The sequence below is a fragment of the Salmo salar genome, unplaced genomic scaffold (assembly GCF_965601325.2).
Source record: "Salmo salar unplaced genomic scaffold, fSalSal1 ptg000206l, whole genome shotgun sequence".
Lineage (NCBI taxonomy): Eukaryota > Metazoa > Chordata > Actinopteri > Salmoniformes > Salmonidae > Salmo > Salmo salar.
The window spans coordinates 1,075,978-1,148,066 of record NW_027675329.1 but is presented as its reverse complement, the minus strand read 5'-3'; the positions used below and the strand labels follow the sequence as shown (position 1 = coordinate 1,148,066).

General features: G+C 39.2%; 2 protein-coding genes across 2 annotated transcripts; one reads left to right on the top strand and one right to left on the bottom strand.

Annotated features, from left to right (window-relative positions):
• The first annotated feature begins 33,323 nt into the window (after nt 1-33,323).
• On the top strand, nt 33,324-40,331 carry LOC106595566 (uncharacterized). Its single transcript, XM_082971163.1, has 2 exons — nt 33,324-33,930; nt 39,184-40,331. Exons 1-2 carry the CDS (start codon nt 33,591-33,593, stop codon nt 39,297-39,299), a joined length of 456 nt encoding a protein of 151 aa, XP_082827289.1. The 5' UTR covers nt 33,324-33,590; the 3' UTR covers nt 39,300-40,331.
• LOC145867091 (uncharacterized) lies at nt 39,643-64,302 on the bottom strand. Its single transcript, XM_082971136.1, has 3 exons — nt 63,741-64,302; nt 52,192-52,283; nt 39,643-39,735 (listed from the first exon to the last, which is right to left on the bottom strand). Exons 1-3 carry the CDS (start codon nt 64,009-64,011, stop codon nt 39,643-39,645), a joined length of 456 nt encoding a protein of 151 aa, XP_082827262.1. The 5' UTR covers nt 64,012-64,302.
• Between the last annotated feature and the right edge of the window lie 7,787 nt (nt 64,303-72,089).

Below are 72,089 nucleotides of genomic sequence, written 5' to 3'. Positions count from 1 at the left end.
TACATTCAATTGTATGTCGATGTCATTTATCTTTCAATATTTACTTAATATATATATTTGTTTTTTTTAAAGACTATTCTTTGACACATTTTCTCTTCCTTTGAAACTCTTATAGGACAGAACATGGACACAATGCAATTGGGATCAAGAAGAAGGTACAGATATGTTGTAGGACAGCTGCATTTGAAGTGTACATTTAACCTACATAGCAGTCAATACAAACTGAAATCTATTAGCATACAAATGTGTGCAAATGATCTTTTCAGATCTTCTCAGAAATGAATCAAGTCCATGGAATGGATATAGACAAAAAGATAATTCAAGGACTATCAGAGGTAGAGAGGCGAGGCAGGGGTGAGGACATCATCCTGCTATTTTGACAGTCCCTGAAGGACAATACAGAAGAGGTATCTGCTCTTATTCCTTCCCTTTCTCTAATGTATTTTGTAATAAAATTATCAAGTGTAGTAAGATCATTGCTTTACTTTACTAGGACTTGAGACATTTAGCCTTCCCTGTAGCTCAGTTGGTAGAGCATGGTGTTTGCAACGCCAGGGTTGTGGGTTCGATTCCCACGGGGGGCCAGCACAGAGAAAAAAAAAAAAAAAAAAAATGTATGAAATTGTATGAAATGTATGCATTCACTACTGTAAGTCGCTCTGGATAAGAGCGTCTGCTAAATGACTATAATGTAAATAATGTAAATGGAGACCACAGCAGCGATTCTGCTCTTGCCCTACCTCTTCAATGAGGACCCGAGTGGCCTTTATGTCCGTGACAAGGTATGTCTATGCACCAATCATCTATTTCTTCATAAACATAGGTGTGCATGCTTATATAAAACTACAGCTGAACATTTGTTATGTTCTTTGTTAATTGTATGTGTATTAATCTTTCCTTACTTTTGTTGACACAGATTTCACCTCTCTTCACTTCTTTACTGCACATCGGTGGAAATCCATTTCATCATGAGAGTGAAATCCCGCTGGCCTTTGATGGGGAGAACATCCAGGCCCTCGAGGACGTCCCCATGGGACTTGGAGCTCTGCTACGGCTGGATTTTTTATTTTCCCTTAAATTTCCCCAAAATGTCAGAAAAACACTTATGTTGTTAAGTTACTGTGTTCTGGGGATCAGAGAATTTGGGGTGAAGTTACCAGGGCCGGTCGTAAAGATGGAAAACTTCCTAACATAACTAAGTGGATACGATATACACACTAAAGCTGAAAAATCTGTATTTAGCATCAAGTCTACAATATTGTTAGTTTACCTGTGATTCACTCCAGTTTCTGAGACAACTGCCCAGACTTTATAGACAGTTTAATAATGCTTAAACCTCATCTTTATCAAATTATCCATTAAAGATACCAACTCAAAGCCTACGTTCGTCTATATATGGGTTGTTTAAATTGTATCTAATTATATTCCCAGTATTACTTCATCAAATCTCTACTAATCATTATACACACATACAATTCATCATATTTTCATATATTCACAGAATCCATAGAAAACATAAGACATTCTTAGGTACTCACGACAACCATTCCATTTGCTTTTTCAAGGACTCTCCACAGCTACGAAGCATCTCTCCAAACATACTCACAACGGAACCAAAAAATATACGTTTGTTTCCCGGACAATGACCATGGGATCCTCAACGGTTCTCTAACCTCCCAGAGACCACGGCAAAATCAAGCCTCACAGGAACTATAGACCTTCCGCTGCTTTCTAAAATATCATCCCCCTCTCAATACCACCCCGTGATCTTCTATGATGGGCAGTGAAGGAACGGAACCCCAAGATAACGTTATAATAAAGCTCATTATCCACATGTCAATCATCTGATTAAGCATATTTCTATATGAGGAACTATAGATCTCTAGGAGGAACTATAGACCTCTATGAGGAACTATAGATCTCTAGGAGGAACTATAGATCTCTGTGAGGAACTACAGATCTCTAAAGGAACTATAGATCTCTAGGAGGAACTATAGAGGAGGAACTATAGATCTCTAGGAGGAACTATAGACCTCTAGGAGGAACTATAGATCTCTAGGAGGAACTATAGATCTCTAGGAGGAACTATAGATCTCTAGGAGGAACTATAGATCTCTAGGAGGAACTATAGATCTCTAGGAGGAACTATAGATCTCTAGGAGGAACTATAGATCTCTAGGAGGAACTATAGATCTCTAGGAGGAACTATAGATCTCTGTGAGGAACTATAGATCTCTAGGAGGAACTATAGATCTCTAGGAGGAACTATAGATCTCTAGGAGGAACTATAGATCTCTGTGAGGAACTATAGATCTCTAGGAGGAACTATAGATCTCTAGGAGGAACTATAGATCTCTAGGAGGAACTATAGATCTCTGTGAGGAACTATAGATCTCTGTGAGGAACTATAGATCTCTGTGAGGAACTATAGATCTCTAGGAGGAACTATAGATCTCTAGGAGGAACTATAGATCTCTAGGAGGAACTATAGATCTCTAGGAGGAACTATAGATCTCTAGGAGGAACTATAGATCTCTAGGAGGAACTATAGATCTCTAGGAGGAACTATAGATCTCTGTTACTATCCAAACATCAGATTATGACTCAGTCACACAACTCTCATACCACAGTCACACAACTCTCATACCACAGTCACACAACTCTCATATCACAGTCACACAACTCTCATATCAGAAAATATGAAATGGGGTCCAGGTTTAAAATAATTACATGTTTAAAACAATTACAGGTGCACCTTACTATCTTGTACTATATCATAAATGGTCTTAACTAGTAAACACAGATTCTAGTTGTCATCTAGTTCACACAGATTCTAGTTGTCATCTCGTTCACACAGATTCTAGTTGTCATCTCGTTCACACAGATTCTAGTTGTCATCTCGTTCACACAGATTCTAGTTGTCATCTCGTTCACACAGATTCTAGTTGTCATCTCGTTCACACAGATTCTAGTTGTCATCTCGTTCACACAGATTCTAGTTGTCATCTCGTTCACACAGATTCTAGTTGTCATCTCGTTCACACAGATTCTAGTTGTCATCTCGTTCACACAGATTCTAGATATTTAACGCTAAATGACCGAACCCAGGGCATACCTGGCAGCACGTTTAAAATCATTGGAATTCACCACTTCTGAGAGTCACACAGACACTTTTCAGAATGAGGTCCTTCTTCCAATAGAGTTTCACCAGGTACCGTGTTTCACACAGAACCCACAGTCACCCTGGCCCCTCACCCCTACAGACCAATCCCCACTGTGATCAATTCAGTGTCAGGACAGCTCTAGGTCGCCCGCAACCGACCAATGATAGGTGTCTGAGTCGACTGACTCTCAGATCATCCTCCACTGACTCGGCCCTGTTTACGCCTCCAAGGTGCCCCCTCACACAGGAATACACACTCAGAGCCTACTGACTGGGCCCTGTTTACACCTCCACACAGGAATACACACTCAGAGCCTCCTGACTGGGCCCTGTTTACACCTCCACACAGGAATACACACTCAGAGCCTACTGACTGGGCCCTGTTTACACCTCCACACAGGAATACACACTCAGAGCCTACTGACTGGGCCCTGTTTACACCTCCACACAGGAATACACTCTCAGAGCCTACTGACTGGGCCCTGTTTACACCTCTACACAGGAATACACACTCAGAGCCTACTGACTGGGCCCTGTTTACACCTCCACACAGGAATACACACTCAGAGCCTCCTGACTGGGCCCTGTTTACACCTCTACACAGGAATACACACTCAGAGCCTACTGACTGGGCCCTGTTTACACCTCCACACAGGAATACACACTCAGAGCCTACTGACTGGGCCCTGTTTACACCTCCACACAGGAATACACACTCAGAGCCTACTGACTGGGCCCTGTTTACACCTCTACACAGGAATACACACTCAGAGCCTACTGACTGGGCCCTGTTTACACCTCCACACAGGAATACACACTCAGAGCCTACTGACTGGGCCCTGTTTACACTTCCACACAGGAATACACACTCAGAGCCTACGAGGATTTTCTAAAAACTCCACTTTGCGTGCTTCGCTCACCTCTTTCTTTTTTAAACTAGGTTGGAGATGTGGTATCCACTCAGCTCGCTGCCTCTCAGAACAAAGGTGGGTCCATTTGTTCTGTTCCTGAAGTGTGGTCTCCCTGAGATCCCAAGTTAGAGGGATCCCTGCTGCACCCTTTACCCAGGTCATCAGGAGCGGTCACCAAGTGAAGATTCACATCCCCATCGCCAAATGTGGTGGTTAATTTCTTTAATATCAAATGAGGAGACAAACTTATCACACAAGTCAGAGTTACTCTAAAACTAAATCTTTATTCACTTATAAGGCAGCAGGTCAATACAACACACACATACAAAGTGAATCGATTGAGTGTTCTACGATAATGATGGCTGGTAGACGAATCACCCCCAGATGATTCATTGTGAGATGAATCACCCCCAGATGATTCATTGAGAGATGAATCACCCCCAGATGATTCGTTGAGAGATGAATCACCCCCAGATGATTCGTTGAGAGATGAATCACCCCCAGATGATTCGTTGAGAGATGAACCACCCCCAGATGATTCGTTGAGAGATGAATCACCCCCAGATGATTCGTTGAGAGCCATGAGACAAAAGTACAAAGGTCTTTTAAAGCCAAGATGCACCCCTTTCAACCTACATGACCAACAACAGATGTATAGAACGGGTCACAAGGTTAAGATTTGTATGAAAGATGCTTATAATTCTCAGCAGACAGTATCTGCTGTAAAAACAGTACTCTTTATGTAGAGACCAGGGTCTGGCCCTGAGGTCATCTCTCCCTGGTACCATATAGAACAGAAACATTAACTCATGTTCTGGAATGCAGTCTCTTTAGGTTTTATCACCCAAAAGACATTGTAAATCTCCTGTCAGTGTTTTCTCCCAGAGGCCCATCCTCAGTAGAACACAGACACAATAGTTCTAAGAACCCTCTAATCTGTTGCATAAAACAACCATTTGATGCAATAAAAGTATTATAACATAATCTTGCAATTTTGCTCTCAGTGTCCACTGAAAGTTGACTAGTAACAACAACTGGGACCTAAAAGACACCCACCATGAGACCCACTAAATCTGCCCAAGAAGAGGCAAACAAAAGAAAAACCCACACCAAACTTAAAGACAGGAAGTAAACCAAAAAGGTGGAGCAACTAAAGGTGTTGACTCTCCACATGTATCAAGACAACTGGAGCACTGGGCCAGACACTCTTAAATAGAACCTGGACCAGCTCAGGTGAAACACCTTCCCACTAACGAGATGGACAAGCCAGCACAGGTGTAACACATACTGACTAACGAGGTGACACCAATCAGTGCGTCCTACGTGCTAATGAGCTAGACGGGCTAACGAGCTAGACGGGCTAACGAGCTAGACGAGCTGACGGAGCTAGACGTGCTAACGAGCTAGACGTGCTAACGAGCTAGACGGGCTGACGGAGCTAGACGGGCTAACGAGCTAGACGTGCTAACGAGCTAGACGTGCTAAAGTCCAACCTCAAAACATAAATGGAAAAACCAAAGCCTGTAACACCTTCCCCCTTAAGACAACAAATATATCCTACATTTCTTTTGGACAAGTTTGCTCACCACCAACAGAAAACAACTTCCATTTCACATTATAATCAACTAAAATGATTCCCTTCTACAATATAAACATGGTGTCTACTGGCTTTCAACAATTAAAAACAAGAAAAAAAATGTCTAAATAATATACAGTATCTTTTCTCCTTCATCTTTCGTTCTATACAATCCTTCCTTAGCTTCTAGAACTCTCGTCCTCTTGGAACGAGCCCAAACAAAACTCATCTCCAATAGGACACAGACATGTCTGATTTCAAGAGGAAACTCCTGCAATATCCGTAGTAACTTTCCACCTCACTGCAGAGCTTCTCTCTCTTTTCAGGGTTCACTAGATAGGCATGTTGTTGGATCGGGGCCCAGTCCCCAATGTCATGCTCTAGTACATTTGGGTTGGCACATCTGAGAATGAACTCTGATATTCTAAAAACAGGGCAACAATGTCAATATAATTGTACCAAAAAATTGTCAGTTGGTTGCATAAATAAATATCATTACTAAATGTTACATGAAATGAAAATATGAAATATCCCCAATGTCAAAACACAGTTTTAACGTGTCCAAATCAATAACCAATACGCAGAAACAGTTTGGGATGAATTGAAAACCTAAACATAAAATGTGCTATATACACAAACATCTGCCACAATAATCATATTACTTGTATTTTTTTTAAACAAGCACCTTGTTTTGACAAGTAGCAATAAATCACTGATAATCGATTAGGGGGGAAATCAGGTTGTACGTGCTGTTGAAACTAACACAACTAAAAAAAACACATGGAAATGGGAGATATGTTTTACCTCACTGATTAAAAGACAACCTGCAGAAGACAGTCAGCTACATTTTGGACTGATGCATTTAAATGTAGGGGTCGCTAAACAAAGGAACACTTACTTGTCATAACTCATCGATATCATGTTGAAATCAATTGTGCCGAGAGGAGGGAGATGAGGTTGCACGTCCTGTTAAACTAACAGCTCAAAAACCACACGGAATCTGGGAATAATGTGTACATCCCTGGTTAGAGGACAATTTGTAGAAAACAGCCAGATACATTTTGAAGTGTTACATTTTGATTCAAGTGGGTCACCAACATGGTAAGTGTAACACAGCTCTTTTTTTGTTAGTCACTTTTTATTAAATCTCATAAATAGTAACTCTTCCATTACAGAGCCTGGATTTTCCCCCTGAGGTTAATATCCATATCATGCTGAAATCAATAGAACAGGGGACAAACGTTTAGGGTTCTACATTGTGACATCATTAAAATATATTGATATAATTTAACAACTCCTTCATGTATTTTCTGATATTTGATCAGAGGTCTTTTATCAGATTATCTCTGGTCACAGCTATAAGGCTGTGTGTGTTCTCTGGTGTACAGTCAGAGAGCCAGATCGACCAAAACTCTTCCCACATTGATTACAGCTATAAGGTTTCTCTCCTGTGTGTATTCTCTGGTGTACTGTCTGCTCTCCAGATCGACCAAAACTCTTCCCACATTGATTACAGCTATAAGGTTTCTCTCCTGTGTGTGTTCTCTGGTGCACTGTCAGAGAGCCAGATCGACCATAACTCTTTCCACACTGATCACAGCTATAAGGTTTCTCTCCTGTGTGTATTCTCTGGTGTCGAGTCAGTGTGCTAGGTGCAGCAAAACTCTTCCCACATTGACCACAGCTATACGATTTCTCTCCTGTGTGTGTTCTCTGGTGTAAAGTCAGAGAGCCAGACATACTAAAACCCTTCCCACATTGATCACAGGTATAAGGTTTCTCTCCTGTGTGTGTTCTCTGGTGTGATATCAGGCTGATTGACTGAGTAAACCTCTTCCCACATTGACCACAGCTATAAGATTTCTCTCCTGTGTGGGTTCTCTGGTGTAAAGTCAGAGAGCCAGACGTACTAAAACTCTTCCCACATTGATCACAGCTATAAGGTTTCTCTCCTGTGTGTGTTCTCTGGTGCACTGTCAGATCTCCAGATTGACCAAAACGCTTCCCACACTGATCACAGCTATAAGGTTTCTCTCCTGTGTGTATTCTCTGGTGTAATGTCAGCTGGCCAGATTGAACAAAACTCTTCCCACATTGACCACAGCTATAAGATGTCTCTCCTGTGTGGATTCTCTGATGAATTTTAATGCCTGATGAGGTGAATCTCTTCCCACAGTCAGAGCAGCAGTGAGTTCTCTTCCCTGTGGATCTCTGCAGGTGTTTATTGAGGTGTTCTGATCTGGAGAGACTCTTCTCTGCCTCATCAGCATCATGAGGTTGTTGAGGCTCCCCAGAGGATCCAAGATAGTCCCGTATCTCTCCTGTGTGAACAACAAAGTCATACAGATGGTTAAAGGCCCACAACAGCGGTAATCCACTGTAAAAGGTGATGCCAACAGTGGAGCCATGATGTTGTACAACAATTGACGTCTGTAATGAATGTTAAAATTATTTGATATTTGCCTTAAAATGAGCAAGAATAGTCATATTTTGTCTTGTTTTCACATTAGTAGTAACATTAAGATTGTAGGCTAGAAATAAGTTATTCATGTTGTTGAACCTCTAGGCAGTGTGCCAGACGACTTTTGGTCTCCAATATTGGCCCCTTTCTGTGTTTGCTAAAATTGCAGCACGAGGTCAATGCGCACACAAAAATGATTGCAGAAACACTTCCCTGCTAATGAGGAAACCACTAGTTAAGGATGTAGTATATCTGGTCATGAGGAAACCACTAGTTATGGATGTAGTATATCTGGTCATGAGGAAACCACTAGTTATGGATGTAGTATATCTGGTAATGAGGAAACCACTAGTTATGGATGTAGTATATCTGGAATGAGGAAACCACTAGTTATGGATGTAGTATATCTGGTAATGAGGAAACCACTAGTTATGGATGTAGTATATCTGGTAATGAGGAAACCACTAGTTATGGATGTAGTATATCTGGTAATGAGGAAACCACTAGTTATGGATGTAGTATATCTGGTCATGAGGAAACCACTAGTTATGGATGTAGTGTATCTGGTAATGAGGAAACCACTAGTTATGGATGTAGTATATCTGGTAATGAGGAAACCACTAGTTATGGATGTAGTATATCTGGTAATGAGGAAACCACTAGTTATGGATGTAGTATATCTGGTAATGAGGAAACCACTAGTTATGGATGTAGTATATCTGGTAATGAGGAAACCACTAGTTATGGATGTACTATATCTGCCTGGAGCAAAAATGGTGAGCAAAGATTAAAGTTTTTCACAATGTATTCTGAATGTGAATGGGGGAAAAACTCAGGGAAGTAACTTCCATTTCCAGGTTGCTTATGAGTGCATTTCACGCTACTTTGGATTATAATTGTAAAGCTCGCTTGAATGTCCTGCTTAATATAATGTTTGCTACAGTATTAAGAACCGAGTTAATGACAGTATCCATTTGGGTGTTGTCAATAAAGTTATGATTTTTAAATGTATTTTTTAGTACATTTTGTTTTTCACCTTTATTTAACCAGGTAGGCCAGTTGAGAACAAGTTCTCATTTACAACTGCGACCTGGCCAAGATAAAGCAAAGCAGTGCGACACAAACAACACAGAGTTACACATGGGATAAACAAACGTACAGTCAATAACACAATAGAAAAATCTATATACAGTTGTGCAAATGTAGCAAGGAGGTAAGGCAATAAATAGGCCACAGCAGCGAAGTAATTACAATTTAGCAAATTAACACTGGAGTGATAGATGTGCAGATGATGATGTGCAAGTAGAAATACTGGTGTGCAAAAGAGCAAAAAAGTCAATAAAAACATGGGGATGAGGTAGGCAGTTGGATGGGCTATTTACAGATGGGCTATTTACAGATGGGCTGTGTACAGCTGCAGCGATCGGTAAGCTGATCAGATAGCTGATGCTTAAAGTTAGTGAGGAAGATATATGTCTCCAACTTCAGCGATTTTTGCAATTCGTTCAAGTCATTGGCAGCAGAGAACTGGAAAGAAATGTGTCCAAAGTAGGTGTTGGCTTTGGTGATGACCAGTGAGATATACCTCCTGGAGCGCGTGCTATGGGTGGGTGTTGCTATGGTGACCAGTGAGCTGAGTGAAGGCGGCCTAGCAAAGACCTATAGATGACCTGGAGCCAGTGGGTTTGGCGACGAATATGTAGAGAAGGCCAGCCAACGAGAGCATACAGGTCGCAGTGGTGGGTGGTATATGGGGATTTGGTGACAAAACGGATGGCACTGTGATAGACTGCCTCCAGTTTGCTGAGTAGAGTGTTGGAGGCTATTTTGAAAATGACATCGCCGAAGTCAAGGATCGGCAGGAAAGTCAGTTTAACGAGGGTATGTTTGGCAGCGTGAGTGAAGGAGGCTTTGTTGCGAAATATGAAGCTGATTCTAGATTTCATTTTGGATTGGAAATGCTTAACTTCATCGGGGTAGGGGGCAGTATTTTCACGTCCGGATGAAAAGCGTGCCCAGAGTAAACTGCCTGCTACTCAGGCCCAAAAGCTAGAATATGCATATAATTAGTAGATTTGGATAGAAAACACTGAAGTGTCTAAAACGGTTTGAATAATGTCTGTGAGTATAACAGAACTCATATGGCAGGCAAACCTTAGAAAAATCCAACCAGGAAGTGTGGAAATCTGAGGTTTGTAGTTTTTCAAGTGATTGCCTATCTAACACACAATATACATCCAATATACAGTGTCTATGGGGTCATATTGCACTTCCTAAGGCTTCCACTAGATGTCAACAGTCTTTAGAATGTTGTTTCAGGCTTCTACTGTGAATGGGGAGAGAATAAGAGCTGATTGAGTCAGGTGTCTGGCCGTCAGCCATTATTTTAGTTACGCACGCAGCCATGAGCACAAGCTCAGTTCTCTTTCCTTTATGAAGACAAAGGAATTATCCGGTTGGAATATTTTTGAAGATTTATGATAAAAACATCCTAAAGATTGATTCTACACATCGTTTGACGTGTTTCTACAAACTGTAATATAACTTTTTTGACTTTTCGTCTGGACTTTAGTGCGCGCGCCTTCTGCATTTGGAATAGTGAACCTAACACGCGAACAAAATGGAGGTATTTGGACATAAACATGAACTTTATCGAACAAAACGTACATGTATTGTGGAACTGGGATTCCTGGGAGTGCATTCCGATGAAAATCATCAAAGGTAAGTGAATATTTATAATGGTATTTCTGACTTCTGTTGACTCCACAACATGGCGGGTATCTGTATGGCTTGTTTTGGTGTCTGAGCGCTGTACTCAGATTATTGCAAAGTGTGCTTTCGCCGTAAAGCTTTTTTGAAATCTGACACAGCGGTTGCATTAAGGAGAAGTATATCTTTAATTCTATGCATAACAGTTGTATATTTTATCAACGTTTATGATGAGTATTTCTGTAAATTGATGTGCTCATTCATCGGGGGTTTTGGAGGCAAAACATTTCTGAACATTACATGCCAATGTAAAATGGGGTTTTTGGATATAAATATGAACTTTATCGAGCAAAACATACATATATTGTGTAACATGAAGTCCTATGAGTGCCATCTGATGAAGATCATCAAAGGTTAGTGATTAATTTTAGCTGTATTTCTGGTTTTTGTGACGCCTCTCCTTGCTTGGAAAATGGCTGTGTGGTTTTTCTTGTCTAGGTGGTGTCCTAACATAATCTAATGCTATGCTTTCGCTGTAAAGCGTTTTTGAAATCGGACACTGTGGTTGGATTAATGAGAAGTGTATCTTTAAAATGGTGTATAATACTTGTATGTGTGAGAAATTTGAATTATGAGATTTTTGTTGTTTTGAATTTGGCGCCCTGCTATTTCAATGGCTGTTGGCGAGGTGTGACGGTAGCGTCCCACCTACCCCAGAGAGGTTTTAACATGCCGGTACATACTGCTGTAATAACATGCAAGCAAATTGTCAGCCAAAATATTGTGTAAGGTAACTTACTTGAAAAGAAATGTCTTTATCACATTGCTTAACATGTTCTTAACATTTGTCATAATTAGTTAAAGCAATGAATTTGTTTCGGCTCTCGTTGGACTTCGGCTGCATATTTTCCGCCATTTTCTTCAAATCTGAAAATGTTGTGAAGCTACGTCCATTTCATGAAGAATTGCATTATGGGCCCTAAAGTACTGCGTGTATACGTCGTATTTTGGCGAATTTAGTACGACATCCGGGAACTTTTGGCATACTAACTACATCAACGACATCATAACCGCCATCGATAAGAGACATTACTGTGCAGCCGTATTCATCGACCTGGCCAAGGCTTTCGACTCTGTCAATCACCACATTCTTATTGGAAAAATCGACAGCCTTGGTTTCTCAAATGATTGCCTCGCCTGGTTTACCAACTACTTCTCTGATAGAGTTCAGTGTGTCAAATCGGAGGGCCTGTTGTACGGGCCTCTGGCAGTCTATGGGGGTGCCACAGGGTTCAATTCTCGGGCCGACTCTCTTCTCTGTATACATCAATGATGTCGCTCTTGCTGCTGGTGAGTCTCTGATCCACCTCTACGCAGATGACACCATTCTGTATACTTCTGGCCCCTCTTTGGACACTGTGTTAACTAACCTCCAAACGAGCTTCAATGCCATACAACTCTCCTTCCATGGCTCCTTCCAAACTAAATGCATGCTATTCAATCGATCACTGCCCGCACCTGCTCGCCCGTCCAGCATCACATTACAGCAGCAGGTATATCTCACTGGTCACCCCCAAAGCCAACACCTAAAATTGCGACAAGGGCGATGCGCACACAATTTGATTGCAGAAACACCTCCCTGCTAATGCAGAAACCGCTAGTTATGGATGTAGTATATCTGCATGGAGCAAAAATGGTGAGCAAGTGGCCTAAGCTGTGCCATTAAAGATCTGGGTTCGAGTCCAAGCTCTGTTGCAGCCGGCCGCGACCGGGAGGCCCATGGGGCGACGCACAATTGGCCCACCGTCGTCCGGGTTAGGGGAGGGTTTGGCCGGCAGGGATATCCTTGTCTCATCGCGCACTAGCAACTCATGTGGCGGGCCGGGAGCAGTGCACACTGACCAGGTCGCCAGGTGTACGGTGTTTCCTCCGACACATTGGTGCTGCTGGCTTCCGGGTTGGATGGGCCTTGTGTCAAGAAGCAGCGCGGCTAGGTTGGGTTGTGTTTCAGAGGACGCATGGCTCTCGACCTTCGCCTCTCCAGAGTCCGTATGGGAGTTGCAGCGATGAGACAAGACTGTAAGTACCAATTGGGGAGAAAAAAGGGGTGAAAAAAAAAAATATATATTTAAAAAATGGTGAGCAAAAATTAGTTTCCACAATGTATTCTGAATATTACAGCACTAGATCAGGAGTGCTACTCAAGGAAACTCACATTAAGCTCTGTGTCTATTCACTAATTCACCACCGTGGGGGAAAACTCAGGGGAGTTCTCATAGGCTGACAGCAAATAAAGCCTCCTTTCCAGGTTGATTATGATTATTATTATTATCATTTGACACTACTTTGGATTATAATTGTAAGGCTCGTTTGAATGTCCTGATTTAATATAATGTTTGTGTTATTGTCGAAATTGTACTACTTTATATTTAAAAACGACTTCAACCAGTAAAATGATCATTGGCCAGTTTTCCATCAGCCTGACAATGAGATTTTGTCCACTAAGTGTATGCCAAAATGGTCTATAATCTCACCTAACAATAACATAGACCTACTGTAGGACCCATAACTTCACCTAACAACATAGACCTAGGACTATAAATCATTTAATATTTTAGGTGAAACAAGGAGACTAAAATGTCTTTGTCATGACAATTCATAACCTGATCACGAGATAATTTTGTGAATAATCCCACTAGGCTACTCTGTAATGTGTTGTCATTCTAAATGTCCTGAATAAAGGAAAATAGCTCTGTGTGTTGTACAATAGCCTATCCATCAAGGAACATTTCTCTACACATTATGAGCTAAGTATCTCCGTTTCCAAACGGACTAACGAGACCCTACTGTAAATCAAGTAGACAATAACACATTATAAATATTGATTTGTTTGGGATGTTGGATCCAACGTGGAGCACGGCATAACTGTCTTTACCGGTGTAATGAATGACGAACTACATTTGACTGGCATGCAGAAAATTATTTTCTGGATCAGCTGATGATATTTGAACATGTGACTGTCACTAAACAGCTACAGTAAGTATTATGCGTAATTATTTAAGAACCGCATTAATGACAGTATCCATTTGGGTGTTGTCAATAAAGTTAAGGTGACTCTCGGTTAGAACCATTGGATTTAGTAAACTCTGAAATGATTTAGGATTTCTGTGCCCATGAAAACTGTTTTCCCAGCGTAACAAAAGGAGACACTAAATGTTACGTAGTTAGAGAGCATTTCGGAGATCTGAATATACAAAACAACTGTCCGACAGCAAGATCCAGTATTTAAGTTAAAGTTCATCATATGACAAGCATAACGTTATGACTATAACTACTGTTCCCTGAAGGAGGGAAACTAGGTAGAACATACTATTAAATCCACACGTTATGACTATAACTACTGTTCCCTGAAGGAGGGAAACTAGGTACAACATACTATTAAATCCACACGTTATGACTATAACTACTGTTCCCTGAAGGAGGGAAACTAGGTACAACATACTATTAAATCCACTGGCTTACTGGTGTTCTTCCATGCCGTCCATGGGAGGGGTGCGTCACTTGAGTGGGTTGAGTCACTGACGTTGTCTTCCTGTCTGGGTTGGCGCCCCCCCTTGGGCTGTGCCGTGGCGGAGATCTTTGTGGGCTATACTCGGCCTTGTCCCGGGATGGTATGTTGGTGGTTGGAGATATCCCTCCAGTGGTGTGGAGGCTGCGCTTTGGCAAAGTGGGTGGGGTAATATCCTACCTGTTTGGCCCTGTCCGGGGGTTTCATCAGATGGGGCCACAGTGTCTCCTGACCCCTCCTGTCTCAGCCTCCAGTATTTATGCTGCAGTAGTTTATGTGTCGGGGGGGCTAGGGTCAGTCTGTCACATCTGGAGTATTTCTCTTGTCTTTTCCGGTGTCCTGTGTGAATTTAAATATGCTCTCTCTAATTCTCGGAGGACCTGAGCCCTAGGACCATGCCTCAGGACTACCTGGCTTGATGACTCCTTGCTGTCCCCAGTTCACCTGGCCGTGCTGCTGCTCCAGTTCAAACTATTCTGCCTGCAGCTATGGAACCCTGACCTGTTCACCGGAGGTGCTACCTGTCAAAGACCTGTTGTTTTCAACACTCTAGAGAGCAGGAGCGGTAGAGATACTCTCAAAGATCGGCTATGAAAAAGCCAACTGACACTTACTCTTGTGTTACTGACTTGTTGCACCCTCGACAACTACTATGATTATTATTATTTGACCATGCTGGTCATTTATGAACATTTGAACATCTTGGCCATGTGCTGTTATAATCTCCACCCGGCACAGCCAGAAGAGGACTGGCCACCCCTCATAGCCTGGTTCCTCTCTAGGTTTCTTCCTAGGTTTTGGCCTTTCTCTGGAGTTTTTGCTAGCCACCGTGCTTCTACACCTGCATTGCTTGCTGTTTGAGGTTTTAGGCTGGGTTTCTGTACAGCACTTTGTGATATCAGCTGATGTAAGAAATACATTTGATTTGATTTGTGACTATAATTACTGTTCCCTGAAGGAGGGAAACTAGGTACAACATACTATTAAATCCACACCTCGCTGGAAGCCCCGCATTCCACAGGTGATGAGCGTGAGACTCGGATATATTCCTTAACCTGTTAGGGCTAGGGGGCAGTATTGACACGGCTGGATAAAAAACATACCCGATTTAATCTGGTTACCACTCCTACCCAGTAACTACAATATGCATATACTTATTACATATGGATAGAAAACACCCTAAATTTTCTAAAACTGTTTGAATGGTGTCTGTGAGTATAACAGAACTCAAATGGCAGGTCAAAACCTGAGAGATTCCTTTACAGGAAGTGGCCTGTCTGACCATTTCTTGAACTTCTTTTCCATCTCTATCATTTACTAAGGATCTCTGCTCTAACGTGACACTTCCCACGTCGTCCATAGGCGCTCAGAGCCCGGGAAAAAACAGAATGTCGTCATTCCAGCCCCAGGCTGAAACACATTATCGCCTTTCTCAAGTGGCCGATCAAGGGACACTGGGCTTATGCGCGTGACCCGACCGCCCCCGCCTTTGGGATTTTTTCCTCTGTTTGCCGAAAAGGAGATTCCCTGTCGGAATATTATCGCTTTTCTACGAGAAAAATGGCGTAAAAATTGATTTTAACCTGTTGGGTCTAGGGGGCAGCATTTGCACGTCTGGATAAAAAAAATGTACCCGATTTAATCTGGTTACTAATCCTACCCAGTAACTACAATATGCATATACTTATTATATATGGATAGAAAACACTCTAAAGTTTCCAAAACTGTTTGAATGGTGTCTGTGAGTATAACAGAACTCATTTGGCAGGCAAAACCCTGAGACATTTTCTGACAGGAAGTGGATACCTGATGTGTTGTATTGACTTTAAACCTATCCCATTGAAAAACACAGGGGTTTAGGAATATTTTGGCACTTCCTATTGCTTCCACTAGATGTCACCAGCCTTTACAAAGTGTTTTGAGTCTTCTGGAGGGAGATCTGACCGAACAAGAGCCATGGAACGTTGATGTCCCATTAGACACCTGGCGCGCTAGTTCATGTTGGGTACCCTCGTTCCAATACGTTATAAAAGAGTATGCATTCGTCCACCTTGAATATTATTCATGTTCTGGTTAAAAAAGGCCCTAATGATTTATGCTATACAACGTTTGACATGTTTGAACGAACGGAAATATATTTTTTCCCCTCGTTCATGACGAGAAGTCCGGCTGGCTTACATCATGTGCTAACGAGACGGAGATTTTTGGACATAAATGACGAGCTTTTTTGAACAAAACTACATTCGTTATGGACCTGTGATACCTGGAAGTGACATCTGATGAAGAGAATCAAAGGTAATGGATTATTTACATAGTATTTTCGATTTTAGATCTCCCCAACATGACGTCTAGTCTGTATCGCAACGCGTATTTTTCTGGGCGCAGTGCTCAGATTATTGCAAAGTGTGATTTCCCAGTAAGGTTATTTTTAAATCTGGCAAGTTGATTGCGTTCAAAAGATGTAAATCTATAATTCTTTAAATGACAATATAATATTTTACCAATGTTTTCTAATTTTAATTATTTAATTTGTGACGCTGACTTGACTGCCGGTTATTGGAGGGAAACGATTTCCTCAACATCAATGCCATAGTAAAACGCTGTTTTTTGATATAAATATGAACTTGATAGAACTAAAAATGCATGCATTGTCTAACATAATGTCCTAGGAGTGTCATCTGATGGAGATTGTAAAAGGTTAGTGCATCATTTTAGCTGGTTTTATGGTTTTGGTGACCCTGTCTTTGACTTGACAAAACATTACACACAACTCTTGTAAATGTACTGTCCTAACATACTCTAAATTTATGCTTTCGCCGTAAAACCTTTTTGAAATCGTAAAACGTGGTTAGATTAAGGAGATGTTTATCTTTCAAATGGTGTAACATAGTTGTATTTTTGAAAAATTTGAATTTTGACATTTATTTGGATTCAAATTTGCCGCTCTTGAAATGCACCTGCTGTTGATGGAGTGCACCACGGGTGGCACGCTAGCGTCCCACCTAGCCCCAAGAGGTTAAACAGCGGTTGACATGCTTCGAAGTACGGTAATGGAATATTTAGAATTTTATTGTCACGAATTGCGCCATGCGCGCGACACTTCTTTACTATTTCGGATAGTGTCTGGAATGCACAAACAAAACGCCGCTATTCGGATATAACGATGGATTATTTTGGACCAAACCAACATTTGTTATTGAAGTAGCAGTCCTGGGTGTGCATTCTGACGAAGACAACAAAAGGTAATCAAACTTTTATAATAGTAAATATGATTATGGTGAGTGCTAAACTTGCCGGGTGTCTAAATAGCGAGCCCGTGATGCCTGGGCTATGTACTTAGAATATTGCAAAATGTGCTTTCACCAAAAAGCTATTTTAAAATCGGACATATCGAGTGCATAGAGGAGGTCTGTATCTATAATTATTAAAATAATTGTTATGCTTTTTGTGAACGTTTATCGTGAGTAATTTAGTAAAATGTTAGCGAATTCCCCGGAAGTTTGCGGGGGGTATGCTAGTTCTGAACGTCACATGCTAATGTAAAAAGCTGGTTTTTGATATAAATATGAACTTGATTGAACAAAACATGCATGTATTGTATAACATAATGTCCTAGGGTTGTCATCTGATGAAGATCATCAAAGGTGAGTGCTGCATTTAGCTGTCTTCTGGGTTTTGGTGACATTATATGCTGGCTTGAAAAATGGGTGTCTGATTATTTCTGGCTTGGTACTCTGCTGACATAATCTAATGTTTTGCTTTCGTTGTAAAGCCTTTTTGAAATCGGACAGTGTGGTTAGATTAACGAGAGTCTTGTCTTTAAATAGCTGTAAAATAGTCATATGTTTGAGAAATTGAAGTAATAGGATTTTTAAGGTTTTGAAAATCGCGCCACAGGCTGCCAGTGGCTGTTACGTAGCGTCCCACCTAGCCCATAGAGGTTAAATGATTTAATCCTTAAATGTAATACCTCACTTCACCGACCCAGGAAGTGGAGGAGCCAAACAGGTGTTGTAACTCGTTCATAACTGGCACGCAGATCGTAGAAATGGTAAGATAAATTGGCACTTCAAACGGAAGTGGAAAAAGTTTGCCTATTTTACCGGAAACTTCAGGAGCATAACGTCAGAATTAACGAAGGCCAGCAGCAGGTGGGGAATTGGTTATTTTCTTCTGGTTATATTGACCTCTGGCTTCCTCAAGTAATTTGTTTGTGTTAATTATTTAATCAAATGCTTGAAGCATCAGTTCAATTCAAGTTCTGCACATACAGTTGATTTTATTAAACACATGGGGTGTGTCTATATGAACAAATACACGTCATAAAATTTCAACCAATCAATTGGTAGAAAGAATACAGTAGGTTGTATCTCTCTAGGTCATGCCAGTAGGTTACAGTAGGTTGTATCTCTCTAGGTCATGCCAGTAGGTTACAGTAGGTTGTAACTCTCTAGGTCATGCCAGTAGGTTACAGTAGGTTGTAACTCTAGGTCATGCCAGTAGATTACAGTAGGTTGTAACGCTCTAGGTCATGCCAGTAGGTTACAGTAGGTTGTAACTCTCTAGGTCATGCCAGTAGGCTACAGTAGGTTGTATCTCTCTAGGTCATGCCAGTAGGTTACAGTAGGTTGTAACTCTCTAGGTCATGCCAGTAGGCTACAGTAGGTTGTATCTCTCTAGGTCATGCCAGTAGGTTACAGTAGGTTGAACCTCTCTAGGTCATGCCAGTAGGTTACAGTAGGTTGTATCTCTCTAGGTCATGCCAGTAGGTTACAGTAGGTTGTAACTCTCTAGGTCATGCCAGTAGGTTACAGTAGGTTGTATCTCTCTAGGTCATGCCAGTAGGTTACAGTAGGTTGTATCTCTCTAGGTCATGCCAGTAGGTTACAGTAGGTTGTATCTCTCTAGATCATGCCAGTAGGTTACAGTAGGTTGTAACTCTCTAGGTCATGCCAGTAGGTTACAGTAGGTTGTAACTCTCTAGGTCATGCCAGTAGGTTACAGTAGGTTGTAACTCTGTAGGTCATGCCAGTAGACTACAGTAGGTTGTATCTCTCTAGGTCATGCCAGTAGGTTACAGTAGGTTGTAACTCTCTAGGTCATGCCAGTAGGTTACAGTAGGTTGAACCTCTCTAGGTCATGCCAGTAGGTTACAGTAGGTTGTATCTCTCTAGGTCATGCCAGTAGGTTACAGTAGGTTGTACCTCTCTAGGTCATGCCAGTAGGTTACAGTAGGTTGTACCTCTCTAGGTCATGCCAGTAGGTTACAGTAGGTTGTAACTCTCTAGGTCATGCCAGTAGGTTACAGTAGGTTATAACTCTCTAGGACATGCCAGTAGGCTACAGTAGGTTGTAACTCTCTAGGTCATGCCAGTAGGTTACAGTAGGTTGTAACTCTCTAGGACATGCCAGTAGGCTACAGTAGGTTGTATCTCTCTAGGTCATGCCAGTAGGTTACAGTAGGTTGTAACTCTCTAGGTCATGCCAGTAGGTTACAGTAGGTTGTACCTCTCTAGGTCATGCCAGTAGGTTACAGTAGGTTGTACCTCTCTAGGTCATGCCAGTAGGTTACAGTAGGTTGTATCTCTCTAGGTCATGCCAGTAGGTTACAGTAGGTTGTATCTCTCTAGGTCATGCCAGTAGGCTACAGTAGGTTGTATCTCTCTAGGTCATGCCAGTAGGTTACAGTAGGTTGTAACTCTCTAGGTCATGCCAGTAGGCTACAGTAGGTTGTAACTCTCTAGGTCATGCCAGTAGGTTACAGTAGGTTGTATCTCTCTAGGTCATGTCAGTAGACTACAGTAGGTTGTACCTCTCTAGGTCATGCCAATAGGCTACAGTAGGTTGTAACTCTCTAGGTCATGCCAGTAGGTTACAGTAGGTTGTAACTCTCTAGGTCATGCCAGTAGGTTACAGTAGGTTGTACCTCTCTAGGTCATGCCAGTAGGTTACAGTAGGTTGTATCTCTCTAGGTCATGCCAGTAGGTTACAGTAGGTTGTATCTCTCTAGGTCATGCCAGTAGGTTACAGTAGGTTGTATCTCTCTAGGTCATGCCAGTAGGTTACAGTAGGTTGTATCTCTCTAGGTCATGCCAGTAGGTTACAGTAGGTTGTATCTCTCTAGGTCATGCCAGTAGGTTACAGTAGGTTGTATCTCTCTAGGTCATGCCAGTAGGTTACAGTAGGTTGTATCTCTCTAGGTCATGCCAGTAGGTTACAGTTGGTTGTATCCAAGTGGAAACAATTATCAACCCAATGTGGAAAGTGTTGAATTTGGTCAACAACAAAATGAATGGCTTATTTGCTACGTGAGGTTTACTTGATCTAACAGAAGTTTCGTAATGATTAAGTTGTTACGTGGACACGTGACATACCGACAACTTTGATAAAAACACTATTGGAGTTGTCTCCAGATCGCTATGCATATTCATGCTAGTAGCTTAGCATCTCTCTCCATTGAATACAGGCGGTTGACGACAACAACCCTCATAGAATATAAACAATAGATTACAATAATAAGATGTATCCACCAATCCAAAGACAGGATAGGCGGGAGATAGACAACCCACAGTGCAGCTTTGTGGACAACGACTCCCCTTGTCAGGACGGAGAGACATCTTGTCAGTATATCCATAATCTTTGGTGTAGCCAACCCAACTCTCACATGGCTCTATTGGGGGTCACGGTGTGTAGTAAAACATCACTACATTAAAATCACTACATGCCGTGGCCCCCCAGTCTGCAGTCAGCAGATAGACCCTCCTCAAATATATATGTTAAGTCACTTTTTGGAAACGGAACGGAGAAAACAAGGGGTAGCTTGTCTCTACGTCGTCTGATTCTAGACATATCAGTCATCATCCCAGGGCCCTCCGTTGAAGAGGTATTGACGAGCCAACTCCGAATATCCAAAGTTAAAAACTAATTGAAGGCGGTACTTACTGGTGTTAATCAGATCTCCTATCTCCTCCTCTTCATCTTTCAATGTGACAGTAATCTCCCCTTCCTTCTTCACTCCAAAAACAGCATCATCCTCTTCTTCCTCTTGTTTAACTGAAACGTCTTTCTCTTCATCTTTCACTGTAACAGCCTCACCCTCTACTTCTTGTTTTACTGTAACATCCTCCTCTTCCTTCTCCTCTTTCACGACAATGTTCAGCCCCAGAGCTTCTGTCTCCGTCCAGCAGACCTCCTCTTCTTTAACAGGAGAGGAGTAGTTTAGGGAGCTCATGTTCGGGGATGTTAGCTAGCTAGCTATCATTAGCGACTAGGCTAATGCTAACTTAACCAGCCAGCTACTATAGCTGACTAATAAAAAATAACGTAATATTAAATTAAATAGGTTAACAAGTAGATACGACAGAAGTGTGTCTAAAACACAGTAGCTAATATAGACCGAAAGCGTATAAATAGCTTGATTCTTTCGGCTATGTTGGCTAGCAAGCTACCGAGGTGGTTGACGAGCTGTTTATGAAGAACCGTCCACTAGATTATACGTCACGCTGCAGCATCGCCTGAAAGACGCACATCGCCGTCTGCTGACTGGAGGGAAACGCAGTTGAGGATCACATTTTATATTCAGTCAAAGATTATTTTACATGGATTTAATTAAATAATACTATTGAGACATACAAAGACAGGAATGTGGTGATTGATTAGTGAGAATAAAAAATGTTTACTACAGCACATTTAAGGCAGTTTCATTCAGTCAAACAACATATAAATAAGTAGCCAGCTGCTGTAGGTCTATACTGCTCCTACATGGTGTAAGAATACATCATGTAGATGTATATAATGAACAGACTAGGTCTATACTGCTGCTACATGGTGTAACAATACATCATGTAGATGTATATAATGAACAGACTAGGTCTATACTGCTCCTACATGGTGTAACAATTGTTAGGGTTGAACTGGCTATTTGTATGCATAACCTTTATAATATACTGGGGAAGCTATGCTACAATATTAAGTATATGAACTGCGAGTAAATCAACTGAAGACAAGAAGAACTACAACCGGCAACAGGAAGTGCGTCACGACGCTGGTTATCAGCCTACACGCCGACGACAGGAGGAGCAAGTTTAAACCACGCTCCTCCTCCCTCGGACAGGCCAGCATTGAGCGGGAACTCTCTCTGTCAGTATAAAAGACAGAACAATAGGATGTGTTGCTCTCTTCTCTGTTTTGCCCTGCGAGGTAAAACAGCGAGACCGTATATATACACGAACCACACATATACCACGCACGTGTTTGCATTAATTAAAGTACAGCTAAATCAGAAGTTACTATGTGCTGACTATTTTGTTCTGTTACCAGAAACGAACTGTCGCAACATTAACATGGTGAACCCGGACGGTCTGGTATATAGGACGTTTACGCTGAGCATTTAATCAGCCAATTGGACTTCGCTTTCGGGGAAACGGTGTACTTTACAAATTGTCCGGGCTACTAAAAACAGGTAAGCAGACACCTATTGTTATAATAACTAAAGATCTGCATATTGGCTTTAACCAAATTAATTTTGTGAAGCACCTGTTCGATGTAAGTGAACAAAATTATGAATTATTATGAGTAGATAAGAAATTTGATAGTCACCATTGTGAAATGCAAACCTGTGGTAGATGTGTTGTTATTAATGGTACCTTTGAGTATTTTGCACCTGGCGAGATCCGTAAAATATAAAAGGTGCGGTTAGGTTCAGGGAGAATACTGAAATCTATCGGCGAGATTCGTAAGGAAGGATACGATTAGGTTCGATGATATAGGGAATAATTGGGTTTGTAATTGGTATCGGCAATGATTCGTACATATAGAAATGCGGTTAGGTTCGATCGGGAAATTTTAGATAGAGAATAATTGGGTTTGTAATTGGTATCGGTAATGATTCGTACATATAAAAGTGCGGTTAGGTTCGAGGAATTACCCCGACAATGATCGTGAAATTTTAGATTTGAATACTGGATGACCTGCAAGATTCGTTCATATAAAGGTGCGGTTGGGTTCGGTAGAGTAATTCTTGGGAAAGGAGGTGAGGTTATAAGGCGAAATAAAAGAGGAATACTGAATTGAGGATTTAAAGATAAGAGAATAATGGTATAATAAAAGGATTGGAAATAAAATAATATGATACATTTAGGCGTGGAATAATAGGGAATAGTTTACTGTTTGAAATTATTAACGAAAAAGCAATAAAAGACGGGAGGAATATTTTAGATAGGACGATAATTGTGGCTATTGGCAAGGCCCATACTGCGGGAGTGGTTGGGTCTGAAGAATATATGGTTTAAATGAGAGATATTGTTGACTCGACTGGAGAGTTATCAAATTAGTTGATGTTTGAAGCTTGACACTGTAAAACCCGGGTTTAAATAATTGGTTTGAAATGTTATGGAGTGATATTTGAATTGTATTGAATAACTCCGGTTCCATATAATTAGGTTAAAATAAGAACCGAGTTTAACTAAATAGGTTGAAATAAGTGGATTTAAATAAATAGTTAACGTGCTTTAAATAAGGGACTAATTATCGAATTGGTCAGAAATAAAAACTAAAATAATACAGTAAAACTAAAATATGACTATCAGTGAAGAAGTGGAGAAAGTATTACAGGCTCTAAAATCCACGCTGGAAATCAACGGAGGGAAAGAATAGAAGAGACGAGGAGAGAAACTCTATATGGATTGGATAGAGGATGGTTGGGTATTGTCTCCTGATGGAGTTCCCACAGAAGGTGAGCCAGGTAGAATACTGGGAGCATTGAAGCGGAAAATTCAGAAAGCAGAGGGGAAATGGAAGAAAGCGGGAGAACCCGGAGAAGGTACATTTATGGAAGCAATGGAGAAAGCCAGACAGAAGGAGAGAATAGGACTGATAATGATAGAGAAGCTTAAGTAAATGGGGAAAGAAAAACAAAGTAACGAGGAGGAACAGGAAAAGACAGAGAGGACTCCCACGGCTCACACAGAGACAACATCTAAAACCATATTATACCCCTCCCTGGCTGACCAGGGGTGGCGGGAGAAACCAGATAGCGAGGTGGTGGTAGTGGGACGGAGGCAACTATATCAAGTGCCGCCCGTAACTTTACCCCCTCCCCCATATGCTAGTCCTCAGGGAGCCGAGGGAGGTAAAGAGGAAGAGACACAGGGAGGAGGACAGGATGTAGCCACTTTATTAAAAAAGTGGATAGAAACAAAGGGAGATATAATGATAAGAACGTGGGGTCGAGAGCGTGTAAGTGGTGCTGCACCACCCAGAGCCCCCAGTAGACCCGTTTACCATAACCAAAGTCCGGATGGGAATAGACAAAAGAAAGGGGGAGATGGATGCTTTAACTGTCACAAACCGGGTCATTTTGCTAGAGAATGTGAGGTTCTGTGTAAACACTGCAATAAAATAGGTCGAAACTGCAAAAAGAGTGAATCGGTTGAGATAGAGCAACTAACAGTAACTGTCGGGGTAACAGAGTACCTGATAACAAACCTAGGAGAAATAGCGGGGAGGAGCAGAGACTCCGTAGACAGAAGGGGAAAAACAGGGAGATACGCTGACAAAGACGGAGTGAAGCGGTGTTTTAACTGCGATAGGACGGGACATCTCGCAAGAAACTGTTATACACCCTGTAAACATTGTGACGGAGTTGGACATAACCACCGAAATTGCACCTCCAAGCAATAGCATTGGTGGTTCAGTGGTAGAATTTTCGCCTGCCACGCGGGAGGCCTGGGTTCGGATCCCAGCCCATGCACTATGGGACTACAATTTTATTGTTATGTTTTGAATGGAACCATAAGGTTGATGGTGGTTGTTTAAGATATAAACCGAACGTTTTGATGGCTTGTTTAGTTTAAAATGAAGAGAAGGTTACCGAAATCTAATGAATTATAATGAGCGGATAGGGAGTAGTAATAAATTGTATTAAGTATTATATAAATTTGGCGATTTACATGGTACATATAAAGTCATAGACATTTCAAAAATGTGAAGCCGAAAGAGATACAGTTGGAACATTGGTTTTAATCTTACTATAGAGGTAAGGCAGAACGTTGGTTGAGTAGTGGGTTATATTTTTCCTTACGGGTAAAACAAAAGATGAGAAGAGAATTGGTTATGTGCGCTGAGCTATGCTTGGGCTATGTTTGGCTGGAAGGAAGCATTTTGTGATGTGAAGCTGGTTATTGATTCTTGGTTTGAATGTTTAGGTAACACCAGTGAATTACAAAAGGAAGTTTATGTATTTAAACATTATACTCTGTTTCCATTACGTGGAACAATGTCAGGACAGTACAGTGAATTACAGGTGGAGTTAATTTTATATTTACAGGGACAGGGCAAATTCATCACAGTTGTGCGTGTGCTTGGCCGGTATGCGCGTTCCTGTAAGACGTAAGATAGCGCGAGGACGAGCTTTGTGAGGGGGTGAGTGTAACCGATGTGAAATGGCTAGTTAGTTAGCGGTGGTGCGCGCGAATAGCGTTACTCGCTCTGAGACCTTGAAGCATAGTTTAGTTACTTCTGTAGTAAAACAATTTCATATGTTTTGGAAATTAGCTAGGTTGCATATGGTTATTTGAAGACATTTTTTTCATTTGCTTTTAAAAGAGAGGTTGGAATCAAGTATGATGCCGTGGAACTTAAAATCAGATACCACCTGGAACTTTTCCCCTGATACAATAGACATCTGTCTCAGGGGCATCAGTTGTTTTCCTTGTAAGGAACATGCAGACTGTGTTTGGTGTTTTTTAATTTTATTGAGATGCAAACATGAGTCTCTTAGCAACTTTGTCATCTGAACCGTTACAGTAGTGAGTTTTTGTGTAGGTTGTTTGTTAATTGCATGCATTTATCACTGTATCATCTGCATACATTGGAACTTCAGACCCTGTACAGACAGAAGGAAGATCATTCATGTATGAGCTGAACAGTATTGACCTTTGGGGAATTAAAAGATTGTATATTATGAATGGAAAAAAGTTTGTTTTGATTCTTACGCTGATGAGACAGCACACATTTTTTGAAAGGTTTTAGATTTGTTAAACAAGGATTGTTGTACTAAATTTATGCTACAGGTTGAAATGATTTGATTGCTGGAAAGAGGTTATGGGTTTGTTTACTGTTTATTTTTGGTGTTGTTTTCACTTAATTAAACATTGTATTATCTGATGTGTTTGAGTAGGATTCTTTCCTCCAGGACGGATGAAAGTCAACTGAAGTATGTATGTTAAAGGCGACATGAGAGAACACGTCTCAAACTACATTTTATTAAATGCCTGGGATTAAATATTGCTGAACAATCCAAAGGTGAAAAAGCTATCACATATTTGTTGGACATTGGTCTAGTAATGATACCAGGATAATTGTGTCTAAGGGTCAATTAAGCATGCATATACAATTGATGCAGATTAAAACTAATAATTAATGATGAGGGAGTACAGTGGAATTATCATTAGGTTTTGTTTGTAGTTAACTTTTGGGTTTCTGAATCAGTTGTATAATGAATGCTAACGAAGTGTTTTGTGTTTGTCTTTGGGAAAATGGGGATTTCATTGTCTCTCTTTGGAATGTTTCCTGGGACTATAATCTTGGGTGAGTGAGATTGAGGCTGTAAACTACCTAAATGGAAAAGGCCTGGACATATTTTGTTTGTTTTTACTTTAGGGTTTGATAATACCCACACACAACACTGTCATGACGTTGGCCTGTGGGTAAGGTTTATGACCCCCCCCCATAAATACCTTTCTCTCTTCCCCTCTCTGAATCTACTGAAGGACCTGAATAGACTGTGTTAAATATAGAGGTTTATGACCCCCCCCCCCCTATAAACATATTTCTAAATATATATTTTTCTACAACCTTATTTTTTGAAAACTCACTAGCTTCTAGAACTCTCATCACCCCAATCAGGAACCAAGTCGTCCAAAAGAGGAAAACACAAATCTTTTTGACTGCCCACCCTTGAGACAATCAGAAACCAAGTTGTCCTTATCACAGACATGTCTGATTTCAAGAGGAAACTCCTGCAAATATCCGTAGTAACTTTCCACCTCACTGCGGAGCTTCTCTCTCTTTTCAGGGTTCACTAGATAGGCATGTTGTTGGATCGGGCCCAGTCCCCAATGTCATGCTCTAGTACATTTGGGTTGGCACATCTGAGAATGAACCCTGATATTCTAAAAGCAGGGCAACAATGTCAATATAATTGTACCAAAAACCCCAAAATTGTCAGTTGGTTGCATAAATAATTATCAGTACTAAATGTTACATGTAAATATGAAATATTTGATTGTCTTATTTTCAATGACATGTTGCTAGGTGGGATATCCCCAATGTCAAAACACAGTTTAAACGTGTCCAAATCATTAACCAATATGCGGAAACAGTTTGTGATAAATTGAAAACATAAAATGTGCTACATACACAAACATCTGCCACAATAATCATATTACTTGTATTTTTTAAAACAAGCACCTTATAAAATGCACAAGCACCAAAAACGCTGTTGTTTTGACAAGTAGCTATAAATCACTGATATCGATTAGGGGGGAAATCAGGTTGTACATGATGTTGAAACTAACACAACTAAAAAATAAACATATGGAAATGGGAGATATATTTTACCTCACTGGTTAGAGGACAACCTGCAGAAGACAGTCAGCTACATTTTGGAGTGATACATTTAAATTTAGGGGTCGCTAAACAAAGGAACACAACACTTATTTGTCATAACTCATCGCTAAAATCAATTGTGCGAGAGGAGGGAGATGAAGTTGCACGTCCTGTTAAAACTAAGCTCAAAAACCACACGGAATCTGGGAATAATGTGTACATCCCCGGTTAGAGGACAACTTGTAGAAAACAGCTAGCTACATTTTGAAGTGTTGCATTTTGATTCAAGTGGGTCACCAACGTGGTAAGTGTAACAGAGCTCTTTTTGTGTTAGTCACTTTTTGTTAAATCTCATAAATAGTAACTCTTCCATTTCAGAGCCTGGATTTTCCCCCTGAGGCTAATATCCATATCATGTTGAAATCAATAGAACAGGGGGCAAACGTTTAGGGTTCTACATTGTGACATCATTAAAATACTCCTACAATGTTAAAAACATTCTACATTGTGACATCATTTCATTGATATCACGAAACAACTCCATGTATTTTCTGATGTTTAATCAGAGATCTTTTATCAGAGTATCTCTGGTCACATTGACCACAGCCAAAAGATTTCTCTCCTGTGTGTGTTCTCTTGTGTTGAGTCAGATCTCCAGATTGACCAAAACTCTTTCCACATTTACCACAGCTATAAGGTTTCTCTCCTGTGTTTGTTCTCTGGTGCACTGTCAGATGTCCAGATTGACCAAAACTCTTCCAACATTTACCACAGCTATAAGGTTTCTCTACTGTGTGTATTCTCTGGTGTACTGTCAGATTATCAGATGTAGTAAAACTCTTCCCACATTGATCACAGCTAAAAGGTTTCTCTCCTGTGTGTATTCTCTGGTGTACTGTCAGATGATCAGATGTAGTAAAACTCTTCCCACATTGATCACAGCTAAAAGTTTCTCTCCTGTGTGTATTCTCTGGTGTAAAGTCAGTTCTCCAGATTGACCAAAACTCTTCCCACATTGACCACATATATAAGGTTTCTCTCCTGTGTGTCTTCTCTGGTGTACAGTCAGAATGCAGAGGTCTCGAGGTCAACTATTTTTGATGTGTTTTCGCGTATCATTTTCTCCAGACCATCGGCTCTTTCGTTTATCTTTGCAGAGACAGCATCGATTATGTTGACCTGTAATTCGCGCAAAGATAATTCTTTCTGTGTCTTTTTGGGTGCAGGACTATTGACTGCATTTTCAGAATCAACCGAATGTCCAGAATCCTCCATTTCTTCTCCTGATGAGTCAGGTGGCGGTTTTTCTCCAACATATGAGTGCTCAGCTAGCAACTGCCTTCTCCTCCCTTTGCTCTTTCGCACATTTTTTCCTTCCATTTCTCAAAGTTATGAATCAAATTATCGGTCAACTAAGTGTTGTTCTCTATTGTGTTTACTATAAGCCAAGTTCCGTTACATTTAAGTTTGAGGGGGATAAAAGTTAAGGTTACTCGGAGCAAGCTGAAATCTCGTCTACACTCGCCGCCATCTTCCAGCGCCCCCCCCAGCCCAGGTGTGTCCCATTTCACTGACGACCCTCCCGGCTCCGCCCACCGACATCCTATTAAGGAAGAGCAAAGAGAAAGAATTCAGCAGACAGAGTGGGAGGGTCACAGCAGTCTGGTGATATACCAGGGACTGGGGATGCAGTTAGGTTTGTATACAGTCTGGTGATATACCAGGGACTGGGGATGCAGTTAGGTTTGTACAGTCTGATGATATACCAGGGACTGGGGATGCAGTTAGGTTTGTATGCAGTCTGGTGATATACCAGGGACTGGGGATGCAGTTAGGTTTGTATACAGTCTGATGATATACCAGGGACTGGGGATGCAGTTAGGTTTGTATACAGTCTGGTGATATACCAGGGACTGGGGATGTAGTTAGGTTTGTACAGTCTGATGATATACCAGGGACTGGGGATGTAGTTAGGTTTGTACAGTCTGGTGATATACCAGGGACTGGGGATGCAGTTAGGTTTGTACAGTCTGATGATATACCAGGGACTGGGGATGCAGTTAGGTTTGTACAGTCTGGTGATATACCAGGGACTGGGGATGTAGTTAGGTTTGTACAGTCTGGTGATATACCAGGGACTGGGGATGTAGTTAGGTTTGTACAGTCTGGTGATATACCAGGGACTGGGGATGTAGTTAGGTTTGTACAGTCTGGTGATATACCAGGGACTGGGGATGTAGTTAGGTTTGTACAGTCTGGTGATATACCAGGGACTGGGGATGTAGTTAGGTTTGTACAGTCTGGTGATATACCAGGGACTGGGGATGTAGTTAGGTTTGTATGCAGTCTGGTGATATACCAGGGACTGGGGATGTAGTTAGGTTTGTATGTAGTCTGGTGATATACCAGGGACTGGGGATGCAGTTAGGTTTGTACAGTCTGGTGATATACCAGGGACTGGGGATGCAGTTAGGTTTGTATGCAGTATGGTGATATACCAGGGACTGGGGATGCAGTTAGGTTTGTATACAGTCTGGTGATATACCAGGGACTGGGGATGTAGTTAGGTTTGTACAGTCTGGTGATATACCAGGGACTGGGGATGTAGTTAGGTTTGTACAGTCTGATGATATACCAGGGACTGGGGATGTAGTTAGGTTTGTATGCAGTCTGATGATATACCAGGGACTGGGGATGCAGTTAGGTTTGTATACAGTCTGATGATATACCAGGGACTGGGGATGTAGTTAGGTTTGTACAGTCTGATGATATACCAGGGACTGGGGATGCAGTTAGGTTTGTATGCAGTCTGGTGATATACCAGGGACTGGGGATGCAGTTAGGTTTGTATGCAGTCTGATGATATACCAGGGACTGGGGATGCAGTTAGGTTTGTACAGTCTGATGATATACCAGGGACTGGGGATGCAGTTAGGTTTGTATACAGTCTGGTGATATACCAGGGACTGGGGATGCAGTTAGGTTTGTATACAGTCTGATGATATACCAGGGACTGGGGATGCAGTTAGGTTTGTATACAGTCTGATGATATACCAGGGACTGGGGATGTAGTTAGGTTTGTATGCAGTCTGGTGATATACCAGGGACTGGGGATGCAGTTAGGTTTGTATGCAGTCTGATGATATACCAGGGACTGGGGATGTAGTTAGGTTTGTATGCAGTCTGGTGATATACCAGGGACTGGGGATGCAGTTAGGTTTGTATACAGTCTGGTGATATACCAGGGACTGGGGATGCAGTTAGGTTTGTATGCAGTCTGGTGATATACCAGGGACTGGGGATGCAGTTAGGTTTGTATACAGTCTGGTGATATACCAGGGACTGGGGATGCAGTTAGGTTTGTACAGTCTGGTGATATACCAGGGACTGGGGATGCAGTTAGGTTTGTACAGTCTGGTGATATACCAGGGACTGGGGATGCAGTTAGGTTTGTACAGTCTGATGATATACCAGGGACTGGGGATGTAGTTAGGTTTGTATGTAGTCTGGTGATATACCAGGGACTGGGGATGCAGTTAGGTTTGTACAGTCTGGTGATATACCAGGGACTGGGGATGCAGTTAGGTTTGTACAGTCTGATGATATACCAGGGACTGGGGATGTAGTTAGGTTTGTATGCAGTCTGATGATATACCAGGGACTGGGGATGTAGTTAGGTTTGTACAGTCTGGTGATATACCAGGGACTGGGGATGCAGTTAGGTTTGTATGCAGTCTGATGATATACCAGGGACTGGGGATGCAGTTAGGTTTGTATGCAGTCTGATGATATACCAGGGACTGGGGATGCAGTTAGGTTTGTATACAGTCTGGTGATATACCAGGGACTGGGGATGTAGTTAGGTTTGTACAGTCTGGTGATATACCAGGGACTGGGGATGTAGTTAGGTTTGTATGCAGTCTGGTGATATACCATGGCCTGGGGATGTAGTTAGGTTTGTACAGTCTGATGATATACCAGGGACTGGGGATGCAGTTAGGTTTGTACAGTCTGGTGATATACCAGGGACTGGGGATGCAGTTAGGTTTGTATGCAGTCTGATGATATACCAGGGACTGGGGATGCAGTTAGGTTTGTATGCAGTCTGATGATATACCAGGGACTGGGGATGTAGTTAAGTTTGTACAGTCTGGTGATATACCAGGGACTGGGGATGCAGTTAGGTTTGTACAGTCTGATGATATACCAGGGACTGGGGATGCAGTTAGGTTTGTACAGTCTGGTGATATACCAGGGACTGGGGATGTAGTTAAGTTTGTACAGTCTGGTGATATACCAGGGTCTGGGGATGCAGTTAGGTTTGTACAGTCTGATGATATACCAGGGACTGGGGATGCAGTTAGGTTTGTACAGTCTGGTGATATACCAGGGACTGGGGATGCAGTTAGGTTTGTATGCAGTCTGATGATATACCAGGGACTGGGGATGCAGTTAGGTTTGTATGCAGTCTGATGATATACCAGGGACTGGGGATGTAGTTAAGTTTGTACAGTCTGGTGATATACCAGGGACTGGGGATGCAGTTAGGTTTGTACAGTCTGATGATATACCAGGGACTGGGGATGCAGTTAGGTTTGTACAGTCTGGTGATATACCAGGGACTGGGGATGTAGTTAAGTTTGTACAGTCTGGTGATATACCAGGGTCTGGGGATGCAGTTAGGTTTGTACAGTCTGGTGATATACCAGGGACTGGGGATGCAGTTAGGTTTGTATGCAGTCTGGTGATATACCAGGGACTGGGGATGTAGTTAGGTTTGTACAGTCTGGTGATATACCAGGGACTGGGGATGCACTTAGGTTTGTACAGTCTGGTGATATACCAGGGACTGGGATGCAGTTAGGTTTGTACAGTCTGGTGATATACCAGGGACTGGGGATGCAGTTAGGTTTGTACAGTCTGGTGATATACCAGGGACTGGGGATGTAGTTAGGTTTGTACAGTCTGGTGATATACCAGGGCCTGGACATGCAGTTAGGTTTGTTTTCCTCTAGCTACTCTCCAGTTTGCTCCCAGCAGCGTTAATAGAACATAGATCACTGTTCAACTAGGCTGCAGAGTTCCTATTTTGACAGATAATTCAACCAGTGTGACCAGTGGGTTTCTTTAAATGAATGAATATGAAACTGCCTTAAATACAGATGTGAAGGACAGTATGTTTTAAATTCTCACTCAAAATATGCACTGCTCTTTTTGAACGTCTCAATATAATATTATTATTTAATGAAAGGAATGAAAAATACATTTGTGTGCAACAACAACTGCGTTTCCCTCCAGTCAGCAGACGGCGATGTGCGTCTTTCAGGCGATGCTGCAGCGTGACGTAAAATCTAGTGGACGGAACACTTCTTCAACAACATCTAGTCAGCCACCTCGGTAGCCAACAGCCGAAACATTTAGACTGTTTCTGTGCATATTTGCCTCTGTTTTTTAAATATACTTCTGACATCTAGTTAATTTCCCCCATTTAAATGTTGTAGGTACATTGTTAGTCAACTAGCTGGCTTGATAAGTTAGCCTAGCACTAAACTAGTCGCTCATGCTAACTAGCTAGCTAGCTAACATCCCCGAACATGAGCTCCCTAAACTACTCCCCTCCTGTTAAAGAAGAGGAGGTCTGCTGGACGGAGAAAGAAGCTCTGGGGCTGAACATTGTCGTGAAAGAGGAGAAGGAAGAGGAGGATGTCACAGTAAAACAAGAAGTAGAGGGTGAGGCTGTTACCGTGAAAGAAGAAGAGAAAGACGTTTCAGTGAAAGAAGAAGATGCGTTCAGAGTGAAAGAGGAGGAGGATGTTACAGTAAAAGAAGAGGAAGAGGTGAAAGAGGAGGATGTAGTTTTTGAAGTGAAGGAGGGGAAACAGGGAGAGAGAACTGTCATATTGACAGAGGAGTCAGGAGATCTGATTACCACCAGTAAGTACTGTCTTAAAAACGGGCTCTAACTGCAAAGGTTTTGAACGAATGTGTTGTTTTAAAGCAGCATGCTACTGAAATTCTATACTTGAAAATGTTGTTCTGTACTATAGGAATTTATGTTATAATATAATGTTGAAGCTACATTTTAAATCCCTGAATGCTGATTGGCTGACAGCCGTGGTATATCAGGCCGTATACCATGGGTATGACAACATGTATTTTTACTGTTCTGATTACGTTGGTAACCAGTTTATAATAGCAATAAGACACCTCAGTGATAGATGGCCAATATACCACGGCTAAGGGCTGTATCCCGGCACTCTGTGTTGCGTCGTGCGTAAGGACAGTCTTTAACCGTGCTATATTGGCCATATACCACACTTCCTCTGGTCTTATTGCTTAACTGTGACATGTGTATACCATCAGAGTCCCTCCCACCACAAAATAACAACTTAATTGTCTCACAGAATGGCAAACAAGTTATAAATGAAACTTTTGACGTGTGTCTATTGTAGGCCTTGTGTGGAGTGTGTATACCAACAAAAAGCAGATTTCTAAATAATGTTGGAGAAATACATAAAATAAGATGCATTATTGACATGAAATGGACATGTGTTATGGGGAGACTGAACATATTAGCAAAAGGACAAGTGTTTTGGGGAGACTGAACATATTAGCAAAAGGACAAGCGTTTTGGGGAGACTGAACATATTAGCAAACGTTTGTAAGTCTACAAAAAAACATAAAATAAAATAGCCATTTCAAGGAAAGGCTGAACTAAAGAATTATCATTTAGAAAGTATGGTAATTATTACTTTAGAGATGAAGTGGGACACCAACAAAATGTTATTTACATTGGATCAAATACAGCCTATAACACTGACTGGAATAGTAATATATATTATTATAGAGCTCTGATCAGCCTATAAACATGATCTATTATTATAGAGCTCTGATCAGCCTATAACATGACATTATCTATTATTATAGAGCTCTGATCAGCCTATAACATGACATTATCTATTATTATAGAGCTCTGCTCAGCCTATAAACATGACATTATCTATTATTATAGAGCTCTGATCAGCCTATAACATGACATTATCTATTATTATAGAGCTCTGATCAGCCTGTAAACATGACATTATCTATTATTATAGAGCTCTGATCAGCCTATAAACATGACATTATCTATTATTATAGAGCTCTGTTCAGCCTATAACATGACATTATCTATTATTATAGAGCTCTGATCAGCCTATAACATGACATTATCTATTATTATAGAGCTCTGATCAGCCTATAACATGACATTATCTATTATTATAGAGCTCTGATCAGCCTATAACATGATCTATTATTATAGAGCTCTGTTCAGCCTATAAACATGACATTATCTATTATTATAGAGCTCTGATCAGCCTATAAACATGACATTATCTATTATTATAGAGCTCTGATCAGCCTATAACATGACATTATCTATTATTATAGAGCTCTGCTCAGCCTATAACATGACATTATCTATTATTATAGAGCTCTGTTCAGCCTATAAACATGACATTATCTATTATTATAGAGCTCTGCTCAGCCTATAACATGACATTATCTATTATTATAGAGCTCTGATCAGCCTATAACATGACATTATCTATTATTATAGAGCTCTGATCAGCCTATAACATGACATTATCTATTATTATAGAGCTCTGATCAGCCTATAAACATGACATTATCTATTATTATAGAGCTCTGATCAGCCTATAACATGACATTATCTATTATTATAGAGCTCTGATCAGCCTATAACATGATCTATTATTATAGAGCTCTGATCAGCCTATAAACATGACATTATCTATTATTATAGAGCTCTGTTCAGCCTATAACATGACATTATCTATTATTATAGAGCTCTGTTCAGCCTATAACATGACATTATCTATTATTATAGAGCTCTGATCAGCCTATAAACATGATCTATTATTATAGAGCTCTGATCAGCCTATAAACATGACATTATCTATTATTATAGAGCTCTGTTCAGCCTATAACATGACATTATCTATTATTATAGAGCTCTGATCAGCCTATAAACATGACATTATCTATTATTATAGAGCTCTGATCAGCCTATAACATGACATTATCTATTATTATAGAGCTCTGATCAGCCTATAACATGACATTATCTATTATTATAGAGCTCTGATCAGCCTATAACATGACATTATCTATTATTATAGAGCTCTGATCAGCCTATAAACATGATCTATTATTATAGAGCTCTGATCAGCCTATAAACATGACATTATCTATTATTATAGAGCTCTGATCAGCCTATAACATGACATTATCTATTATTATAGAGCTCTGATCAGCCTATAACATGACATTATCTATTATTATAGAGCTCTGATCAGCCTATAACATGACATTATCTATTATTATAGAGCTCTGCTCAGCCTATAAACATGATCTATTATTATAGAGCTCTGATCAGCCTATAAACATGACATTATCTATTATTATAGAGCTCTGATCAGCCTATAAACATGACATTATCTATTATTATAGAGCTCTGATCAGCCTATAACATGACATTATCTATTATTATAGAGCTCTGATCAGCCTATAACATGACATTATCTATTATTATAGAGCTCTGATCAGCCTATAACATGACATTATCTATTATTATAGAGCTCTGATCAGCCTATAAACATGATCTATTATTATAGAGCTCTGATCAGCCTATAACATGACATTATCTATTATTATAGAGCTCTGATCAGCCTATAAACATGACATTATCTATTATTATAGAGCTCTGATCAGCCTATAAACATGACATTATCTATTATTATAGAGCTCTGTTCAGCCTATAACATGACATTATCTATTATTATAGAGCTCTGATCAGCCTATAACATGACATTATCTATTATTAAAGAGCTCTGTTCAGCCTATAACATGACATTATCTATTATTAAAGAGCTCTGCTCAGCCTATAACATGACATTATCTATTATTATAGAGCTCTGATCAGCCTATAAACATGATCTATTATTATAGAGCTCTGCTCAGCCTATAACATGACATTATCTATTATTAAAGAGCTCTGCTCAGCCTATAACATGACATTATCTATTATTATAGAGCTCTGATCAGCCTATAAACATGATCTATTATTATAGAGCTCTGCTCAGCCTATAAACATGACATTATCTATTATTAAAGAGCTCTGTTCAGCCTATAAACATGACATTATCTATTATTATAGAGCTCTGATCAGCCTGTAAACATGACATTATCTATTATTGTAGAGCTCTGCTCAGCCTGTAAACATGACATTATCTATTATTGTAGAGCTCTGCTCAGCCTATAAACATGACATTATCTATTATTATAGAGCTCTGCTCAGCCTATAAACATGATCTATTATTATAGAGCTCTGATCAGCCTATAAACATTATCTATTATTATAGAGCTCTGCTCAGCTTATAAACATGACATTATCTATTATTATAGAGCTCTGATCAGCCTATAAACATGATCTATTATTATAGAGCTCTGCTCAGCCTATAAACATGATCTATTATTATAGAGCTCTGTTCAGCCTATAAACATGACATTATTTATTATTATAGAGCTCTGATCAGCCTGTAAACATGACATGATCTATTATTATAGAGCTCTGCTCAGCCTATAAACATGACATTATCTATTATTATAGAGCTCTGTTCAGCCTATAAACATGACATTATCTATTATTATAGAGCTCTGCTCAGCCTATAAACATGACATTATCTATTATTATAGAGCTCTGTTCAGCCTATAAACATGACATTATCTATTATTATAGAGCTCTGCTCAGCCTGTAAACATGACATTATCTATTATTATAGAGCTCTGATCAGCCTGTAAACATGACATTATCTATTATTATAGAGCTCTGATCAGCCTGGAAACATGACATTATCTATTATTATAGAGCTCTGATCAGCCTGTAAACATGACATTATCTATTATTATAGAGCTCTGATCAGCCTGTAAACATGACATTATCTATTATTATAGAGCTCTGCTCAGCCTATAAACATGACATTATCTATTATTATAGAGCTCTGATCAGCCTGAAGACATGACATTATCTATTATTATAGAGCTCTGATCAGCCTATAAACATGACATTATCTATTATTATAGAGCTATGCTCAGCCTATAAACATGACATTATCTATTATTATAGAGCTCTGTTCAGCCTATAAACATGACATTATCTATTATTATAGAGCTCTGATCAGCCTATAAACATTATCTATTATTATAGAGCTCTGTTCAGCCTATAAACATGACATTATCTATTATTATAGCGCTGTGCTCAGCCTATAAACATGATCTATTATTATAGAGCTCTGCTCAGCCTATAAACATGATCTATTATTATAGAGCTCTGCTCAGCCTATAAACATGACATTATCTATTATTATAGAGCTCTGCTCAGCCTGTAAACATGACATTATCTATTATTATAGAGCTGTGCTCAGCCTGTAAACATGACATTATTTATTATTATAGAGCTCTGTTCAGCCTATAAACATGACATTATCTATTATTATAGAGCTCTGCTCAGCCTATAGACATGACATTATCTATTATTATACAGCTCTGCTCAGCCTATAAACATGATCTATTATTATACAGCTCTGCTCAGCCTATAAACATGACATTATCTATTATTATAGAGCTCTGCTCAGCCTAAAATACGACATTATGTAGCCTGGCAGGTAGGAGCCAGTAACCGAAAGGTTGCTGGATCAAATCCCTGAGCTGACAAGGTAAAAACGCTGTCATTCTGCCCCTGAGCAAGGAAGTTAACCCACTGTTCCCTGGCTGCCGATGACGTGGATGTCTATTAAGGCAGCCCCCCACACCTCTCTGATTCAGAGGGGTTGGGTTATGTACGGGACACACATTTCAGTTGAATCCATTCAGTTGACTAGGTATCCCCCTTTCCCTATTGTAGAGCTCTGCTCAGCCTATAAACATGTGAGAAAGATTAGATTTTATGTTCTACATTATTATTATTATTAGGGCGGCCACCAAGTTTTTATTAAATTATGTAATGTTCTGAAAACTGACTTCAGGTTTTTGAGGAATCTAGCCTCACAGGAAGACAGTTTTATTTTATGGAGGTTTAATTCAGTTCTCTGTTTAATATTGAACTAAATACTCTGTCTTTGGTAGGAGAGGGACCAGACTCTCACTCTGACAGCGGGGAGACTCCTTCAGGGGAACCAGACCTCAGAGACGCCCAAACCAGCGAGACAACACCACTGTTCCCAGTGTGGCAAGCGTTTTAAGTGGTTAAGGAACCTGAAAGTACATGAGAGAACGCATACAGGAGAAAACCCTTACGAATGCTCCCACTGTGGAAAGAGTTTTACCAAGTTAGGGAACCTAAAAGAGCATGAGAGGACACACACAAGAGAAAAGTGTTTCCAATGTTCCCAGTGTGGAAAGAGGTTTACCCAGTTACGGTACCTGAAACAACATGAAGAAATACACACAGAAGATAGGAAGACCTACCACTGCTCTCAGTGTGGAAAGATATTTACTGGGTTAGGGAACCTGAAAATACATATGAGAAGACACTCTGGAGAGAAGCCGTACCACTGTTCCCACTGTGTAAAGAGTTTTACCCGGTTAGGGAGCCTGAAACCACATGAGAGGGGACACTCTGGAGAGAAGCCGTACCACTGTTCCCACTGTGGAAGGAATTTTAGGTGGTATGCGAGCCTGAAGGAGCATGAGAGAATACACACAGGAGAAAAGCCTTACCACTGTTCCAATTGTGAAAAGAGTTTTACCCGGATAGGGAGCTTGAAAAAGCATGAGAGAACACACACAGGAGAAAAGCCTTTCCAACATACTAATACACAGGAGGAGAAGACATACCACTGCTCTCATTGTGGAAAGACATTTTCCCAGTCAGAGGACCTGAAATCACACGAGAGAATAGAGAGGCTGTGTTCTGACTTATGTTTTTGATTGAGAAATTGTGTTTTTGTTCATTCTACATTAAATAATATTGTATGAATGAAATCATACTGAAAAATAGGTCTACATGTTTTTTCCAGCTCAAGACATGATCATGTCGAAAATCGGATTAAAAGAGTAAAAAAAAATGTTTTGATTATGAACTTAAGATTGATTGAATGCAAGTGTAAACCCCTAAATGTTGTTCACTATATAATTGGGATATTTCAAACATGTTAATTATTAAATAGATTGATATTAGTATTTCTTCATTCAGATTGTCATTGTAAATGCGTATTGGTTCTCAATTGACATATCTGATTAAATAAATGTGAAATAAAGTAAATGCCATATTATTTTTGGGAAGTCTATTTGGTTCTATGTTGGGACTATAAGAATATTTTGAAGATAAATACACAAGGCAGAGTACGAGAGAGACAGAGGACGAGAGGTCAGTACAGTACTAACAACCAATGGAAATAGTGTTTTTTCCTGTAATAGGGAGTTATTGATCAGTGGTTCAGCAACATGGGAGGATGTAGATGTACACTACCGTTCAACAGTTTGGGGTCACTTAGAAATAACCTTTTTTTTTAAAAGAAAGCCATTTTTTGTCCATTAAAATAACATCAAATTGATCAGAAATACAGTGTAGACATTGTTAATGTTGTAAATGACTATTGTAGCTGGAAACGGCTGATTATTAATGGAATATCTATGCGTACAGAGGCCCATTATCAGTGACCATCACTCCTGTGTTCCAATGGCACATTGTGTTAGCTAATCCAAGTTTATCATTTTAAAAGGCTAATTGATCATTAGAAAACCCTTTTGCAATTATGTTAGCACAGCTGAAAACTGTTGTTATGATTAAAGAAGCAATAAAACTGGTCTGCTTTAGACTAGTTGAGTATCTGGAGCATCAATGTAACCTCTCAAATTCATAGACAGGTGTTGCGTCTATTTTTACCCAAATGTAGTTTTTTACCCGGAGACTGTAGTGCTACTTTCTCAAAATGAACATAAATGCTGTAGGGGGAGGGTTCTGGTGTTTTACCAGGAGACTGGGGCCGATCCCCATTTAGGAATGTATGTCTTGCTTACTCACACTCTGCATGTGTTGATACCTGGCTGAAAACCCTCACAGTTGTTGGCCAACAGATTTTGTCATGGAGTTTTCATTCAATAGGGTTTAGAGTACATTTCATCTTAAGCCATTCTTTTAAATACGGTAATACCTTTAATTAGAATGTTGTGCCTTTAAATACCTTTTCATTCTAATTTTGTTGACGGACTCAATAGAATACACGGAGTCAGAAACTAGGGATCAATTCAAGAAAGTCATCATTCGTCTCTGTTTCAACACCAACTGGTAGATTTAAAAATACTCTGATCTTATAGATTATTTAGGTACATTTTAGGGTTAGGAAAGTATGTATGAATCATAAAAACAATAGTCCTATAAATCTACCCTAATTCTTACTAATCATGGAAGTTTGATGACAACGGCCCAATCCTACATTTACATAAGTGTTCAGACCCTTAACTCAGTACTTTGTTGAAACACCTTTGGCAGCGATTACAGCCTTGAGTCTTCTTGGGTATGACACTAGAAGCTTGGCACATCTGTATTTGGGTAGTTTCTTCCATTCTTCTCTGCAGATCCTCTCAAGCTCTGTCAGGTTGGATGGGGAGCATCGCTGCACAACTATTTTCAGGTCTCTCCAGAGATGTTTGATCGGGTTCAAGTCCGGGCTCTGGCTGGACCACTCAAGGACAACAGTGCAATAATATGTAACAACTTCACAACAAATACACACATCTAAAGTAAAGGAATGGAATTAAGAATATATAAATATTTGGATGAGCAATGTCAGAGTGGCATAGACTAAAATACAGTAGAATAGTATAGAATACAGTATATACATATGAGATGAGTAATACATAGACAGATACAGTAGAATAGGATAGAATACAGTATATACATATGAGATGAGTAATACATAGACTAAGATACAGTAGAATAGGATAGAATACAGTATATACATATGAGATGAGTAATACATAGACAGATACAGTAGAATAGGATAGAATACAGTATATACATATGAGATGAGTAATGCATAGAGAGATACAGTAGAATAGGATAGAATACAGTATATACATATGAGATGAGTAATACATAGACAGATACAGTAGAATAGGATAGAATACAGTATATACATATGAGATGAGTAATGCATAGAGAGATACAGTAGAATAGGATAGAATACAGTATATACATATGTGATGAGTAATACATAGACAGATACAGTAGAATAGGATAGAACCTAGTCTGTTCATTATATACTTCTACATGATGTATTGTTACACCATGTAGGAGCAGTATAGACCTAGTCTGTTCATTATATACATCTACATGATGTATTGTTACACCATGTAGGAGCAGTATAGACCTAGTCTGTTCATTATATACATCTACATGATGTATTGTTACACCAACACAAAAAAAGGAAATTATATTATTTTATACTAATACAATTGCTCAGAGAAAGAGATTTAGTTTAAAATGTAATTCTCAAAAGGTTGGGGTCTGAATTATTGCCACCCATGTTTTCAATACTCCAGCACCCTCCCCTTGGGAGGATAATGACACTGAAATGTTTAATGAGATTAGAGAACACATTGGGTGGGATCTTAGACCATTCCTCCAAACAGAATCTCTCCAGGTCTTTGATTTATTTAGTCTGTCTTGTGGACTGCCCTGTTCAATTCAAACCACAGGTTTTCAATGGAGTTCAAGTCCGAAGACTGAGATGGCCATTGAAAATGTTGATTTTGTGCCCAATTAACCATTTCTTCATGGATGTTGATGTGTCTTGCTGGAAGATCCACTTATGGCCAAGTTTCAGCCTCCTAGCAGAGAGGTAACCAGGTTTTGGGCTAAAATATCCTGGTAGTGGGTAAAGTTTATTTATTTATTTTATACAGTAATTTTTGCTCGTCTTTATCAAGGGTATCAATAACTAGGTGCTTATTTTGATATCTAGTTATTTGACTGAATCAGAAATACAGATGTGGAGTAGATGTAGAGTTTGTTTTAAATTCTCATAAAAATCTGAACTAATCAAACAACACTTGTTGCTCTTTGTACGTGTTGATATAATATTCATATTTAATGGAGAGAAAAAAACGTTTCCCTAAACTGCTTTATAATATTATAATTCAATGAAGAATAAAAATAGTTTTCCCTCCTCAACTGCGTTTCCTCCCTCCAGACAGCAGATGGCGATATGTGTCTTTCAGGCGATGTTTCTAGTGTGACGTATAATCTAGTGGACGGAACTCTTCAACAACTGCAGCCACCTCGGTAGCTCGCTAGCCGACAAAGTCTGAACATTCAAGTTCTTAAGACAATTTCGTGGTTTAATTGCCACTGTGATTTAAACATAGTACTCCATTTTATGTAATATTTACGTTGTAAGTCAACTAGCTGGCTGGTTAAGTTAGCACTAGTCTAGTCGCTAATGCTAACTAGCTATTATCCCCGACCATGAGTTCACTAAGCTACTCTCCTGTTAAAGAAGAGGTCTGCTGGACGGAAAAAGACACTCTCGTGGAAGAGGAGGCTGTTTCAATACAAAAACAAGTAGAGGGTGAGGCTGTTACCGTGAAAGAAGAAGAGAAAGACGTTTCAGTTAAAGAAGAGGAAGACGCGTTCAGAGTGAAAGAGGATGAGGATGTTACTGTGAAAGAAGAGGAGGAAGATGCAGTTTTTGGAGTGGAGGATGAAGTGAAAGAAGATGAAGACGTTTTTGGAATGAAGGATGAAGAGGGGGAGATTACTGTCACATTAGAGGAGGACGAAGAAGAGAAGACTGGAGAACTGATTAACACCAGTAAATACAGTGAGTACTATCTAATAAAACAGGGACATTGTTCTGGTTAACACCAGTAAATACAGTGAGTACTATCTAATAAAACAGGGACATTGATCTGATTATTACCAGTAAATACAGTGAGTACTATCTAATAAAACAGGGACATTGATCTGGTTAACACCAGTAAATACAGTGAGTACTATCTAATAAAACAGGGACATTGATCTGATTAACACCAGTAAATACAGTGAGTACTATCTAATAAAACAGGGACATTGATCTGATTAACACCAGTAAATACAGTGAGTACTATCTAATAAAACAGGGACATTGATCTGATTAACACCAGTAAATACAGTGAGTACTATCTTATCAAACAGGGACATTGATCTGATTAACACCAGTAAATACAGTGAGTACTATCTAATAAAACAGGGACATTGATCTGGTTAACACCAGTAAATACAGTGAGTACTATCTTATAAAACAGGGACATTGATCTGATTAACACCAGTAAATACTGTGAGTACTATCTTATAAAACAGGGACATTGTTCTGGTTAACACCAGTAAATACAGTGAGTACTATCTTATAAAACAGGGACACAAACTCTGCAGTTGCATTCTATACTCATATGTTTTTGTACTGTATGAATTGTTCACTTTTCCTGTTGAAAAGTGATATAAATACAGTAAAGTATAAACACACTAATGGGAAACAAATAAATGTTTTGAGCAAAATAGTGCTTTTTTAACAACTGCAAACTAGAAGGAGTGAGTGATGTCATAGTAAGGTCTCCAAGGAGTTGGCTTGATGGGAAGTCGTGATGTCATCCAATAGGAGACTGATCTTCATGTGAATATTCATTATTCTTTTTAAAATCCTTCATGTTCTGTCAAGTTGGTTGTTGATCATTGCTAGAAAGCCGTTTTCAAGTCTTGCCATAGACTTTCAAGACGATTTAAGTCCAAACTGTAACTAGGCCACTCAGGAACATTCAATGTCATCTTGGTAAGCTCCTCCAGTGTAGATTTGGCCTTGTGGTTTAGGTTATTGTCCTGTTAGGACAGTTTTTTGTATTCAGATCTCTGAAATGCTCTCTACCTACGTAACATTTAGTGTCTCCTTATGTTAAGCTGGGAAAACAGTTTTCATGGGCACAGAAATCCTAAATCATTTCAGAGTTTGCAAATCCAATGGTTCTAACCGAGTGTCACCTTAACTTTATTGACAACACCCAAATGGATACTGTCATTAACGCGGTTCTTCAATAATTACACATAATACTGTAGCTGTTTAGTTACAGTTACATGTTCAACTATCATCAGCTGATCCAGGAAATCATTTTCTGAATGACAGTCACATGACAAACATCACGACATGCAACAACAACCAAAGTGCTTCTTCATTCATTACTCTGGTAAAGACAGTTATGCCGTTCTCCACGTTGGATCCAACATCCCTAACAAATTCATGTTTATAATGTGCTATTGTCTGGTCGATGTACTGTAGGGTCTCGTTAGTCTGTCTGGACACAGAGATACTTAGCTCATAATGTGTAGAGAACTGTTCCTTGATGGATAGGCTACTGTACAACACACAGAGCTATTTTCCTATATTCAGGACATTTAGAATGACAACACATCACAGAGTAGCCTAGTGGGATTATTCACAAAACTATCTGGTGATCAGGTTATGAAATGTCATGACAAAGACATTTTAGTTTCCATGTTTCACCTGAAATATTGAATGATTTATAGTCCTACGTCTATGTTGTTGTTAGACCTACTGTAGGACCCATAACTTTATCTATGTTATTGTTACGTGAAGTTATGGGTCCTACAGTAGGTCTATGTTGTTGTTAGGTGAAGTAGGTCTATGTTGTTGTTAGAAGTTATGGGTCCTACAGTAGGTCTATGTTATTGTTGTGTGAAGTTATGGGTCCTACAGTAGGTCTATGTTGTTGTTAGAAGTTATGGGTCCTACAGTAGGTCTATGTTGTTGTTAGGTGAAGTAATGGGTCCTACAGTAGGTCTATGTTATTGTTAGGTGAAGTTATGGGTCCTACAGTAGGTCTATGTTGTTGTTAGGTGAAGTTATGGGTCCTACAGTAGGTCTATGTTATTGTTAGGTGAAGTTATGGGTCCTACAGTTATAATCCAAAGTAGTGTGAAATGCATTCATAAGCAACCTGGAAATGGAGGCTATATTTGCTGTCAACCTATGAGAACTCCCCTGAGTTTTCCCCCACGGTGGTGAATTAGTGAATAGACACAGAGCTTAATGTGAGTTTCCTTGAGTAGCACTCCTGATCTTGTCCTGACATTGAGCTGTAATATTCAGAAAACGTTGTGGAAAACTTAAATCTTCGCTCACCATTTTTGGTTTACCAGATATACTACATCCATAACTAGTGGTTTCCTCATTACCAGATATACTACATCCATAACTAGCGGTTTCCTCATTACCAGATATACTACATCCATAACTAGTGGGTTCCTCATTACCAGATATACTACATCCATAACTAGTGGTTTCCTCATTACCAGATATACTACATCCATAACTAGTGGTTTCCTCATTACCAGATATACTACATCCATAACTAGTGGTTTCCTCATTACCAGATATACTACATCCATAACTAGTGGTTTCCTCATTACCAGATATACTACATCCATAACTAGTGGTTTCCTCATTACCAGATATACTACATCCATAACTAGTGGTTTCCTCATTACCAGATATACTACATCCATAACTAGTGGTTTCCTCATTAGCAGATATACTACATCCATAACTAGTGGTTTCCTCATTACCAGATATACTACATCCATAACTAGTGGTTTCCTCATTACCAGATATACTACATCCATAACTAGTGGTTTCCTTATTAGCAGATATACTACATCCATAACTAGTGGTTTCCTCATTACCAGATATACTACATCCATAACTAGTGGTTTCCTCATTACCAGATATACTACATCCATAACTAGTGGTTTCCTCATTACCAGATATACTACATCCATAACTAGTGGTTTCCTCATTACCAGATATACTACATCCATAACTAGTGGTTTCCTCATTACCAGATATTCTACATCCATAACTAGTGGTTTCCTCATTACCAGATATACTACATCCATAACTAGTGGTTTCCTCATTACCAGATATACTACATCCATAACTAGTGGTTTCCTCATTACCAGATATACTACATCCATAACTAGTGGTTTCCTCATTACCAGATATACTACATCCATAACTAGTGGTTTCCTCATTAGCAGATATACTACATCCATAACTAGTGGTTTCCTCATTACCAGATATACTACATCCATAACTAGTGGTTTCCTCATTACCAGATATACTACATCCATAACTAGTGGTTTCCTTATTAGCAGATATACTACATCCATAACTAGTGGTTTCCTCATTACCAGATATACTACATCCATAACTAGTGGTTTCCTCATTACCAGATATACTACATCCATAACTAGTGGTTTCCTCATTACCAGATATACTACATCCATAACTAGTGGTTTCCTCATTACCAGATATACTACATCCATAACTAGTGGTTTCCTCATTACCAGATATACTACATCCATAACTAGTGGTTTCCTCATTACCAGATATACTACATCCATAACTAGTGGTTTCCTCATTACCAGATATACTACATCCATAACTAGTCGTTTCCTCATTACCAGATATAGTACATACATAACTAGCGGTTTCCTCATTAGCAGGGAGGAGTTTCTACAACCAAATTGCGTGTGCATCGCCCTCGTGCCGCAATTTTAGCAAACACAGAAAGGGGCAGAATATTGGAGACCAAAAGTCGTCTGGCACACTGCTTAGAGGTTCAACAACATGAATAACTTATTTCTAGCCTACAATCTTAATGTTACTACTAATGTGAAAACAAGACAAAATATGACTATTCTTGCTCATTTTAAGACAAATATCAAATAATTTTTACATTCATTACAGACGTCAATTGTTGTCCAACATCATGGCTCCGCTGTTGGCATCACCTTTTACAGTGGATTACCGCTGTTGTGGGCCTTTAATCATCTGTCTGACTTTGTTGTTCACACAGGAGAGATATGGGACTATCGTGGATCCTCTGGGGAGCCTCAACAACCTCTTGATGCTGAAGAGGCAGAGAAGAGTCTCTCCAGATCAGAACACCTCAATAAACACCTGCAGAGATCCACAGGGAAGAGAACTCACTGCTGCTCTGACTGTGGGAAGAGACTCACCTCATCAGGCATTAAAATTCATCAGAGAATACACACAGCAGAGAAACCTTGTAGCTGTGATCAATGTGGGAATAGTTTTACTACATCTGATCATCTGACTTTACACCAGAGAACACACACAGGAGAGAAACCTTATAGCTGTGATCAATGTGGGAAGAGTTTTGGTCAATCTGGAAAACTGAGAGTACACCAGAGAATACACACTGGAGAGAAATCTTTTAGCTGTGATCAATGTGGGAAGAGTTTCACTACATCAAGCATTCTGACTCTACACCAGAGAATACACACAGGAGAGAAATCTTATAGCTGTGGTCAATGTGGGAAGAGTTTTGGTCAATCTGGCTCTCTAACTCTACACCAGAGAATACACACATGAGAGAAATCTTATAGCTGTGGTCAATGTGGGAAGAGTTTTGGTCAATTTTGCCATCTGACTCAACACCAGACAACACACACAGGAGAGAAATCGTATAACTGTGATCAATGTTGGAAGAGTTTTGCGTGATCTGGAGAGCTGACAGCACACCAGAGAACACACACAGGAGAGAAACCTCATAGCTGTAATCAATGTGGGAAGAGATACTCTGATTAAACATCAGAAAATTCATGAAGGAGTTGTTTCATGATATCAGTGAAATAAAATGTAGAATGTTTAAACATTGTAGTAAGAGTATTTTAATGATGTCACAATGTAGAACCCTAAACGTGTGTCCCCTGTTCTATTGATTTCAACATGATATGGATATTAGCCTCAGGGGGAAAATCCAGGCTCTGAAATGGAAGAGTTACTATTTATGTGATTTAACAAAAAGTGACTAATAAAAAGAGTTGTTACACTTACCACGTTGGTGACCCACTGGAATCAAAATGCAACACTTCAAAATGTATCTGGCTGTTTTCTATGAATTGTCCTCTAACCAGGGATGTACACATTATTCCCAGATTCCGTGTGGTTTTTGAGCTGTTAGTTTTAACAGGACGTGCAACCTCATCTCCCTCCTCTCGCACAATTGATTTCAACATGATATTAATGAGTGATGACAAATAAGTGTTGTGTTCCTTTGTTTAGTGACCCCTACATTTAAATGCATCAGTCCAAAATGTAGCTGACTGTCTTCTTCAGGTTGTCCTCTAGTGAGGTAAAATACATCTCCCATTTCCATATGTTTATTTTTTAGTTATGTTAGTTTCAACAGCACGTACAACCTGATTTCCCCCCTAATCGATATCAGTGATTTATTCCTACTTGTCAAAACAACAGCGTTTCTGGTGCTTGTACAGTTTTATAAGGTGCTTGTTTTAAATAATACAAGTAATATGATTATTGTGGCAGATGTTTGTGTATGTATTACATTTTATGTTTAGGTTTTCAATTTATCACAAACTGTTTCTGCATATTGGTTATTGAAAGTTGAAAAGAAAACAATTTAATTTCAACTTACTTGCAGCCTATACACATAGTCGCAGTACAATAATCAATTATATGAACAATCCTACATCACTCCAGTATTTATTTACAACATTCAAGTACTAATTGTCTTTATTCCACTACTGAAGAAGCAGGACTCAAACATTCAGCCTGACAAAAGATACATTTTATGCCTCACCATTAAGGGAATTATTGCTAATACATATTAACAAAGGGGTGTACATTTGGTTTTTATATTTCATGTTTAATATTCATGTAAGATTTAGTAATCATAATTATTTATGCAACCAACTGACAATTTTTGGTACAATTACATTGACATTGCTGCCCTGCTTTTAGAATATCAGGGTTCCTTCTCAGATGTGCCAACCCAAATGTACTAGAGCATGACATTGGGGACTGGGCCCCGATCCAACAACATGCCTATCTAGTGAACCCTGAGAAGAGAGAGAAGCTCCGCAGTGAGGTGGAAAGTTACTATGGATATTAAGGAGCTAGTTCTAGAAGCTAGTGAGTTTTAGGAAGACGAGAGTTCTAGAAGCTAGTTAGTTTTAGGAAGACGAGAGTTCTAGAAGCCAGTGAGTTTTAGGAAGACAAGTGTTCTAGAAGCTAGTGAGTTTTAGGAAGACGAGAGTTCTAGAAGCTAGTGAGTTTTAGGAAGACGAGAGTTCTAGAAGCTAGTGAGTTTTAGGAAGACGAGAGTTCTAGAAGCCAGTGAGTTTTAGGAAGATGAAAGTTCTAGAAGCTAGTGAGTTTTAGGAAGAAGAGAGTTCTAGAAGCTAGTGAGTTTTAGGAAGAAGAGAGTTCTAGAAGCTAGTGAGTTTTAGGATTCTATAGAAAGAAAAAGGCAAAAAAAAGAATATGATTGTATATTATTATTTAGAAATGCATGTTTTTAATTGTTGACAGCCAGTAGACACCATATTTATATTCTAGAAGGTGAAGCATTGTAGTTGATTATAATGTGAAATGGAAGTTGTTTTCTGTTGGTGGTGAGCAAACTTGTCCAACAAAAATATAGGATATATTTGTTGTCTTAAGGGGTAAGGTGTTACAGGCTTTGGTTTTTCCATTTATGTTTTGAGGTTGAACTTTAGCTCGTTAGCACGTCTAGCTCGTCAGCTCGTTAGCACGTCTAGCTCGTTAGCACGTCTAGCTCGTTAGCCCGTTAGCACGTCTAGCCCGGCTAGCTCGTTAGCCCGTCTAGCTCGTTAGCCCGTTAGCACGTCTAGCTCGTTAGCACGTTTAGCTCGTTAGCCCGTCTAGCTCGTTAGCACGTTTAGCTCGTTAGCCCGTTAGCACGTCTAGCTCGTTAGCACGTCTAGCTCGTTAGCACGTCTAGCTCCGTCAGCGCGTCTAGCTCGTTAGCCCGTCTAGCTCGTTAGCACGTAGGACGCACTGATTGGTGTCACCTCGTTAGTCAGTATGTGTTACACCTGTGCTGGCTTGTCCATCTCGTTAGTGGGAAGGTGTTTCACCTGAGCTGGTCCAGGTTCTATTTAAGAGTGTCTGGCCCAGTGCTCCAGTTGTCTTGATACATGTGGAGAGTCAACACCTTTAGTTGCTCCACCTTTTTGGTTTGCTTCCTGTCTTTAAGTTTGGTGTGGGTTTTTCTTTTGTTTTCCTCTTCTTGGGCAGATTTAGTGGGTCTCATGGTGGGTGTCTTTTAGGTCCCAGTTGTTGTTACTAGTCAACTTCCAGTGGACACCCCATAGTGTCTTTCAGAGCCCCTCCTAAAAAACAAGTTATATTTTGGGTTGGATATAGCATCATATTGTTGATATTTTAATCAATGGCATTTCCTTACAATGCTCATTAGTCTTTCAGTTGTTATTGTTTTTTATCCTCATATTTGTGTACTAAATATTTCGGATTATTTTCATAGTTTTTTCCTGTGAAGCCATTGTGTTGCGTCCATGTCTGACATGTGCTGTATAAATAAAGCTTGATTTGATTTGAACATATTGTAAAACAAATTAACCCAATGACTGACCAATCAACAAACTATTGGTCCACCTTAGTATGAAAAACTGTATCAATCCCACTTTTCCAGCCTGCTGAAGGCGTGGTGGAGTGGTAAACACCACCCCCGGCTCTACCAGGGGCTTGAGGTGGTCTCCCACAGCTCTGCTTATGTCATGTTCTGTGGCCTTGCTGTTCCATTTCTGACTGCCCCTGCAACACAGAAACACATTTAGTCATATTATATAAAACACTCAAAGTAATGGATATGGAGCATCTATGGCCTCAGTTACACCTGGCACCTACATGTGACTTCTGTCATCTGATCACTCCAAGTTGCATTAGGTTCAGATCTACCAGGATGGGCCTTTGACATAGTCTGGATGCAGTCAGGCCACTGATTATGCATAAGCAATGTAAAGAGATGGGGTGAATGAGTGGAAAAGTACATTTGACACAAATTACCTTCATAATATCAAAGAACAAATGTGTGTGCCTGAGGGGAAATTAACTTTCATACAGCCAACAGGGATGAGAAATTACACCAATATTAGTGGATAATTTTCACTAATGTAAATAAACATAGATGGAACATATTCCCTTTAGCTGACGTGATGAACCGCTAAGGGAACATAAATATTTACCATCTAAACCATGTGTGACCTCTCACCTCTCTGGCTGTAGAAGTGTTCTTCCTAACCAGTCCCTCAACAGCTCTCTGACTGAGCTCCACCCTCACTGGGTCTTCAGAGGAGAGGAAGGCTGAGGAGGGATGGAAGGATGAATGGATCAGTCAGTCAATAAAGTGTAGAGCTGCTGTCTATGCTGTCTGACAAATTCACTATTTTAGTAGTTCATTAAAGTAAATAAGGCTTTATGACTGCTGAATACCAACTATCAATCACTTAGATCATGTATTTTCAGGTAGAGATACATCCTTGGGACGTCCTTAGCCGGTGGAAGTTGACATTTAAAATGGTTAAGGTAGGGGGTTAAGGTTAGGGTTTAGGGTAGGGATGTCCCAAGGATCCCAGATAGCATTGACCATTGTGCATTCTTCTGTCTCTTTTACATAGCAGGTGATGAGTTCTGACTTCTGAACTTGAAAATATTAAATATCCTTATTATGTGAAATTGAATGAAACAATAATGTATGTTGATGCTAATATGATGTATAATATTCCATGATGTTTCTATATGATAACAATAGAGTAATATATTTAATATGATGTATAATATTCCATGATGTTTCTATATGATAACAATACAGTAATATATTTAATATGATGTATAATATTCCATGATGTTTCTATATGATAACAATAGAGTAATATATTTAATATGATGTATAATATTCCATGATGTTTCTATATGATAACAATAGAGTAATATATTTAATATGATGTATAATATTCCATCATGTTTCTATATGATAACAATACAGTAATATATTTAATATGATGTATAATATTCCATGATGTTTCTATATGATAACAATAGAGTAATATATTTAATATGATGTACAATATTCCATCATGTTTCTATATGATAACAATAGAGTAATATATTTAATATGATGTATAATATTCCATGATGTTTCTATATGATAACAATAGAGTAATATATTTAATATGATGTATAATATTCCATGATGTTTCTATATGATAACAATAGAGTAATATATTTAATATGATGTACAATATTCCATGATGTTTCTATATGATAACAATACAGTAATATATTTAATATGATGTATAATATTCCATGATGTTTCTATATGATAACAATAGAGTAATATATTTAATATGATGTATAATATTCCATGATGTTTCTATATGATAACAATAGAGTAATATATTTAATATGATGTATAATATTCCATGATGTTTCTATATGATAACAATAGAGTAATATATTTAATATGATGTATAATATTCCATCATGTTTCTATATGATAACAATACAGTAATATATTTAATATGATGTATAATATTCCATGATGTTTCTATATGATAACAATAGAGTAATATATTTAATATGATGTACAATATTCCATCATGTTTCTATATGATAACAATAGAGTAATATATTTAATATGATGTATAATATTCCATGATGTTTCTATATGATAACAATAGAGTAATATATTTAATATGATGTATAATATTCCATGATGTTTCTATATGATAACAATAGAGTAATATATTTAATATGATGTACAATATTCCATCATGTTTCTATATGATAACAATAGAGTAATATATTTAATATGATGTATAATATTCCATGATGTTTCTATATGATAACAATAGAGTAATATATTTAATATGATGTATAATATTCCATCATGTTTCTATATGATAACAATAGAGTAATATATTTAATATGATGTATAATATTCCATGATGTTTCTATATGATAACAATAGAGTAATATATTTAATATGATGTACAATATTCCATGATGTTTCTATATGATAACAATAGAGTAATATATTTAATATGATGTACAATATTCCATCATGTTTCTATATGATAACAATAGAGTAATATATTTAATATGATGTATAATATTCCATGATGTTTCTATATGATAACAATAGAGTAATATATTTAATATGATGTATAATATTCCATGATGTTTCTATATGATAACAATAGAGTAATATATTTAATATGATGTACAATATTCCATGATGTTTCTATATGATAACAATAGAGTAATATATTTAATATGATGTATAATATTCCATGATGTTTCTATATGATAACAATAGAGTAATATATTTAATATGATGTATAATATTCCATGATGTTTCTATATGATAACAATAGAGTAATATATTTAATATGATGTATAATATTCCATGATGTTTCTATATGATAACAATAGAGTAATATATTTAATATGATGTATAATATTCCATCATGTTTCTATATGATAACAATAGAGTAATATATTTAATATGATGTATAATATTCCATGATGTTTCTATATGATAACAATAGAGTAATATATTTAATATGATGTACAATATTCCATGATGTTTCTATATGATAACAATACAGTAATATATTTAATATGATGTATAATATTCCATGATGTTTCTATATGATAACAATAGAGTAATATATTTAATATGATGTACAATATTCCATGATGTTTCTATATAACAATACAGTAATATATTTAATATGATGTATAATATTCCATGATGTTTCTATATGATAACAATAGAGTAATATATTTAATATGATGTACAATATTCCATGATGTTTCTATATGATAACAATAGAGTAATATATTTAATATGATGTATAATATTCCATGATGTTTCTATATGATAACAATAGAGTAATATATTTAATATGATGTATAATATTCCATGATGTTTCTATATGATAACAATAGAGTAATATATTTAATATGATGTATAATATTCCATGATGTTTCTATATGATAACAATAGAGTAATATATTTAATATGATGTATAATATTCCATCATGTTTCTATATGATAACAATAGAGTAATATATTTAATATGACAAATACTATTTTTTAATAGTTTCACTAATTCATTTTAATTAACTTAATCATTATGATTCAACATCAGTTCACCGTCTCACCTCATACTGTGTTGGAGCAGCAGCAGCTGACTGCCCAGTTCACCGTCTCACCTCATACTGTATTGGAGCAGCAGCAGCTGACTGCCCAGTTCAACATCAGTTCACCGTCTCACCTCACACTTTATTGGAGCAGCAGCAGCTGACTGCCCAGTTCAAAATCAGTTCACCGTCTCACCTCATACTGTATTGGAGCAGCAGCAGCTGACTGCCCAGTTCAACATCAGTTCACCGTCTCACCTCATACTGTATTGGAGCAGCAGCAGCTGACTGCCCAGCTCACCGTCTCACCTCATACTGTATTGGAGCAGCAGCAGCTGACTGCCCAGTTCAACATCAGTTCACCGTCTCACCTCGTACTGTATTGGAGCAGCAGCAGCTGACTGCCCAGTTCAACATCAGTTCACCGTCTCACCTCATACTGTATTGGAGCAGCAGCAGCTCACTGCCCAGTTCAACGTCAGTTCACCGTCTCACCTCATACTGTATTGGAGCAGCAGCAGCTGACTGCCCGGTTCAACATCAGTTCACCGTCTCACCTCAGACTGTTTTGGAGCAGCAGCAGCTGACTTGATCGTTGATGCTATTCATCATGTTTGAATCTGAGAGTAAATAGAGCCGACTACACTCTAAAAATGAAGGGTTCAACTGGAGTTGTTCTCAGATCCCCTAAGAACCGTAGGGTTCTTGGTCAATGAAAAACATCCCCAAAAGGTTCTTCAAAGAACTTGTTAGAAGGTGGGTTCATCGAGGAACCTCCGTTGTTGCTGGACTTCTTCCGGGAACTTCGCAATTACAACTGAAAACGATGGTGACAAGTTTGGATGCGACAACAGTTAAAAAGGTTAAGTTGTGTTGATGTTTGGCTCTGAATATGTCTCGAAATAATGTATTATAATAATGTATTATAATAATATAACATACTAATAATGAATAACGAAGACAATGATGGTTTTCTGTGAATATCTTCCATAACGTTACTATAGTTAATTAACGTAAATATTAGAAAGCCGGGTTTAACCGTTGGCGTTGTATGAGCTACAGTACAGTACCGTTAGCTAGCTAGCTAACGTTATGTCCTAACTAGGCACAACTAGGTTTGGATTATTTCCTCAACTGTATTCTTTCCCATATATTCTATATCGTTTCCATAAAGCCAACATGGCTTTACACTCTCATTAATGTAAGTTTCCAATCTAGAGCAGTTCTCACTTTTGTGATAATAAACTAGCTAACTTAACTAACTAACTAACTAACTAAGGACAGTGACCTGTCCAGACGAGATGTTACAACGAACTGAATCGTCAATGGAGGTCTTCCTCTTTATATAGCCTGCTACAGCATGCAATACTATTAACTCACAAGGGGGCAGAACGTTACATGTACAATACTATCCCATTTTGGAAACGTTACATGTACAATACTATCCCATTTTGGAAACGTTACATGTACAATACTATCCCATTTTGGAAACGTTACATGGACAATACTATCCCATTTTGGAAACGTTACATGTACAATACTATCCCATTTTGGAAACGTTACATGTACAATACTATCCCATCTTGGAAACGTTACATGTACAATACTATCCCATTTTGGAAACGTTACATGTCCGCCCCCTTGTGGAGGGAAATTAATATCTTAGATGGTAGCTGTAGATGGGATTCAAATGCATAAAGGTATTAATAAAGTGTCTAGACTACCTCTTTTGTATGAATGCCCTTCAGAATCCAAACACAGTATTGCCACGCAGCAAAATGTTGCGTATAATCTTTCAAGTCAGCCTGATAAAATATTGAACAATTTGTGTACAAAGATATCTTGAAATGTGATATTAGGGCTGTATGGCAGTACTGTTACTGTATGGCAGTACTGTATTGGCTGGTGCTTTCTCCAATATGTTCTTCTATTTTACATTACATTGTATGTTGATGCCATTTATCTTTAAATATTGATGTAGCACATTTACATTTACGTAATTTAGCAGACGCTCTTATCCAGAGCGACTTACAAATTACAAAGTATATATATATATAGATATATATATATTAATGCTTGTAAGACTATTCTTTGACACATTTTCTCTTCCTTTGAAACTCTTATAGGACAGAACATGGACACAATGCAATTGGGATCAAGAAGAAGGTACAGATATGTTGTAGGACAGCTGCATTTGAAGTGTACATTTAACCTGCATAGCAGTCAATACAAACTGACATCTATTAGCATACAAATGTGTGCAAATGATCTTTTCAGATCTTCTCAGAAATGAATCAAGTCCATGGAATGGATATAGACAAAAATATCATTCAAGGACTATCAGAGGTAGAGAGGCGAGGCAGGGGTGAGGACATCATCCTGCTATTCTGACAGTCCCTGAAGGACAATACAGAAGAGGTATTTGCTCTTATTCCTTCCCTTTCTCTAATGTATTTTGTAATAAAATTAGCAAGTGTAGTAAGATCATTGCTTTACTTTACTAGGACTGGAGACCACAGCAGCGATTCTGCTCTTGCCCTACCTCTTCAATGAGGACCCGAGTGGCCTTTATGTCCGTGACAAGGTATGCCTATGCACCAATCATCTGTTTCTTCATAAACATAGGTGTGCATGCTTATATAAAACTACAGCTGAACATTTGTTATGTTCTTTGTTAATTGTATGTGTATTAATCTTTTCTTACTTTTGTTGACACAGATTTCACCGCTCTTCACTCCTTTACTGCACATCGGTGGAAATCCATTTCACCATGAGAGTGAAATCCCGCTGGCCTTTGATGGGGAGAACATCCAGGCCCTCGAGGACGTCCCCATGGGACTTGGGGCTCTGCTACGGCTGGATTTTTATTTTCCCTTCAATTTCCCAAAAATGTCAGAAAAACACTTATGTTGTTAAGTTACTGTGTTCTGGGGATAAGAGAATTTGGGGTGAAGTTAACAGGGCCGGTCATAAAGATGGAAAACTTCCTAACATAACTAAGTGGATACGATATACACACTAAAGCTGAAAAATCTGTTTTTAGCATCAAGTCTACAATATTGTTAGTTTACCTATGATTCATTTTTAATGTTATTTTTATTGTACATCATTATTATTTATATATTTTAAATGTCATGAAAAGCACTATACAAAGTAAATGTATTATTTATTAGGGTCTGACATGTCTGCAGAAATGTTGCAATTTGTTTATGTGTTTTGTAAATATGAATTCACATTTGTGGTGCCACTAAATAAACAATGAATTATTTAAATCAATATTGTCAATATTGTTGTTATTAAAATATGTTTTTATAATGCAGGGAGGGTGGACCGAGAGTTAAAAAAATGAACCCCAAAATGTTCTTTGAGGAACTTATATATATCCCCCACAGTTTCAATGTTGAATTTGAAGAACCCCTAAACTCCAGGAACCTTTACGGGACGCTTCTTCAACATCAACAGCTAGTCAGACACCTTGGTTCACTCTAACTTTATGGAAAAAGGTTTATTCAATAAATCTAGCAACTCCTCTCATACTGGGAACAACCCTACGCCTTAAGGGCAGTTTATTTCAATTAAGGTACCCGGACGTTTTATAGTTTCATCCTTAGGGCAACTTACCCTAAAGTCGACACACTCCCATCAGTTTCTGAGACAATTGCCCAGACTTTGTAGACAGTTTAATAATGCTTAACCCTCATCTTTATCAAATGATCCATTAAAGATACCAACTCAAAACCTACGTTCGTCTACATATGGGTTGTTTAAATTGTATCTAATTATATTCCCAGTATTACTTCATCAAATCTCTAGTAATCATTATACACACATACAATTCATCATATTTTCATATATTCACAGAATCCATATAAAACGTAAGAAATTCTCAGGTAGTCACGACAACCATTCCATTTGCTTTTTCAGGGACTCTCCATAGCAACGAAGCATCTCTCCAAACATCCTCCCAGCAGAACCAAAAATAAACTTTAGTTTCCCAGACAATGACCATGGGATCCTCAACTGTTCTCTAACCTCCCAGAGACCACGGCAAAATCAAGCCTCCCAGGAACTATAGACCTTCTGCTGCTTTCTAAAATATCATCCCGCTTATTATCCATATTTCAATCATCTGATTAAGCATATTTCTATATGTTACTATCCAGACGACAGATTAAGACTCATATCACAGTCACACAACTCGCATATCACAGTCACACAACTCTCATATCACAGTCACAACTCTCATATCACAGTCACACAACTCTCATATCACAGTCACACAATGCTATTCCCAAACATACCTAATCAATTAGTTGTTTTTCAACAATATTTTAACCTGCAGGAATATTTCCACATTTCTATCTAATGGTTAGTTCCTAGGATAATGAAACTCATACATTTACATCTTTCAATACTTCTAAAATGGTGTCCAGGTTTAAAACAATTACAGGTTTAAAACAATTACAGGTGCACCTTAATATCTTACACTATATCATAAATGGTCTTAACTAGTAAACACAGATTCTAGTTCTCATCCAGTTTACAGAGATAGCTGACTCAAAAATAAAACAATGATAACTACCCTAAACAACAGTATACAAGGCATATTGACATTAGAGAGACATAAAGCGAGGCAAAAAGCAATCACCCGTGTTGATTGGGAGAGCTAGCTAAGACAACAACGGGTAAGACAACAACAGTTAATCAGCTAAGACAACAACAACAGGTAAAATGGCGATGAATGGGCAGAGAGGGTCAGTTAACTACACACAGGGCCTGAATTCTAGGCTGGGGCCGACAGATAAACAAAACAAACAAAATGGAGTACCGTGATTAATGAACAGTCCAGCAGGCATCAGCTATGTAGCCAAGTGATCATAGGGTCCAGTGATGGGAATATACGAAACAGGGAAGCCGGTAAGTAGTCGTTACTATGCTAGCCGGGAGATGCGCCTGGCTCGAGGCTAACTGGTGCTAACTTTGGGACAAGGGCGTCACCGACGTCCTGCAAAGGCCGGTTGAGGGCACATCGGACGGAATTACGTCGGCAGACCAGTCGTGATGGATCGGTGGAGCTCCGTGTTGACAAAGGGTACAGGCCAAGTGGCAAAAAAGCTATTGTAGCTGGAGTAATTTTGTTTGCTAGCCGGGAGAAGCACCTGGCTCGAGGCTAACTGGTGCTAGCTTCGGGACAAGGGCGTTAGCCACTATAGCCAATCTGGTGCAAAGGTCCAGAGCTTACGGCAGGAATCCGGTGATGTATTGGCTTCTAGTCGTCTTAGTGAAGAGTCTGGGAGGAATCAGCTGTGTAGCCGAGTGATCATAGGGTCCACTGAGCAGGCTGGGAGATGGGCCTGGCTCAAGGCTAGCTTCGAGGCTGGGCCACTCGGTAGCAGCTAGCTAGCTGCGATTATCCAGTGTAATGGTCGGCTTGTCACCAAAAACACTCACAAACTTTTACAGATGCACAATCGAGAGCATCCTGTCGGGCTGTATCACCGCCTGGTATGGCAGCTGCTCCGCCCATAACCGAAAGGCTCTCCAGAGGGTAGTGAGGTCTGCACAATGCATCACCATCACCAGAAACGTTAGGAGCATAACATCAACATTTACGAAGGCAAGCAGCAGCGGGAGGAGTAGGCTAAGGAAGAGGTTTTTTTCTGATGGTTAGGCTCTTATTTCAGAGGGGTGTCATCAATAGCCCATAATGACAAAGTGAAAACAGGTAAAAAACAAAAATACCTCATTTACTGAAGTATTCAAACCCTTTGCTATGAGACTCAAAATTGCTTTCAGGTGCATCTTGTTTCCACCTGTCTATATAAGGTCCCAGAGTTGACAGTGCATGTCAGAGCAAAAACCAAGCCATGAGGTCGAAGGAATTGTCTGTAGAGCTCCGAGACAGGATTGTGTCGAGGCACAGATCTGGGGATGGGTCCCCAAGAACACAGTGGCCTCCATCAATCTTAAATGGAATACTCTTCCTAGAGCTGGTCACCCGGCCAAACTGAGCAATTAGGGGAGAAGGGCCTCGGTCAGGGAGGTGACCAAAAACCTGATGGTTACTCTGACAGAGCTCCAGAGTTCCTCTGTGGAGATGGGAGAACCTTCCAGAAGTACTCCACCAATCAGACCTTTATGGTACAGTGGCCAGACAGAAGCCACTCCTCAGTATAAAGCATATGACAGCCTGCTTGGAGTTTGACAAAAGGCACCTTAACCTCTCTAGGGTATGTGGGACGAAATCGTCCCACCTACTCAACAGCCAGTGGAATCCCATGGCGCGATATTCAAATACATTAGAAATGCTATTACTTCAATTTCTCAAACATATGACTATTTTACACCATTTTAAAGACAAGACTCTCGTTAATCTAACCACACTGTCCGATTTCAAAAAGGCTTTACAACGAAAGCAAAACATTAGATTATGCCAGCAGAGTACCCAGCCAGAAATAATCAGACAACCATTTTTCATACTAGCATATAATGTCACATAAACCCAAACCACAGCTAAATGCAGCACTAACCTTTGATGATCTTCATCAGATGACACTCCTAGGACATTATGTTATACAATACATGCATGTTTTGTTCAATCAAGTTCATATTTATATCAAAAACCAGCTTTTTACATTAGCATGTGACGTTCAGAACTAGCATACCCACCGCAAACTTCCGGTGAATTTACTAAATTACTCACGATAAACGTTCACAAAAAACATAACAATTATTTTAAGAATTATAGATACAGAACTCCTTTATGCAATCGCTATGTCCGATTTTAAAATAGCTTTTCGGTGAAAGCACATTTTGCAATATTCTGAGTAGATAGCTCGCCATCACGGGCTAGCTATTTTGACACCCACCAAGTTTAGCCCTCACCAAACTCAGATTTACTATAAGAAAAATTGGATTACCTTTGCTGTTCTTCGTCAGAATGCACTCCCAGGACTTCTACTTCAATAACAAATGTTGGTTTGGTTCAAAATAATCCATAGTTATGTTCAAATATCCTCTGTTTTGTTCGTGCGTTCAAGACACTATCCGAAGGGTGACGAAGGGTGACGTGCCCGACGTGTTTCGTGACAAAAAAATTCTAAATATTCCATTACCGTACTTCGAAGCATGTCAACCGCTGTTTAAAATCAATTTTTATGCCATTTTTCTCGTAAAAAAAGCGATAATATTCCGACCGGGAAACCCTGTTTTCGTTCAAAGACGAAAAAATAAAAACATGGTGTCGGCTCGTGCACGCGCCCCCAGTCTCATTGTTCTCAGAGCGACCACTATCCAAATGCGCTACTGTATTTCAGCCATGGCCTGCAAAGTCATCATTCAATGTTCTGCCACCTTCCGAGAGCCTATGGGAGCCGTAGGAAGTGTCACGTTACAGCAAAGATCCTAAATGTTCAATAAACAGAGCCAAGAAGTCCAAGGAATGGTCAGAGAGGGTACTTCCTGTTTGGAATCTTCTCAGGTTTTTGCCTGCCATATGAGTTCTGTTATACTCACAGACACCATTCAAACAGTTTTAGAAACTTTAGGGTGTTTTCTATCCAAATCAAACAATTATATGCATATTCTAGTTTCTGGGCAGTAGTAATAACCAGATTAAATCAGGTACGTTTTTTATCCGGCCGTGCAAATACTGCCCCCTACACTAGAGAGGTTAAGACTCTAAGACCATGAGAAACAAGAGTCTCTGGCTTGATGAAACCAAGATTGAACTCATTGGCCTGACTGCCAAGAGACACGTCTAGAGGAAACCTGGCACTATCCTTATGGTGAAGCATGGTGGTGGCAGCATCATGCTGTGGGGATGTTTTTCAGCAGCAGGGACTGGGAGACTAGTCCGGAAAGTATTATGTGAAATTATTTTGATGTGATATTTAAATATTGTGTGAAATTATTCTGAATTGATATGAAAGTACATCAATTTATGCTTCTAGAAATGTATCTTAATTGAGAATCGATTCACATTTAGATGGAATAGTTGACTATTTTAGCTACCAGAGCCAGTCTACCTCTGAAAATAACATACAGTCCTTGGACCTTGAGGAGTAACGGGGGCAGCAATCAGCAGTAGAAACAATAACAAAGCGTACTCCCTGCCCGTTTCAGTAAAAAGCTGAGGGATGGAGCTGGAGAAATGTAACCATCCATGATATCAACATTCTAGTTTTAACCATGTTTTGAGGATATACAGTGTTTGTTTATATTTACTGACAAACATTGGAGTGAATAAAAGCTTATATTTTGGGTTCTGATGGGGTACGACAGTTGAACTAAGCTCATGAGGCATTTATAAGTGATTTATTCAAGAAACAATGGGTACATATCATTAATGTATAAGTCCCTAAATGGATGTAACAACTGCTGATTGCCCCTTTAAGAGAACATCTTGGGCTAATCTAATAGGAGATATTGAGGACTACAGTATTTCAGGCATTGCCATTGGATGCATTTGATCAATTGTTAACGTTTTGTTGATGGTCCACTCTTGATGTTCTACACGTTACAGTGAAGCTTCAGCCATTCCTACAGAACAACATTAAAGTGTAGAACCCCTTTACTGCATATTGGTTCAACGACTGCAGAGACGGTACTTACTGGTGTTAAACAGATCTCCAACCTCCTCTTCTACCTCCTTCTCCTCTTTCAATGTGACAGTAATCTCCCCCTCCTCCTCTTTCACTCCAAAAACTGCATCCTCCTCTTCTTTTACTGTAACATCCTCCTCCTCTTTCACTCTGAACGCGTCTTCCTCTTCTTTCACTGTAACGTCTTTCTCTTCTTCTTTCACTGTAACAGCCTCACCCTCTACTTGTCTTTGTGGTGTGATATCCTCTTCCTCCTCTTTCACTAGAGCTTCTTTCTCCATCCAGCAGACCTCCGCTTCTTTAGCAGGAGGAGAGTAGCTTAGTGAACTCGTGGTCGGGGATGTTAGCTAGCTAGCATTAGCGACTAGCCTAGTTCTAAGCTAACTTAGCAAACCAGCTAGCTGACAAACAACGTAAATATATAATTAAATGGGCCAACAAGTACATACGACAGAAGTGTGTTTAATACACAGCGACAAATATACACCAAACCAGTGTAAAGAGCGTGAATGTTGTAGCTATGTTTGCTAGAAAGCTACCGAGGTGTCTGACTAGCTGTTGTTGTTGAAGGAGCGTCCCGTCCACTAGATTATACGTCACACTGGCAGCATCGCCTGAACCTAAAAGACGCACATCGCCATCTGCTGACTGGACTGGGCAACGCAGTTGAGGAACCAAACGTTTATTTTTCATTTATTTCAGGAAAGTTTAATATTATATTAAGTCGTTCAAAGAGAAGCATGTGTTGACTGATTCGTTTTTAATGAGTGAGAATTTAATACAAACTTTACACCCACTACATATTTTCATTGAACCATACTTCTGACATGGATCATTTTGACCCCAGAGGCATATCTTTTATCATAGCCAAAATGTGGTTCATTCAATTATTCCAATTTTTAATGACTTTGTCAAACAACTTGTTTTTAATATATATAAATCATGGTTTAGTGTTTGTGTCAAAATTTACTTTTAATTCAAATCCTTTGGAGTCATTTTGACTCCAGCCAAAAGCACCTTTGTTAAATAGGACGTTTATTTCAAATCAAATCACATTTTATTGGTTACATCACGTGTTTAGCAGATGTTATTGTGGGTGTAGCGAAATGCTTGTCTTTCTAGCTGCGACAGTGCAGTAATATCTATCAAGTAATATCTAACTATTTCACAACATATACCCAATACACACAAATCGAAGTATTTGAATCTAGGTTTCTCTGTAGACATGATCCATCCCACCAGAGGGTGGAGGGGCTCCTGTATCAGTGGTTTTGACAGATAGACACCTGCAGACACACTGTATAGTGCGTGTACTCTCCATGTACTCTCCTAAGATTGGACTTTTCTATACCACGTATCACATGACTGTGTACAAAACTGCCAGTGGTAGAAAACACTGCCAGAGGTAGAAAGCCCTGCCAGTGATATACAGTGCATTCGTTAAGTATTCCGACCCCTTCACTTTTTCAACATTTTGTTACGTTACAGCCTTATTCTAAAATTGTATAATTTTTCCCCCTCATCAATCTACACAAAATACCCCATAATGACAAACCAAAAACAGTTTGACATTTTTGCAAATTGATTAACTTAAGTATTCAGACCCTTTGCAATGAGACTCAAAATTGAGCTCAGATGCATCCTGATTCCATTGATCATCCTTGAGATGTTTCTACAACTTGATTGGAGTCGACTTGTGGTAAATTCAACTGATTAGACATGATTTGGAAAGGCACACACCTGTCTATATAAGGTCCCACAGTTTACAGTGCATGTCAGAGCAAAAACCAAGCCATGAGGTCAAAGGAATTGTCCATAGAGATCTGAGACAGGATTGTGTCGAGGCACAGATCTGGGGAAAGGTAGCAAAAAATGTCTGCAGCATTGAAGGTCCCCAAGAACACAGTGGCCTCCATCATTCTTATATGGAAGAAGTTTGGAACCACCAAGACTTTTCCTAGAGCTGGCCGCCTGGCCAAACTGAGAAATCGGGGGAGAAGGGCCTTGGTCAAGGAGGTGACCAAGAACCCGATGTTCACTCTGACAGAGCTCCAGAGTTCCTCTGTGGAGAAGGGAGAACCTTCGAGAAGGACAACCATCTCTACAGCACTCCACCAATCAGGCCTTAATGTAGCAATGATTCAAGTGTCAAAATGTATTTCAATGGACAATTCAGTGAACTGTTCTGTGAAAGGTGTTGGCTAGAGATGACATGCAGGAGCTTGCAGGGATTTGTAGTCTTGCATGTCGTCTACTTTGATGCTAATTAGCATTTTAGAATCCAAGAGTAAAGAGACACAAATATATTGATACAAGTATTTGTATTGATTATGGATCCCCATTAGTTCCTGTCAAGGCAGCAGCTACTCTTCCTGGGGTTTATTATGGATCCCCATTAGTTCCTGCCAAGTTAGGTCAGGGAGCGTGCCAGCCTGCCTGAACCGCCCCTGAATTAACAGGTATAAATGATGGATTATGAACTAACAGGTATAAATGATGGGTTATGAATTAACAGGTATAAATGATGGGTTATGAACTAACAGGTATAAATGATGGGTTATAAATGATGGGTTATGAACTAATAGGTATAAATGATGGGTTATGAATTAACAGGTATAAATGATGGGTTATGAACTAACAGGTATAAATGATGGGTTATGAACTAACAGGTATAAATGATGGGTTATGAATTAACAGGTATAAATGATGGGTTATAAATGATGGGTTATGAACTAACAGGTATAAATGATGGGTTATGAATTAACAGGTATAAATGATGGGTTATGAATTAACAGGTATAAATGATGGGTTATAAATGATGGGTTATGAACTAATAGGTATAAATGATGGGTTATGAATTAACAGGTATATATGATGGGTTATGAATTAACACATCCCCTGCGAGCCCAGGCATTTCAATACATTCAGGATTTCTTACGGTCCATGTGCAATGTATATGGTTATCTCTGTCTCTCTCTCCATCTCTTCTTTAACAAGCAGCCATGTTGTTGTCATTCCACTAGGGACCTGTTTTCAGCATTTTAAGTCTCCAGTCAATAACCAGTGCACTGGAATTATCCCTCAACACCCTTTACACATGTACTGCACTGGGATTATCCCTCTACACCCTTTACACATGTACTGCACTGGAATAATCCCTCTACACATGTACTGCACTGGAATAATCCCCTTACACATGTACTGCACTGGAATAATCACCTTACACATGTACTGCACTGGAATAATCCCCTTACACATGTACTGCACTGGAATAATCCCTTTACACATGTACTGCACTGGAATAATCCTTTTACACCCTTTACACATGTACTGCACTGGAATTATCCCTCAACACCCTTTACACATGTACTGCACTGGAATTATCCCTCAACACCCTTTACACATGTACTGCACTGGGATTATCCCTTTACACATGTACTGCACTGGGATTATCCCTCAACACCCTTTACACATGTACTGCACTGGGATTATCCCTCAACACCCTTTACACATGCACTGCACTAGAATTATCCCTCAACACCCTTTACACATGTACTGCACTGGAATTATCCCTCTACACATGTACTGCACTGGAAATATCCCTCAACACCCTTTACACATGTACTGCACTGGAAATATCCTTTTACACCCTTTACACATGTACTGCACTGGAATAATGCCTCTACACCCTTTACACATGTACTGCACTGGGATTATCCCTCTACACCCTTTACACATGTACTGCACTGGAAATATCCCTCAACACCCTTTACACATGTACTGCACTGGGATTATCCCTCAACACCCTTTACACATGTACTGCACTGGAATAATCCTCTACAGTTAGGAGCACTCTTGTTGTTATTCTGTCTCTCACTGCTCAAATAAACCTACTATTAAAATTATAGACTGATTATTTCTTTGTAAGTGGGCAAATGTACAAAATCAGCAGGGGATCAAATACTTTTTCCCCCCACTGTACATCTACATGATGTATTGTTACACCATGTAGGAGCAGTATAGACCTAGTCTGTTCATTATATACATCTACATGATGTATTGTTACACCATGTAGGAGCAGTATAGACCTAGTCTGTTCATTATATACATCTACATGATGTATTGTTACACCAAAAAAAAGGGAAATTATATTATTTTATACTAATACAATTGCTCAGAGAAAGAGATTTAGTTTAACATGTAATTCTCAAAAGGCAGGGGTCTGAATTATTGCTACCCATGTTTTCAATACTCCAGCACTCTCCCCTTGGGAGGATAATGACACTGAAATGTTTTATGAGATTAGAGAACACATTGGGTGGTATCTTAGACCATTCCTCCATACAGAATCTCTCCAGGTCCTTGATTTATTTAGTCTGTCTTATGGACTGCCCTGTTCAATTCAAACCACAGGTTTTCAATGGAGTTCAAGTCCGAAGACTGAGATGGCCATTGAAAATGTTGATTTTTGTGCCCAAATAACCATTTCTTTGTGGATGTTGATGTGTCTTGCTGGAAGATCCACTTATGGCCAAGTTTCAGCCTCCTAGCAGAGAGGTAACCAGGTTTTGGGCTAAAATATCCTGGTAGTGGGTAAAGTTTATTTATTTATTTCATACAGTCATTTTAGCTCATCTTTATCAAGGGTATCAATAACTAGGTGCTTATTTTGATATCTAGTTATTTGACTGAATCAGAAATACAGATGTGGAGTAGATGTAGAGTTTGTTTTAAATTCTCATAAAAAAAAATCTGAACTAATCAAACAACACTTGTTGCTCTTTGTACGTGTTGATATAATATTCATATTTAATGGAGAGAAAAAACGTTTCCCTAAACTGCTTTATAATATTATAATTCAATGAAGAATAAAAATAGTTTTCCCTCCTCAACTGCGTTTCCTCCCTCCAGACAGCAGATGGCGATATGTGTCTTTCAGGCGATGTTTCTAGTGTGACGTATAATCTAGTGGACGGAACGCTTCTTCAGCAACTGCAGCCACCTCGGTAGCTCGCTAGGCGACAAAGTCTGAACATTCAAGCTGTTTGGACAATTTCGTGGTTTAATTGCCACTGTGATTTAAACATAGTACTCCATTTTATGTAATATTTACGTTGTAAGTCAGCTAGCTGGCTGGTTAAGTTAGCACTAGTCTAGTCGCTAATGCTAACTAGCTATTATCCCCGACCATGAGTTCACTAAGCTACTCTCCTCCTGCTAAAGAAGCGGAGGTCTGCTGGACGGAAAAAGACGCTCTCGTGAAAGAGGAGGAGGAAGAGGAGGCTGTTTCAATACAAAAACAAGTAGAGGGTGAGGCTGTTACCGTGAAAGAAGAAGAGAAAGACGTTTCAGTGAAAGAAGAGGAAGAAGCGTTCAGAGTGAAAGAGGAGGAGGATGTTACAGTAAAAGAAGAGGAGGAAGATGCAGTTTTTAGAGTGGAGGATGAAGTGAAAGAAGATGAAGACGTTTTTGGAATGAAGGATGAAGAGGGGGAGATTACTGTCACATTAGAGGAGGACGAAGAAGAGAAGACTGGAGATCTGATTAACACCAGTAAATACAGTGAGTACTATCTAATAAAACAGGGACATTGATCTGATTAACACCAGTAAATACAGTGAGTACTATCTAATAAAACAGGGACATTGATCTGATTAACACCAGTAAATACAGTGAGTACTATCTAATAAAACAGGGACATTGATCTGATTAACACCAGTAAATACAGTGAGTACTATCTAATAAAACAGGGACATTGATCTGATTAACACCAGTAAATACAGTGAGTACTATCTAATAAAACAGGGACATTGATCTGATTAACACCAGTAAATACAGTGAGTACTATCTAATAAAACAGGGACATTGATCTGATTAACACCAGTAAATACAGTGAGTACTATCTAATAAAACAGGAACATTGATCTGATTAACACCAGTAAATACAGTGAGTACTATCTAATAAAACAGGGACATTGATCTGATTAACACCAGTAAATACAGTGAGTACTATCTTATAAAACAGGGACATTGATCTGATTAACACCAGTAAATACAGTGAGTACTATCTAATAAAACAGGGACATTGATCTGATTAACACCAGTAAATACAGTGAGTACTATCTAATAAAACAGGGACATTGATCTGATTAACACCAGTAAATACAGTGAGTACTATCTAATAAAACAGGAACATTGATCTGATTAACACCAGTAAATACAGTGAGTACTATCTAATAAAACAGGGACATTGATCTGATTAACACCAGTAAATACAGTGAGTACTATCTAATAAAACAGGGACATTGATCTGGTTAACACCAGTAAATACAGTGAGTACTATCTAATAAAACAGGGACATTGATCTGATTAACACCAGTAAATACAGTGAGTACTATCTAATAAAACAGGGACATTGATCTGGTTAACACCAGTAAATACAGTGAGTACTATCTAATAAAACAGGGACATTGATCTGATTAACACCAGTAAATACAGTGAGTACTATCTTATAAAACAGGGACATTGATCTGATTAACACCAGTAAATACAGTGAGTACTATCTAATAAAACAGGGACATTGATCTGGTTAACACCAGTAAATACAGTGAGTACTATCTAATAAAACAGGGACATTGATCTGATTAACACCAGTAAATACAGTGAGTACTATCTAATAAAACAGGGACATTGATCTGGTTAACACCAGTAAATACAGTGAGTACTATCTAATAAAACAGGGACATTGATCTGATTAACACCAGTAAATACAGTGAGTACTATCTAATAAAACAGGGACATTGATCTGATTAACACCAGTAAATACAGTGAGTACTATCTAATAAAACAGGGACATTGATCTGATTAACACCAGTAAATACAGTGAGTACTATCTAATAAAACAGGGACATTGATCTGGTTAACACCAGTAAATACAGTGAGTACTATCTAATAAAACAGGGACATTGATCTGATTAACACCAGTAAATACAGTGAGTACTATCTAATAAAACAGGGACATTGATCTGATTAACACCAGTAAATACAGTGAGTACTATCTAATAAAACAGGGACATTGATCTGATTAACACCAGTAAATACAGTGAGTACTATCTAATAAAACAGGGACATTGATCTTTTATTATTTTTTTTTAAATCACCTTTATTTAACCAGGTAGGCAAGTTGAGAACAAGTTCTCATTTACAATTGCGACCTGGCCAAGATAAAGCAAAGCAGTTCGACAACATACAACAACACAGAGTTACACATGGAGTAAAACAAACATACAGTCAATAATACAGTAGAAAAAATAAGTCTATATACAATGTGAGCAAATGAAGTGAAATAAGGGAGGTAAAGGCAAAAAAAGGCCATGGTGGCAAAGTAAATACAATATAGCAAGTAAAACACTGGAATGGTAGATATGAAGTAGAAGAAAGTGCAAAGTAGAAATAGAAATAATGGGGTGCAAAGGAGCTAAATAAATAAATACAGTAGGGGAAGAAGTAGTTGGGCTAAATTATAGATGGGCTATGTACAGGTGCAGTAATCTGTGAGCTGCTCTGACAGCTGGTGCTTAAAGCTAGTGAGGGAGATAAGCGTTTCCAGTGTTAGAGAATTTTGTAGTTCGTTCCAGTCACTGGCAGCAGAGAACTGAAAGAAGAGGCGGCCGAAGGGGGAATTGGCTTTGGGGGTGACCAGAGATATACCTGCTGGAGCGCGTGCTACAGGTGGGTGCTGCTATGGTGACCAGTGAGCTGAGATAAGGGGGGACTTTACCTAGCAGGGTCTTGTAGATGACCTGGAGCCAGTGGGTTTGGCGACGAGTATGAAGCGAGGGCCAGCCAACGAGAGCGTACAGGTCGCAGTGGTGGGTAGTATATGGGGCTTTGGTGACAAATCGGATGGCACTGTGACAGACTGCATCCAATGTATTGAGTAGGGTGTTGGAGGCTATTTTGTAAATGACATCGCCGAAGTCGAGGATCGGTAGGATGGCCAGTTTTATGAGGGTATGTTTGGCAGCATGAGTGAAGGATGCTATGTTGCGAAATAGGAAGCCAATTCTAGATTTAACTTTGGATTGGAGATGCTTAATATGAGTCTGGAAGGAGAGTTTACAGTTTAACCAGACACCTAGGTATTTGTAGTTGTCCACATATTCTAAGTCAGAACCGTCCAGAGTAGTGATGCTGGACAGGCGGGCAGGTGCAGGCAGCGATCGTTTGAAGACCATGCATTTAGTTTTACTTGTATTTAAGAGCAGTTGGTGGCCACGGAAGGAGAGTTGTATGGCATTGAAGCTTGTCTGGAGGGTTGTTAACAAAGTGTCCAAAGAAGGGCCAGAAATATACAGAA

Coding starts and splice junctions, on each gene's coding strand:
- LOC106595566 (XM_082971163.1), top strand. CDS start 33,591: ATGAGCTCCCTAAACTACTCCCCTCCTGTTAAAGAAGAGGAGGTCTGC. Junction 33,931..39,183: donor AGGAGATCTGATTACCACCA/GTAAGTACTGTC, acceptor TGTCTTTGGTAG/GAGAGGGACCAGACTCTCAC.
- LOC145867091 (XM_082971136.1), bottom strand. CDS start 64,011: ATGGAGAAAGAAGCTCTAGTGAAAGAGGAGGAAGAGGATATCACACCA. Junction 52,284..63,740: donor TGGAGATCTGTTTAACACCA/GTAAGTACCGTC, acceptor ATCCCTCCTCAG/CCTTCCTCTCCTCTGAAGAC. Junction 39,736..52,191: donor ACACTTCTACAGCCAGAGAG/GTGAGAGGTCAC, acceptor ATGCTCCTTCAG/GCTCGCATACCACCTAAAAT.